General features: G+C 46.9%; 3 protein-coding genes and 8 non-coding genes across 13 annotated transcripts; 9 read left to right on the top strand and 2 right to left on the bottom strand.

Moving 5' to 3' along the window:
- Window positions 1–10,253: 10,253 nt before the first annotated feature.
- On the bottom strand, window positions 10,254–11,587 carry LOC123141739 (2'-deoxymugineic-acid 2'-dioxygenase-like). The gene has a single exon (XM_044560814.1). It carries the CDS (start codon window positions 11,366–11,368, stop codon window positions 10,337–10,339), a length of 1,032 nt encoding a protein of 343 aa, XP_044416749.1. The 5' UTR covers window positions 11,369–11,587; the 3' UTR covers window positions 10,254–10,336.
- Window positions 11,588–38,582: 26,995 nt separating this feature from the next.
- On the top strand, window positions 38,583–44,272 carry LOC123145375 (putative U-box domain-containing protein 42). Of its 3 annotated transcripts, none has more exons than XM_044564776.1 (5): window positions 38,583–38,887; window positions 40,063–40,191; window positions 40,724–41,700; window positions 41,841–42,150; window positions 42,414–44,272. In XM_044564776.1, the coding sequence occupies exons 1-5, from the start codon at window positions 38,776–38,778 to the stop codon at window positions 44,027–44,029; spliced, it is 3,144 nt and encodes a 1,047-aa protein (XP_044420711.1). In that variant the 5' UTR covers window positions 38,583–38,775; the 3' UTR covers window positions 44,030–44,272. The 3 variants fall into 3 exon arrangements, with proteins under 3 accessions (XP_044420711.1, XP_044420710.1, XP_044420709.1); XM_044564775.1 differs by having other exon boundaries at window positions 38,585–38,874; window positions 39,958–40,191; XM_044564774.1 differs by having other exon boundaries at window positions 38,585–38,874; window positions 39,895–40,191.
- Window positions 44,273–45,817: 1,545 nt separating this feature from the next.
- On the top strand, window positions 45,818–45,895 carry LOC123146570 (small nucleolar RNA R160). The gene has a single exon (XR_006472812.1). It is a non-coding gene; the product is annotated as a small nucleolar RNA R160 (small nucleolar RNA).
- Window positions 45,896–46,300: 405 nt separating this feature from the next.
- Window positions 46,301–46,469, top strand: LOC123146676 (small nucleolar RNA snoR143). Its single transcript, XR_006472882.1, has one exon. It is a non-coding gene; the product is annotated as a small nucleolar RNA snoR143 (small nucleolar RNA).
- A 74-nt stretch (window positions 46,470–46,543) lies between these two features.
- LOC123146673 (small nucleolar RNA snoR143) lies at window positions 46,544–46,713 on the top strand. The gene has a single exon (XR_006472879.1). It is a non-coding gene; the product is annotated as a small nucleolar RNA snoR143 (small nucleolar RNA).
- An 83-nt stretch (window positions 46,714–46,796) lies between these two features.
- On the top strand, window positions 46,797–46,960 carry LOC123146674 (small nucleolar RNA snoR143). The gene has a single exon (XR_006472880.1). It is a non-coding gene; the product is annotated as a small nucleolar RNA snoR143 (small nucleolar RNA).
- Window positions 46,961–47,037: 77 nt separating this feature from the next.
- LOC123146675 (small nucleolar RNA snoR143) lies at window positions 47,038–47,203 on the top strand. The gene has a single exon (XR_006472881.1). It is a non-coding gene; the product is annotated as a small nucleolar RNA snoR143 (small nucleolar RNA).
- Window positions 47,204–47,725: 522 nt separating this feature from the next.
- On the top strand, window positions 47,726–47,805 carry LOC123146568 (small nucleolar RNA R160). Its single transcript, XR_006472810.1, has one exon. It is a non-coding gene; the product is annotated as a small nucleolar RNA R160 (small nucleolar RNA).
- Window positions 47,806–48,003: 198 nt separating this feature from the next.
- LOC123146569 (small nucleolar RNA R160) lies at window positions 48,004–48,084 on the top strand. The gene has a single exon (XR_006472811.1). It is a non-coding gene; the product is annotated as a small nucleolar RNA R160 (small nucleolar RNA).
- A 107-nt stretch (window positions 48,085–48,191) lies between these two features.
- Window positions 48,192–48,271, top strand: LOC123146567 (small nucleolar RNA R160). The gene has a single exon (XR_006472809.1). It is a non-coding gene; the product is annotated as a small nucleolar RNA R160 (small nucleolar RNA).
- Window positions 48,272–50,451: 2,180 nt separating this feature from the next.
- LOC123145374 (protein FAM32A-like) lies at window positions 50,452–52,808 on the bottom strand. Its single transcript, XM_044564773.1, has 3 exons — window positions 52,520–52,808; window positions 52,213–52,364; window positions 50,452–50,964 (listed from the first exon to the last, which is right to left on the bottom strand). The coding sequence occupies exons 2-3, from the start codon at window positions 52,358–52,360 to the stop codon at window positions 50,705–50,707; spliced, it is 408 nt and encodes a 135-aa protein (XP_044420708.1). The 5' UTR covers window positions 52,361–52,364; window positions 52,520–52,808; the 3' UTR covers window positions 50,452–50,704.
- Window positions 52,809–71,010: the final 18,202 nt, after the last annotated feature.

Here is a 71,010-nt window from a genome sequence, read left to right as displayed (position 1 = left end):
CCCTCCCCTCCACCACCACGATCTTCCGCGACAAGGAGCCGCCGCGGCCGTCGCCGCCAAGGTATTCACGATAGAGGGGGCACCTCGTCCTTCAAGGTTGCCGTGCCACACGTGGCGCGAAGGTGGCGCGAGCTCATCAATGCGGGTGTGCCAGCCGTGCGGCGGCAACGTCGGCTCCTCCTTCACGCGGTGTTTGATTTGGACATCGCGATTGCATCGGCGAGAGAGAGGCTCTGCCTTGACGCAGTGGCGAGGCGGCTCCGCCTTGACGTGGTGGAGCGGTGGCGAGGATGGTGCCGGACCGCGGTCCTTGAGCGACCGCTCGAGGAGGAACTCCGGGTGCACCGGGTACTCCTCATTGGTCATTGTGGTCTCCACGAGGAGCCGTGGCTGCGGCTCTAGCTCCTCCTCGTTGCCGAAGGAGAGGACAATCTCCTGCTTCCCGGAGGAGCCAGGAGCCGTGGAGAACGATGGACTAGGAGAGGGACGGCGGGGGCTGCACGATTCAGAAGGAGATCCGAAGCCACCACCTACTAGCGCGGAGAACCAAGACTTTGACATCATCGACGATGGTGAGCGGAGACGGAGAGGAGCTGATCATTGGTGATACGGAGGAGAGGCTGTGAGCGGAGAGGAGATGTTGTTGGAAATATGCCCTAGAGGCAATAATAAAATGGTTATTATTATATTTCCTTGTTCATGATTGTCTATTGTTCATGCTATAATTGTGTTATCCGGAAATCGTAATACATGTGTGAATACATAGACCACAACATGTCCCTAGTGAGCCTCTAGTTGACTAGCTCGTTGATCAACGGATAGTCATGGTTTCCTGACTATGGACATTGGATGTCATTGATAACAAGATCACATCATTAGGAGAATGATGTGATGGACAAGACCCAATCCTAAGCATAGCACAAGATCGTGTAGTTCATTTGCTAGAGCTTTTCCAAATGTCAAGTATCATTTCCTTAGACCATGAGATTGTGCAACTCCCGGATACCATAGGAGTGCTTTGGGTGTGCCAAACGTCACAACGTAACTGGGTGGCTATAAAGGTGCACTACGGGTATCTCCGAAAGTGTCTGTTGGGTTGGCACGAATCGAGACTGGGATTTGTCACTCCGTATGACGGAGAGGTATCTCTGGGCCCACTCGGTAATGCATCATCATAACGAGCTCAATGTGACCAAGTGTTTGGTCACGGGATCATGCATTACGGTACGAGTAAAGTGACTTGCCGGTAACGAGATTGAACAAGGTATTGGGATACCGACGATCGAATCTCGGGCAAGTAACGTACCGATTGACAAAGGGAATTGTATACGGGATTGATTGAATCCTCGACATTGTGGTTCATCCGATGAGATCATCGTGGAAAATGTGGGAGCCAACATGGGTATCCAGATCCCACTGTTGGTTATTGACCGGAGAGTCGTCTCGGTCATGTCTGCATGTCTCCCGAACCCGTAGGGTCTACACACTTAAGGTTCGGTGACGCTAGGGTTGTAGAGATACTAGTATGCGGTAACCCAAAAGTTTTTTGGAGTCCCGGATGAGATCCCGGACGTCACGAGGAGTTCCGGAGGTGAAGAATTATATATAGGAAGTCCAGTTTCGGCCACCGGGAAAGTTTCGGGGGTCACCAGTATTGTACCGGGACCACCGGAAGGGTCCTGGGGGTCCACCGGGTGGGGCCACCTATCCCGGAGGGCCCCATGGGCTGAAGTGGGGAAGGGAACCAGCCCCTGGTGGGCTGGTGCGCCCCCCTTGGGCCTCCCCTGCGCCTAGGGTTGGAAACCCTGGGGGTGGGGGGGCGCCCCACTTGACTTGGGGGGCAAGTTCCCCCCCTTGGCCACCGCCCCCCCTTGAGATGGGATCTCTAGGGGCCGGCGCCCCCCCTGGACCCCTATATAAAGAGGGGGGAGGGAGGGCTGCGCACAAAAGCCCCTGGAGCCTCCCTCTCCCTCCCGTGACACCTCTCCCTCTCGCTGAGCTTGGCGAAGCCCTGCCGAGATCCCCGCTGCTTCCACCACCACGCCGTCGTGCTGCTGGATCTCCATCAACCTCTCCCTCCCCTTGCTGGATCAAGAAGGAGGAGACGTCTTCCCCAACCGTACGTGTGTTGAACGCGGAGGTGTCGTCCGTTCGGCGCTCGGTCATCGGTGATTTGGATCACGACGAGTACGACTCCATCAACCCCGTTCTCTTGAACGCTTCCGCTCGCGATCTACAAGGGTATGTAGATGCACTATCCTCTCTCTCGTTGCTAGATGACTCCATAGATTGATCTTGGTGATGCGTAGAAAATTTTAAATTTCTGCTACGATCCCCAACAGTGGCATCATGAGCTAGGTCTATGCGTAGTTTCTATGCACGAGTAGAACACAAACTTGTTGTGGGCGTAGATGTTGTCAATTTTCTTGCCACTACTAGTCTTATCTTGTTTCGGCGGCATCGTGGGATGAAGCGGCCTGGACCGACCTTACACGTACGCTTACGTGAGACAGGTGCTATGCACTAGTTGCATAAGGTGGCTAGCGGGTGTCTGTCTGTCCCACTTTAGTCGGATCGAATTCGATGAAAAGGGTCCTTATGAAGGGTAAATAGAAATTGGCATATCACGTTGTGGTTTTACGTAGGTAAGAAACGTTCTTGCTAGAAACCTATAGAAGCCACGTAAAAACATGCAACAACAATTAGAGGACGTCTAACTTGTTTTTGCAGCATATGCCTTGTGATGTGATATGGCCAAAAGGATGTGATGAATGAAATATATGTGATGTATGAGATTGATCATGTTCTTCTAATAGGAATCACGACTTGCATGTCGATGAGTATGACAACTGGCAGGAGCCATAGGAGTTGTCTTTATTTTTGTATGACCTGCGTGTCATTGAATAACGCCATTTAAATTACTTTACTTTATTGCTAAACACGTTAGCCATAGAAGTAGAAGTAATCGTTGGCGTGACAACTTCATGAAGACACGATGATGGAGATCATGGTGTCATGCCGGTGACGAAGATGATCATGGCGCCCCGGAGATGGAGATCAAAAGGAGCAAAATGATATTGGCCATATCATGTCACTATTTGATTGCATGTGATGTTTATCATGTTTTACATCTTATTTGCTTAGAACGACGGTAGCTTAAATAAGATGATCCCTCGCAATAATTTCAAGAAAGTGTTCCCCCTAACTGTGCACCGTTGCGAAGGTTCGTTGTTTCGAAGCACCACGTGATGATCGGGTGTGATAGATTCTAACGTACGAATACAACGGGTGTAAGCCAGATTTACACACGCAATACACTTAGGTTGACTTGACGAGCCTAGCATGTACAGACATGGCCTCGGAACACGGAAGACCGAAATGTCGAGCATGAGTCGTATAGAAGATACGATCAACATGAAGATGTTCACCGATGTTGACTAGTCCGTCTCACGTGATGATCGGACATGGCCTAGTTGACTCGGATCATGTTTCACTTAGATGACTAGAGGGATGTCTATCTGAGTGGGAGTTCATTGAATAATTTGATTAGATGAACTTAATTATCATGAACTTAGTCTAAAATCTTTACAATATGTCTTGTAGATCAAATGGCCCACGCTAATGTTGCCCTCAACTTCAACGCGTTCCTAGAGAAAACCAAGCTGAAAGATGATGGCAGTAACTATACGGACTGGGTCCGGAACCTGAGAATCATCCTCATAGCTGCCAAGAAAGATTATGTCCTAGAAGCACCGCTAGGTGACGCACCCATCCCAGAGAACCAAGACGTTATGAACGCTTGGCAGCAGCGTGCTGATGATTACTTCCTCGTTTAGTGCGGCATGCTTTACAGCTTAGAACCAGGGCTCCAAAAGCGTTTTGAGCAACACGGAGCATATGAGATGTTCGAAGAGCTGAAAATGGTTTTCCAAGCTCATGCCCGGGTCGAGAGATATGAAGTCTCTGACAAGTTCTTCAGTTGTAAGATGGAGGAAAATAGTTCTGTCAGTGAGCACATACTCAAAATGTCTGGGTTACACAACCGCTTGACTCAGCTGGGAGTTAATCTCCCGGATGACGCGGTCATTGACAGAATCCTTCAGTCGCTTCCACCGAGCTACAAGAGCTTTGTGATGAACTTCAATATGCAGGGGATGGAAAAGACCACTCCTGAGGTATATTCAATGCTGAAATCAGCGGAGATGGAGATCAAAAAGGAACATCAAGTGTTGATGGTGAATAAAACCACTAAGTTCAAGAAAGGCAAGGGTAAGAAGAACTTCAAGAAGGACGGCAAGGGAGTTGCCGCGCCCGGTAAGCCAGTTGCCGGGAAGAAGCCAAAGAATGGACCCAAGCCTGAGACTGAGTGCTTTTATTGCAAGGGAAGTGGTCACTGGAAGCGGAACTGCCCCAAGTACTTAGCGGACAAGAAGGCCGGCAACACCAAAGGTATATGTGATATACATGTTATTGATGTGTACCTTACCAGCACTCGTAGTAGCTCCTGGGTATTTGATACCGGTGCGGTTGCTCATATCTGTAACTCAAAGATGGAGCTGTAGAATAAACGGAGACTGGCAAAGGACGAGGTGACGATGCGCGTCGGGAATGGTTCCAAGGTCGATGTGATCGCCGTCGGCACGCTACCTCTACATTTACCTACGGGATTAGTTTTAAACCTCAATAATTGTTATTTAGTGCCAGCTTTGAGCATGAACATTGTATCAGGATCTCGTTTAATTCGAGATGGCTACTCATTTAAATCCGAGAATAATGGTTGTTCTATTTATATGAGAGATATGCTTTATGGTCATGCCCCGCTGGTTAATGGTTTATTCTTAATGAATCTCGAACGTAGTGTTACACATATTCATAGTGTGAATACCAAAAGATGTAAGGTTGATAATGATAGTCCCACATACTTGTGGCACTGCCGTCTTGGTCACATTGGTGTCAAACGCATGAAGAAGCTCCATGCAGATGGACTTTTGGAGTCTCTTGATTACGAATCATTTGACACGTGCGAACCATGCCTCATGGGTAAGATGACCAAGACTCCGTTCTTCGGAACAATGGAGCGAGCAACCAACTTATTGGAAATCATACATACTGATGTGTGCGGTCCAATGAGTGTTGAGGCTCGCGGTGGCTATCGTTATGTTCTCACTCTCACTGATGACTTGAGTAGATATGGGTATGTCTACCTAATGAAACACAAGTCTGAGACCTTTGAAAAGTTCAAGGAATTTCAGAGTGAGGTTGAGAATCAACGTGACAGAAAAATAAAGTTCTTACGATCAGATCGTGGAGGGGAATATTTGAGTCACGAATTTGGCACACACTTAAGGAAATGTGGAATAGTTTCACAACTCACGCCGCCTGGAACACCTCAGCGAAATGGTGTGTCCGAACGTCGTAATCGCACTCTATTGGATATGGTGCGATCTATGATGTCTCTTACCGATCTACCGCTCTCATTTTGGGGCTATGCTTTAGAGACTGCCGCATTCACTTTAAATAGGGCTCCGTCGAAATCCGTTGAGACGACACCGTATGAATTATGGTTTGGGAAGAAACCTAAGCTGTCGTTTCTAAAAGTTTGGGGATGCGATGCTTATGTCAAGAAATTTCAACCTAAAAAGCTCGAACCCAAATCGGAAAAATGCGTCTTCATAGGATACCCTAAGGAAACTATTGGGTATACCTTCTACCTCAGATCCGAAGGCAAGGTCTTTGTTGCCAAGAATGGATGCTTTCTGGAGAAGGAGTTTCTCTCGAAAGAAGTGAGTGGGAGGAAAGTGGAACTTGATGAGGTGATAGTCACCCCTTCCGAACCGGAAAGTAGCGCAGCGCAGGAAGATGTTCCTGTGGTGCCTGCACCGACTGGGGAGGAAGTTAATGATGATGATCATGAAGCCTTAGATCAAGCTCCTACTGAACTTCGTAGGTCCACAAGGACACGTTCCGCGCCAGAGTGGTACGGCAACCCTGTCATGGAAATCATGTTGTTAGACAACGGTGAACCTTCGAACTATGAAGAAGCAATGGCGGGCCCAGATTCCGACAAATGGCTAGAAGCCATGAAATCCGAGATAGGATCCATGTATGAAAACGAAGTATGGACTTTGACTGACTTGCCCGATGATCGGCGAGCCATAGAAAATAAATGGATCTTTAAGAAGAAGACAGACGCGGATGGTAATGTGACCATCTATAAGGCTCGACTTGTCGCTAAGGGTTATCGACAAGTTCAAGGGGTTGACCACGATGAGACTTTCTCACCCGTAGCGAAGCTGAAGTCCGTCCGAATCATGTTAGCAATTGCCGCATTCTATGATTATGAGATATGTCAAATGGACGTCAAAATGGCATTCCTTAACGGCTTTCTTAAGGAAGAATTGTATATGATGCAGCCGGAAGGTTTTGTCGATCCTAAGAATGCTAACAAGGTATGCAAGCTCCAGCGCTCCATCTATGGGCTGGTGCAAGCATCTCGGAGTTGGAACATTCGATTTGATGAGATGATCAAAGCGTTTGGGTTTACACAGACTTATGGAGAAGCCTGTGTTTACAAGAAAGTGAGTGGGAGCTCTGTAGCATTTCTCATATTATATGTGGATGACATACTGTTGATGGGAAATGATATAGAATTCTTGGGAAGCATAAAGGCCTACTTGAACAAGTGTTTTTCAATGAAGGACCTTGGAGAAGCTGCTTATATATTAGGCATCAAGATCTATAGAGATAGATCAAGACGCCTCATTGGTCTTTCACAAAGTACGTACCTTGACAAGATATTGAAGAAGTTCAATATGGATCAGTCCAAGAAGGGGTTCTTGCCTGTATTGCAAGGTGTGCAATTGAGCACGGCTCAATGCCCGACCACGGCAGAAGATATAGAAAAGATGAGTGTCGTCCCCTATGCCTCGGCCATAGGGTCTATTATGTATGCCATGCTGTGTACCAGACCTGATGTAAACCTTGCCGTAAGTTTGGTAGGAAGGTACCAAAGTAATCCCGGCATGGAACACTGGACAGCGGTCAAGAATATCCTGAAGTACCTGAAGAGGACTAAGGATATGTTTCTCGTTTATGGAGGTGACGAAGAGCTCGTCGTAAAGGGTTACGTCGATGCTAGTTTCGACACAGATCTGGATGACTCTAAGTCACAAACCGGATACGTGTATATTTTGAATGGTGGGGCAGTAAGCTGGTGCAGTTGCAAGCAAAGCGTTGTGGCGGGATCTACATGTGAAGCGGAATACATGGCGGCCTCAGAGGCAGCACAAGAAGCAATCTGGGTGAAGGAGTTCATTACCGACCTAGGAGTTATTCCCAATGCGTCGGGCCCGATGACTCTCTTCTGTGACAACACTGGAGCTATTGCCCTTGCCAAGGAGCCCAGGTTTCACAGGAAGACCAGGCATATCAAGCGTCGCTTCAACTCCATTCGTGAAAATGTTCAAAATGGAGACATAGATATTTGTAAAGTACATACGGACCTGAATGTAGCAGATCCGTTGACTAAACCTCTCCCTAGAGCAAAACATGATCAACACCAGAACTCTATGGGTGTTCGATTCATCACAATGTAACTAGATTATTGACTCTAGTGCAAGTGGGAGACTGTTGGAAATATGCCCTAGAGGCAATAATAAAATGGTTATTATTATATTTCCTTGTTCATGATAATTGTCTATTGTTCATGCTATAATTGTGTTATCCGGAAATCGTAATACATGTGTGAATACATAGACCACAACATGTCCCTAGTGAGCCTCTAGTTGACTAGCTCGTTGATCAACAGATAGTCATGGTTTCCTGACTATGGACATTGGATGTCATTGATAACGGGATCACATCATTAGGAGAATGATGTGATGGACAAGACCCAATCCTAAGCATAGCACAAGATCGTGTAGTTCGTTTGCTAGAGCTTTTCCAAATGTCAAGTATCATTTCCTTAGACCATGAGATTGTGCAACTCCCGGATACCATAGGAGTGCTTTGGGTGTGCCAAACGTCACAACGTAACTGGGTGGCTATAAAGGTGCACTACGGGTATCTCCGAAAGTGTCTGTTGGGTTGGCACGAATCGAGACTGGGATTTGTCACTCCGTATGACGGAGAGGTATCTCTGGGCCCACTCGGTAATGCATCATCATAATGAGCTCAATGTGACCAAGTGTTTGGTCACGGGATCATGCATTACGGTACGAGTAAAGTGACTTGCCGGTAACGAGATTGAACAAGGTATTGGGATACCGACGATCGAATCTCGGGCAAGTAACGTACCGATTGACAAAGGGAATTGTATACGGGATTGATTGAATCCTCGACATCGTGGTTCATCCGATGAGATCATCGTGGAAAATGTGGGAGCCAACATGGGTATCCAGATCCCGCTGTTGGTTATTGACCGGAGAGTCGTCACGGTCATGTCTGCATGTCTCCCGAACCCGTAGGGTCTACACACTTAAGGTTCGGTGACGCTAGGGTTGTAGAGATACTAGTATGCGGTAACCCGAAAGTTGTTCGGAGTCCCGGATGAGATCCCGGACGTCACGAGGAGTTCCGGAATGGTCCGGAGGTGAAGAATTATATATAGAAAGTCCAGTTTCGGCCACCGGGAAAGTTTCGGGGGTCACCGGCATTGTACCAGGACCACCAGAAGGGTCCCGGGGGTCCATCGGGTGGGGCCACCTATCCCGGAGGTCCCCATGGGATGAAGTGGGGAAGGGAACCAGCCCCTGGTGGGCTGGTGCGCCCCCTTGGGCCTCCCCTGCGCCTAGGGTTGGAAACCCTGGGGGTGGGGGGCGCCCCACTTGACTTGGGGGGCAAGTTCCCCCCCTTGGCCGCCGCCCCCCCTCCCCCCTTGAGATGGGATCTCTAGGGGCCGGCGCCCCCCTGGACCCCTATATAAAGAGCGGGGAGGGAGGGCTGCGCACAAAAGCCCCTGGCGCCTCCCTCTCCCTCCCGTGACACCTCTCCCTCTCGCTGAGCTTGGCGAAGCCCTGCCGAGATCCCCGTTGCTTCCACCACCACGCCGTCGTGCTGCTGGATCTCCATCAACCTCTTCCTCCCCTTGCTGGATCAAGAAGGAGGAGACGTCTTCCCCAACCGTACGTGTGTTGAACGCGGAGGTGTCGTCCGTTCGGCGCTCGGTCATCGGTGATTTGGATCACGACGAGTACGACTCCATCAACCCCGTTCTCTTGAACGCTTCCGCTCGCGATCTACAAGGGTATGTAGATGCACTCTCCTCTCTCGTTGCTAGATGACTCCATAGATTGATCTTGGTGATGCGTAGAAAATTTTAAATTTCTGCTACGATCCCCAAGAGATGTGTGGTGTGGATAGCGCCAGAGTTGTACTTAAATAGCCGCAGCCAGGCAAACGAACGGGCAGCCGACTTCAATGCGGCACACCGGCCGGAGTAGGCTTCTCGGTCGCCGCGTTGGCACTGAAGCGGCGCCGCCCGCTCTTCCAGTCTCGTCGCTTTGACCGGCAACAATGTCGTGGAGTCACGTCGGCTCTAGAGCTGCTTGACCAGCATGAATGTGCGGCAACCACTTCGTGCAGATTGGGTTTTGGTTGGGATGTAGCGTTCAGGCGCGTACGTGGCGGACGTCCGAACTCCCGCAAACCTCCCCTGGTTCGCGTCCGGTTTGCGGGATTTCGGACAGGCGGGGGCGTCTGCGGACCGACGGGGTACTATGTTGGATGGCTTGCAAAGTCCATACACCTCAGTTCAGACATTTGTAGGCGTTTTGAGGGTTCACACTAAAGATGCCCTAAGTCTCACCTTGCACGAACAACATTCACTTTGCTACACCATAAGGAATCTAACCATCTAAGTCATGACCCATTCATAACAACTTAGAAAGACTTTGGTGACACCATGAAAAGAAACTTTCTTGAAGTAAATTTGCTCTAATAATTCTTGTATTACTTAGGAAGTTTAAGTGTTAGAATCTCATCTTACGATGTCTGTGACGCTCACTGGTCCAGAACCAAGCCACACTGCAGCCTGACATTGGGTTCTATCAAAGTTTGCCGTATACTATATTGACTAGCATAATTAGCAGTACGACCAATCTGAGTAATACAAAAACTACATTGAGACCTTGTAAGATGTTGAGACCTAGTCGTTAATCTATGGCGAACTGCGGTAGAACCCAATGCCAGACCGCGGTGTGGCTTGTTTTTGTTTCTAGTCTAGCGGGCGTCATACACATTGGAAGACGAGATTGTAAACCTTAAAATTCTGTCCGTAATACAAGAAGAATTATTATCCAAAAAACATGCATGTACAGAAAATTAAGCCGACAAGTGATCAGTGCTTGAAATGCGCCATGACGGCGTCCCTGTCCCCAGCCTCGGCGACGTACACACCGAGAAATTCGCCGTAGGAGTAGGGCCTGTACAGAGGGCCCTCGCCTGCGTCCAGCACCAGCTCCTGCGCCGGCGCGACGGTGCACCAAAGCTCGGGCCACACGAACGAGGCCAGCGAGGTCCGCGCGACGTGTGCGCCGGTGACGACGCGGTGCTCGCCGCTGCGCAGGCGCCCGTTGCTGACCACCTCCATCTGATGCCCAAAATTGAGGACCAGCGCCCCCGGCGCGGCGTCCACGTCCACCCACATCGTTCCTCCGCCGCCTGCGTCGCCGTCGTCGTGGACCAGCATCTGCAGGCCGCCGCCGACGTTCTCCATGAGCACGGTGACGAGGCCGGGGTCGCAGTGCGGCGCGATGCCGAGGGTGACGCTCGGGTCCGGGCACGGCGGGTAGTGGTTCACGTTCATCATCGCGCCGCCGCTGAGCGACCCCTCGAAGTGCTCCTCGCCGAGCCCCAGCCCGACGGCGGCGAGGCGCAGAACGCGCCGCGCCGCCGCCATCACGGCGGCCGTGTACGGCTCCAGCGCCGCCCCGAGCCCGCGCGGGTTGTCCGGCCACTCCGGCGGGTGGCAGCCGAGCTTGAGGCAGTCCCGCCAGTACAGGAACTCCTCGCCGGCGCCGTTCCGGACGCTCGTGTGGAACCGCGGGAGCTGCTTGCCGTCGGTCGAGTAGTATGCCATCTTCTCATTCGCCGGCAGTCCAAAGAACTCCTCGGCCGCGCGCATCATGGCGCCCATTACCTCCTCCGGCACGCCGTGGTTGACCACCTGGAAGAAACCGAACTCCCGCCCCGCGCGGATGATCTCCTCGGCGATCCTGCCGTCGTCGTCTCCGCCGAGATCAACTACAGGCAGCATCGGCGGCGCCACCTTGCCATTGGCGGAATAAGACGGCCTCTTGTGCACGGGGAGTATGTAGCGTCCAGGCACTGACTGGTGGGCGGCGCCATTGGAGAGAGGCTCCGCTGCCATCTCGAGCTATAGCTTTGCTTGACTTGCATATGCCGATCAGTTCATCATCTGCAGCACTTTATGCTGAAATTAGTGGTGAAGAAAAGCATCTTCTATTTCAGAGAACATTTGACTTTTGATCGGAACCAATGCATAACTTTTTTATATATTTTTTGGCCGGCTTTTAAATAATTGGCCGGCTAGCTAGCTTGATGCAATTGTTGGCAGACTATGTGTGAGCGTGAGTATTGTTCTTGGTGGTAGGTTCTACGTATTTTCTTTGGATGGTCGCTAGTTGTGATTTTTTATAGCTGAATGGTCCAAATGTGGCTACTTGTGATTGTTTAAGTACATTTTGGCATCCTCAATTTTTTTAACAGAGAGGAAAGGTCCGGAAGGTCTCAACAGATGCTATATTAGACCCACCACTAGTCCACTATGTAGGCCAAAACCGGTGCTAAATTGACTTTTACTTCATTTGACACGGGTGCCCTCCATTACCCAATCGGTGGCATAAAAATATTTCGGGAACCGAAGCAAGTAGTTGCTCGGATGCCAAATTCACCGAGGCAATTAAAAAAATCCATAATCCATATCTCTCGTTCTTCTCGCGCGAACCAACTACAGTGACTACCTCCGCTTCATCCACCACCTCCAATGAGCTCACCGTTGCCTGCCTCCAACACTTGACTCCAACAACTCAAGATGGGAATGGGTCGGGTCGGCCCGCTGGGTTACTGACCCGACCCAAGTCGAGGGCAATGGGCCAAATGGGTTGGCTTTAAACGATATACGGGTCAACAGAGCCGGCCCCGTGCGATCCGATGGGTCAGACGGGCCGACCCAGTCTGATACAGGAAGTATATACTCTACAGAGTCGATAAATCACGAGTGGACATGCAGCCATGCAAGGTCGGTATCATGACCGACCGTTCCCACGTGATTCGTGCAGCTCTAATACATCGAGTCTATATAATGAATTCTATCCACGGTATACAATTAGTATAGATCATGTATTACCTCTGACCTTGTCAGGAGATGGCCCACAAAGGCAGCCTCACTCATTGAAGCGTACGCGCTTTGATTAACATGTCAGTCCCCACGGCTAGCTGCACCACACTACTGTCGACCTTCTTAAACATTCGGTAGTACTGCATGTATCTGGTAGTACGTCATGCTTGCTCACCTAGAACGCAGACAACCGGCTGGTCTTTGTGTGAATGCAGCAGGATTATGGAAGTCGTAACAGAGCGATTGATAATTATGAGAACTCTAATCACATATACCATGCACACACATGATAATACACCAACCGGCAGAGACGACGTAAAGAACAGGCGTAGCAGACCATGTAAGTGGCGTGAGGGTGAGGTGATTGGCGACGCGGCCATGCAGGCGTATATTGAGCTCTTCTCTAGGCCGCTACAGCAGGCGCATATCGGGGCCATTGTTGGCCTTTTTGGTTGGCAAGCCGATGTTTTGCCTCTCGGGAGGGATGTGGGGGAGGTAGCACTTTAGGTGCTGCCCCCTTGGTTGCTCGTAGGCCTTCTCTATGGCTGATCCGAGCCAGGTTGTGGTGGTGTGGAATGTACGCGGGATGAACAACCCGGCGAAACGCAATGCTATAAATAACGTCATTTCGGGCTCGGGAGCGAGTGTTGTCTGCCTTCAGGAAACAAAAATCCAGGACATGACCCCTGCACTTGTGCGGCAATGCCTTGGTCCGGCATTCGATCGGTTCTTCTACGCGCCTGCGGTGGGGACGCGCGGTGGCGTTCTGTTTGCAGCCAAGTCGAGTGGTGTGCAGCTTTCAAACCCCCATGTCACGGACAATTCGGTCACGGCATGGGTGCAATGTCTAGAGTCGGTTGGTTGGTGGTTCACCGGGGTGTACGGGCCCCAGGAGGACGTGGAGAAGATCGTTTTCATGCAGGAGCTTAGGGAGATCCGGGGTTTACATGCAGGTCCCTGGATGCTCTCCGGTGATTTCAACCTGATTGCGGACCCGTCCGACAAGAGCAACGACAGAATAAATAGGCAGATGATGGGGCGGTTTAGGAGATGCATCTCGGACTTGGACATGCATGAGGTCTACCTTAACGGCAGGAGGTACACCTGGTCGAACGAGCGCACAGCGCCCACGTTGGAGAAGTTGGACAGAGTGCTTGTGTCTGTGGAGTGGGAGGCCCTATACCCAGCATCGTTCCTCTCTGCGCTCAGCACGGGTGTTTCCGACCACTGTCCGTTGCACCTGGTGCTTGAGGCCAACTTGCGGAGAGGTCGGCGATTTCACTTCGAGTCCTTTTGGACGAAGATAGATGGTTTCCAGGACGTGGTTCAGTCGGCGTGGAGCAGTCAGCCGTGGGTGCGGAATCCTTTCAAGAGACTTGCGGCCAAGCTAAAGGCTACGGCCAAGTGCTTGGCCAGTTGGAGCAACAAGTACGTCGGAAGTATCAAGCAGCAAATCCGCATCGCCAATGAGGTCATCTTGCGACTCGATGTCGCCATGGAGAGTCGTGTCCTTACAGTGGAGGAAATGGAGCTCAGGAGGCTGCTCAAGCATAAGCTGTTGGGTTTGGCTTCGCTTGAGCGCACGATCGCTAGGCAGCGGTCTAGGGTTCTGAGGCTGCGGGAGGGGGATGCGTGCACGCAATATTTTCATGCCCACGCTAGTCACCGTCGTCGAAAAAACTACATCCCCAAGCTTCGGGTGGACGGAGTTCTGACTGCTGACCACGAGGTTATGGCCGAGGCCGTGGACTCCTTCTTCTCCCATTTGCTTGGGGAGTCTGCTGAGAGGGATTTCACGCTCAACTTGGAGGAAATTGGTATGCCACGTAAGGTTCTAGATCATTTGGACCGTGATTTCACTGAGGAGGAAGTTTTGGCCGCGGTGCGCGCGCAAGGCTTGGATAAGGCGCCGGGGCCCGACGGGTTCCCGGCCAGGTTTTATGTGGCTTGTTGGTCGGTCATTAAGGACGACGTGATGGAGGCGTTCGGTTCCCTACAGAGACTGGATTTCCGTGGTCTCACGTCCATTAATCAGGCCTTCATCACTTTGCTACCCAAGACGGCAGCCGCGATGGAGATCCGGGAGTTCCGACCCATTAGCTTGATACATAGTTTCCCGAAGCTTGTGGCGAAGGTGTTGGCTATTCGGTTGGCCGAGGAGATGTCGGACTTGGTCGGGGCGCACCAGAGCGCGTTCATCAAGGGGAGATGGCTCCATGACAATTATATGATGGTGCAAGGGCTGGCTAGGAAGCTACATGCCACTAAGAAGGATGCGGTGATGCTCAAGCTAGATATTACGAAGGCCTTCGACACGGTGAACTGGGCCTTCTTGATGGATGTGTTACGGCACATGGGATTTGGAGCCAAGTGGACGTCGTGGATTGCCGGTTTACTTGCATCTTCTTCCACTAGGGTGCTGCTCAATGGCATTCCCGGCGAGATCATCTACAACAGACAGGGCCTGCGGCAGGGGGACCCAGCCTCGCCACTTCTGTTCGTCCTGGTGATGGAAGCTCTTCACCACCTCCTGCGCTCGGCCTCGGTGGCTGGGGTGCTGCGGCCTCTCGCGCCCAATGGCCTTCGGAGTACCACGTCCATATATGCTGACGACGTGGTTACTTTCATCAAGCCAGATCTGCAGAGTCTCAGGGCATGCACGGTGTTGCTTCACGACTTTGGCGCGGCGTCGGGCCTACACACGAATCTAATCAAGAGTTCCGCCCACCCAATCAGATGTACGGAGGAGCAGGTGCTTCAGATCGCCACCGAGATGGAGTGTCAGGTGCTGGGTTGGCCCTGTCAGTACCTTGGGCTGCCCTTGGGTTTACGGAAGATTTCGGCCGCGCAGTTACGGTACCTGATCGACAAGATGGCTGACCGATTGCCTGCCTGGCAGGCCAGGCTTCTCTTCCGCGCGGGCAGGCTGGAGCTCATTCGTACTACGCTTGCCTCCATGCCTATTCATGCCATGATGGCGATCGATCTGCCTGTCAAGACTATTACAGCAGCCAACAAGATCTGCCGTGGATTTCTGTGGAAGGGGCGTCGAGACGTGCAGGGAGGCCACTGCCTGGTGGCTTGGGATCAGGTTTGCACGCCCAAGGAGCTCGGCGGCCTGGGGATTCCCAATTTGAGACTGTTGAACGCGGCGCTGCGGGCAAGATGGCCATGGCTCGAGAGAACTGACCCCCACAGACCTTGGAACGAGTTCAATCTGCAAGTTTCGTGCGAGTCCTTGGGGATCTACAGAGCGGCAACACGTTGCGTGCTTGGCGACGGCGAATCAGCGCGCTTCTGGACTGATTGGTGGCTCTGGGATGGCCGGATTGAGGAGCTAATGCCTAACCTGTATGCTTTTGTGAGAAAGCCAGCGCGGCTGAAGACGGTCAGGCAGGCCATGGTGGAAGGATGGTGGCAAGATATTTCCCCGGACATGACTACGCGTGCTCTGCTCGAGTTCATTGCTCTGGTGGACAGAATGCAGGATGTGGATCTCACGCCAGGGACGGAGGATAGGATCCATTGGGCTTGGGACAGCACTGGGCAGTTCTCGGCTAAATCCGCTTACATGGCATGTTTTGCGGGTAGGATTGAGGCGAACGGCGCTACTCAGATTTGGAGATCCAGGGCGCCGGCCACTTGCAAGGTCTTTGCATGGCTTGCGGCACGGAACAGATGTTGGACAGCAGATAGACTCCAAAGACGTCACTTGCCTCACCCCTCTGCATGTCCTTTTTGTGACCAAGCCCAGGAGACCATTGACCACTTGCTGTTGGGGTGTGTGTTTGCTAGGCAAGTTTGGTCCTGTATTACCAATGCGTGGGGTAAGCCTTCTTGGATGCCTACGGCAGATGCTACCTTGGTGCAATGGTGGACCGCCCTCACTCCGCAGAGGCAGCTAAGGAAAGAGATTTGGACGGTGGTCACCCTTGTGGCATGGACGATCTGGAGACACCGGAATGACATAGTGTTCAATGATGCTTCCCGCTCGGCAGAGGTAGTGCTTAGGAGGATTGACGAGGGGGGCAGGACTGGAGGGCCGCGGGTTTGCTCCGTGAGCACGGCTCCTTGCCACGTAGAGTAGTGAGGTTGGATAGCGGCGAGTGATCCGCATGTGGATCATCCTTTTGGCTTTGTAAGTCGTGGAGTTGTAAAGACTTGTTTGCCATTCTTGGCACTTTCTATCTATGCTTCTGATGCGTCAAGCTTTTGACGCATCCTTGAAAAAAGTGACAAATTGCAACAGACCTGACCATCTCATTTACTAGGATTAATGCACCGCACTGCCCTCTTGTCTTAATGCCTCCTGCCCCACTACATATTTACTGTACTCCATGGAAAAAATAAATCTATTTACTGTACTCCATGGAAAAAATAAATCTAATGCTGGTTTTTGTTATTGCGTTAGACCAACATGTGTTAATGTTTAAGTCGCACTCGCGTGAGCATACAACTGGGTGCCCATAATCTTGATGTATATAATTACTTTATTTTGCTGATATGAAACCTAGTCTAGCTAAACATGCACTAACAATGGTGGAGCTAAGCAAACAAAAATCAAATGTGATCATAATCACATGAGTCCACATGCGCATTGAGTGAACCATTAAGATGTTACATGCCAACCCAGCTGCTCATTTAAACAGACTGCATACTTTATCTGCGACGTTTATTAGATAACTCCCTCTTGCATTTATGTATCAATAGTTCTGACATGCATTTCAGCAAGAGGACAAACTGGTATTATGTATAGATTGTGTATTGCTTGCCTATTCCTACACATTGCCGAAGTATTCAATTAATCACTATATTAAGTATGAATCACATAGCAACAATCGTTGGTCAGGATAACATCCTTGCGTGGCACCATGTCCCAAAAATCCACGTACTAAATTATGTCTATAGTATTTGATAGGATCTCCTGTATATTTGGTAGACAATCTCCTAGAGCTAATCTCCAGCCGTTTTGGCATACGACATTTGTTTAGGTTAGATTTTTTTTCCTTGCCGTGCACATGGTCGGCCAGTGAGACGATGGGGGATAAGCTTCATCGTCGAGAGGGAAACTGCCCGGATCACCAGCTAAGGCCCCTAAATGACCGCTCAGTGATAAAGGAGGTGGGGGTGCAAAGACAGCCAGGAGGTTTGCCTAGAAGCTGCCACCCTTTAAAGAGTGCGTAATAGCTCACTGATCATATGTACGTGATACCTGTATACTATCTCAAACGAGCAGATCGGCCCAAGGTGTGGCATTTTCGCTTAGACTTTTTCCTTTACATTAACAGAGTCGATGGATCAAAAAACAAAATCGATGGAGCAGAAATAATTAGCGAGCACACGAAATTAGATACGTGGAAAGATTAGATCTTGTCATTTCACTGACTGTGCAAACAGAGCTGTAAGAGCGAATTCCCTAGATTTTGGGTCGGCCTCATGTATCCAACGGGTCAGTGAGGCCACAATTTTTTGATGGTCCGACCCATGGCCTCACATATTGACCTTGGGACCATGGGGCTAGGTCCAAGGCCAGGTCCGGGTCGGCCCATTCCCATCTTGACCAACATCCCTCGACCACCATCTTGGCCATGACCTTCACCCTTGCACACGAGCTCTGTTGGGGAACGTAGTAATTTCAAAAAAATTCCTACGCACACGCAAGATCATGGTGATGCATAGCAAGGAGAGGGGAGAGTGTTGTCCACGTACCCTCGTAGACCGATAGCGGAAGCGTTAACACAACGCGGTTGATGTAGTCGTACGTCTTCACGATCCGACCGATCAAGTACCGAACGCACGGCACCTCCGAGTTCAGCACATGTTCAGTTCGATGACGTCCCTCGAACTCCGATCCAACCGAGTGTTGAGGGGAGTTTCGTCAGCACGACAGCGTGGTGACGGTGATGATGTTCTACCGAAGCAGGGCTTCGCCTAAGCTCCGCTACGATATTATCGAGGTGTAATATGGTGGAGGGGGGCACCGCACACGGCTAAAAGATCGTTGATAAATTGTGTGTCTAGAGGTGCCCCCCTGCCCCCGTATATAAAGGAGCAATGGGGAGGCCACCGGCCTAGGAGGTGTGGCGCGCCAGGAGGAGTCCTACTCCTACCGGGAGTAGGACTCCCCCCTTTCCTTGTTGGACTAGGAGTGGAAGAGGGGAAGAGGTGGAGGGGAGGAAGGAAGGGGGCGCCGCCCCCCTCTCCTTGTCCTATTCGGACTGGGGGGAAGGGGGGCGCGGCCCTGCCCTAGCCTCCTCTCCTCTCTTCCACCTAGGCCCACTAAGGCCCATTAAGTTACCGGGGGGTTCCGGTAACCTCCCGGTACTCCGGAAAAATCCCGATTTCACCCGGAACACTTTCGATGTCCAAACATAGGCTTCCAATATATCAATCTTTATGTCTCGACCATTTTGAGACTCCTCGTCATGTCCGTGATCACATCCGGGACTCCGAACAACCTTCGGTACATCAAAACATATAAACTCATAATATAACTGTCATCGTAACGTTAAGCGTGCGGACCCTACGGGTTCGAGAACTATGTAGACATGACCGAGACACGTCTCCGGTCAATAACCAATAGCGGGACCTGGATGCCCATATTGGCTCCCACATATTCTACGAAGATCTTTATCGGTAAGACCGCATAACAACATACGTTGTTCCCTTTGTCATCGGTATGTTACTTGCCCGAGATTCGATCGTTGGTATCTTAATACCTAGTTCAATCTCGTTACCGGCAAGTCTCTTTACTCGTTCCGTAATACATCATCTCGCAACAAACTCATTAGTTGCAATGCTTGCAAGGCTTAAGTGATGTGCATTACCGAGAGGGCCCAGAGATACCTCTCCGACAATCGGAGTGACAAATCCTAATCTCGAAATACGCCAACCCAACAAGTACCTTCGGAAACACCTGTAGAGTACCTTTATAATCACCCAGTTATGTTGTGACGTTTGGTAGCACACAAATTGTTCCTCCGGTAAACGGGAGTTGCATAATCTCATAGTCATAGGAACATGTATAAGTCATGAAGAAAGCAATAGCAACATACTAAACGATCGAGTGCTAAGCTAACGGAATGGGTCAAGTCAATCACATCATTCTCCTAATGATGTGATCCCATTAATCAAATGACAACTCATGTCTATGGCTAGGAAACATAACCATCTTTGACTAACGAGCTAGTCAAGTAGAGGCATACTAGTGACACTCTGTTTGTCTATGTATTCACACATGTATCATGTTTCCGGTTGATACAATTCTAGCATGAATAATAAACATTTATCATGATATAAGGAAATAAATAATAACTTTATTATTGCCTCTAGGGCATATTTCCTTCAGTCTCCCACTTGCACTAGAGTCAATAATCTAGATTACACAGTAATGATTCTTACGCCCATGGAGCCTTGGTGCTGATCATGTTTTGCTCGTGGAAGAGGCTTAGTCAATGGGTCTGCAACATTCAGATCCGTATGTCTCTTGCAAATTTCTATGTGTCCCACCTGGACTAAATCCCGTATGGAATTGAAGCGTCTTTTGATGTGCTTGGTTCTCTTGTGAAATCTGGATTCCTTTGCCAAGGCAATTGCACCAGTATTGTCACAAAAGATTTTCATTGGACCCGATGCACTAGGTATGACACCTAGATCGGATATGAACTCCTTCATCCAGACTCCTTCATTTGCTGCTTCATAAGCAGCTATGTACTCCGCTTCACATGTAGATCCCGCCACGACGCTTTGTTTAGAACTGCACCAACTGACAGCTCCACTGTTCAATGTAAACACGTATCCGGTTTGCGATTTAGAATCGTCCGGATCAGTGTCAAAGCTTGCATCAACGTAACCATTTACGATGAGCTCTTTGTCACCTCCATATACGAGAAACATATCCTTAGTCCTTTTCAGGTATTTCAGGATGTTCTTGACCGCTGTCCAGTGATCCACTCCTGGATTACTTTGGTACCTTCCTGCTAGACTTATAGCAAGGCATACATCAGGTCTGGTACACAGCATCGCATACATGATAGAGCCTATGGCTGAAGCATAGGGAACATCTTTCATCTTCTCTCTATCTTCTGCAGTGGTCGGGCATTGAGTCTTACTCAATTTCACACCTTGTAACACAGGCAAGAACCCTTTCTTTGCTTGATCCATTTTGAACTTTTTCAAAACTTTGTCAAGGTATGTGCTTTGTGAAAGTCCAATTAAGCGTCTTGATCTATCTCTATAAATCTTGATGCCCAATATATATGCAGCTTCACCGAGGTCTTTCATTGAAAAACTCTTATTCAAGTATCCCTTTATGCTATCCAGAAATTCTATATCATTTCCAATCAGCAATATGTCATCCACATATAATATCAGAAATGCTACAGAGCTCCCACTCACTTTCTTGTAAAAACAGGCTTCTCCAAAAGTCTGTATAAAACCAAATGCTTTGGTCACACTATCAAAGCGTTTATTCCAACTCCGAGAGGCTTGCACCAGTCCATAAATGGATCGCTGGAGCTTGCACACTTTGTTAGCTCCCTTTGGATCGACAAAACCTTCTGGTTGCATCATATACAACTCTTCTTCCAGAAATCCATTCAGGAATGCAGTTTTGACATCCATTTGCCAAATTTCATAATCATAAAATGTGGCAATTGCTAACATGATTCGGACAGACTTAAGCATCGCTACGGGTGAGAAGGTCTCATCGTAGTCAATCCCTTGAACTTGTCGAAAACCTTTCGCAACAAGTCGAGCTTTATAGACAGTAACATTACCGTTAGCGTCAGTCTTCCTCTTGAAGATCCATTTATTTTCAATGGCTTGCCGATCATCGGGCAAGTCAACCAAAGTCCATACTTTGTTCTCATACATGGATCCCATCTCGGATTTCATGGCCTCAAGCCATTTTGCGGAATCTAGGCTCACCATCGCTTCTTCATAGTTCGTAGGTTCGTCATGGTCTAGTAACATAACCTCCAGAACAGGATTACCGTACCACTCTGGTGCGGATCTTACTCTGGTTGATCTACGAGGTTCAGTAATAACTTGATCTGAAGTTTCATGATCATCATCATTAACTTCCTCACTAATTGGCGTAGGTGTCGCAGAAACTGGTTTCTGTGATGAACTACTTTCCAATAAGGGAGCAGGTACAGTTACCTCATCAAGTTCTACTTTCCTCCCACTCACTTCTTTTGAGAGAAACTCCTTCTCTAGAAAATTTCTGAATTTAGCAACAAAAGTTTTGCCTTCGGATCTGTTATAGAAGGTGTACCCAATAGTCTCCTTTGGGTATCCTATGAAGACACATTTCTCCGATTTGGGTTCGAGCTTATCAGGTTGAAGGTTTTTCACATAAGCATCGCAACCCCAAACTTTAAGAAACGACAACTTTGGTTTCTTGCCAAACCACAATTCATAAGGCGTCGTCTCAACGGATTTTGATGGTGCCCTATTTAACGTGAATGCAGCCGTCTCTAAAGCATAACCCCAAAACGATAGCGGTAAATCAGTAAGAGATATCATAGATCGCACCATATCTAGTAAAGTACGATTACGACGTTCGGACACACCATTACGCTGTGGTGTTCCGGGTGGCGTGAGTTGCGAAACTATTCCGCATTGTTTCAAATGAAGACCAAACTCATAACTCAAATATTCTCCTCCACGTCAGATCGTAGAAATTTTATTTTCTTGTTACGATGATTTTCAACTTCACTCTGAAATTCTTTGAACTTTTCAAATGTTTCAGACTTATGTTTCATTAAGTAGATATACCCATATCTGCTCAAATCATCTGTGAAGGTGAGAAAATAACGATATCCACCACGAGCCTCAATATTCATCGGACCACATACATCTGTATGTATGATTTCCAACAAATCTGTTGCTCTCTCCATAGTTCCGGAGAACGGTGTTTTAGTCATCTTTCCCATGAGGCACGGTTCGCAAGTACCAGGTGATTCATAATCAAGTGATTCCAAAAGCCATCAGTATGGAGTTTCTTCATGCGCTTTACACCGATATGACCTAAACGGCAGTGCCACAAATAAGTTGCACTGTCATTATCAACTCTGCATCTTTTGGTTTTAATATTATGAATATGTGTATCACTACTATCGAGATTCAACAAAAATAGACCACTCTTCAAGGGTGCATGACCATAAAAGATATTACTCATATAAATAGAACAACCATTATTCTCTGATTTAAATGAATAACCGTCTCGCATCAAACAAGATCTAGATATAATGTTCATGCTTAACGCTGGCACCAAATAACAATTATTTAGGTCTAAAACTAATCCCAAAGGTAGATGTAGAGGTAGCGTGCCGACCGCGATTACATCGACTTTGGAACCATTTCCCACGCGCGTCGTCACCTCGTCCTTAGCCAATCTTCGCTTAATCCGTAGCCCCTGTTTCGAGTTGCAAATATTAGCAACAGAACCAGTATCAAATACCCAGGTGCTACTGCGAGCATTAGTAAGGTACACATCAATAACATGTATATCACATATACCTTTGTTCACCTTGCCATCCTTCTTATCCGCCAAATACTTGGGGCAGTTCCGCTTCCAGTGACCAGTCTGCTTGCAGTAGAAGCACTTAGTTTCAGGCTTAGGTCCAGACTTGGGTTTCTTCTCCTGAGCAGCAACTTGTTTGTTGTTCTTCTTGAAGTTCCCCTTCTTCTTCCCTTTACCCTTTTTCTTGAAACTAGTGGTCTTATTGACCATCAACACTTGATGCTCCTTTTTTATTTCTACGTCCGCAGCCTTTAGCATTGCGAAGAGCTCGGGAATTGACTTACTCATCCCTTGCATATTATAGTTCATCACGAAGCTCTTGTAGCTTGGTGGCAGTGATTGAAGAATTCTGTCAATGACGCTATCATCCGGAAGATTAACTCCCAGTTGAATCAAGTGATTGTTATACCCAGACATTTTGAGTATATGCTCACTGACAGAACTATTCTCTTCCATCTTGCAGCTGTAGAACTTATTGGAGACTTCATATCTCTCAATCCGGGCATTTGCTTGAAATATTAACTTCAACTCCTGGAACATCTCATATGCTCCATGACGTTCAAAACGTCGTTGAAGACCCGGTTCTAAGCCGTAAAGCATGGCACACTGAACTATCGAGTAGTCATCAGCTTTGCTCTGCCAGACGTTCATAACATCTGGTGTTGCTCCTGCAGCAGGCCTGGCACCCAACGGTGCTTCCAGGACATAATTCTTCTGTGTAGCAATGAGGATAATCCTCAAGTTACGGACCCAGTTCGTGTAATTGCTACCATCATCTTTCAACTTTGCTTTCTCAAGAAACGCATTAAAATTCAACGGAACAACAGCATGGGCCATCTATCTATAATTAACATAGACAAGCAAAATACTATCAGGTACTAAGTTCATGATAAATTCAAGTTCAATTAATCATATTACTTAAGAACTCCCACTCAGATAGACATCCCTCTAATCCTCTAAGTGATCACGTGATCCATATCAACTAAACCATGTCCGATCATCACGTGAGATGGAGTAGTTTCAATGGTGAACATCACTATGTTGATCATATCTACTATATGATTCACGCTCGACCTTTCGGTCTCCGTGTTCCGAGACCATATCTGTTATATGCTAGGCTCGTCAAGTTTAACCTGAGTATTCTGCGTGTGCAACTGTTTTGCACCCGTTGTATTTGAACGTAGAGCCTATCACACCCGATCATCACGTGGTGTCTCAGCACGAAGAACTTTCGCAACAGTGCATACTCAGGGAGAACACTTATACTTTGATAATTTAGTGAAGGATCATCTTATAATGCTACCATCAATCAAAGCAAGATAAGATGCATAAAAGATAAACATCACATGCAATCAATATAAGTGATATGATATGGCCATCATCATCTTGTGCTTGTGATCTCCATCTCTGAAGCACCGTCATGATCACCATCGTCATCGGCGTGACACCTTGATCTCCATCGAAGCATCATTGTCGTCTCGCCAACTATTGTTTCTACGACTATCGCTACCGCTTAGTGATAAAGTAAAACAATTACATGGCGATTGCATTGCATACAATAAAGCGACAACCATATGGCTCCTGCCAGTTGCCGATAACTCAGTTACAAAACATGATCATCTCATACAATAAAATTCAGTATCATGTCTTGACCATATCACATCACAACATGCCCTGCAAAAACAAGTTAGACGTCCTCTACTTTGTTGTTGCAAGTTTTACGTGGCTGCTACGGGCTTTAGCAAGAACCGTTCTTACCTACGCATCAAAACCACAACGATAGTTTGTCAAGTTGGTGTTGTTTTAACCTTCGCAAGGACCGGGCGTAGCCACACTCGGTTCAACTAAAGTGAGAGAGACAGACACCCGCCGGTCACCTTTAAGCAACGAGTGCTCGCAACGGTGAAACCAGTCTCGCGTAAGCGTACGCGTAATGTCGGTCCGGGCCGCTTCATCTCACAATACCGCCGAACCAAAGCATGACATGCTGGTAAGCAGTATGACTTATATCGCCCACAACTCACTTGTGTTCTACTCGTGCATAACATCAACGCATAAAACCAGGCTCTGATACCACTGTTGGGGAACGTAGTAATTTCAAAAAAATTCTTACGCACACGCAAGATCATGGTGATGCATAGCAACGAGAGGGGAGAGTGTTGTCCACGTACCCTCGTAGACCGATAGCGGAAGCGTTAACACAACGCGGTTGATGTAGTCGTACGTCTTCACGATCCGACTGATCAAGTACCGAACGCACGACACCTCCGAGTTCAGCACACGTTCAGCTCGATGACGTCCCTCGAACTCCGATCCAGCCGAGTGTTGAGGGAGAGTTTCGTCAGCACGACGGCGTGGTGACGGTGATGATGTTCTACCGACGCAGGGCTTCGCCTAAGCTCCGCTACGATATTATCGAGGTGTAATATGGTGGAGGGGGGCACCGCACACGGCTAAAAGATCGTTGATCAATTGTGTGTCTAGAGGTGCCCCCCTGCCCCCGTATATAAAGGAGCAAGGGGGAGGCCGCCGACCTAGGAGGTGTGGCGCGCCAGGAGGAGTCCTACTCCTACCGGGAGTAGGACTCCCCCCTTTCCTTGTTGGACTAGGAGTGGAAGAGGGGAAGAGGTGGAGGGGAGGAAGGAAGGGGGGCGCCGCCCCCCCTCTCCTTGTCCTATTCGGACTGGGGGGGAAGGGGGCGCAGCCCTGCCCTAGCCTCCTCTCCTCTCTTCCACCTAGGCCCACTAAGGCCCATTAAGTTACCGGGGGGTTCCGGTAACCTCCCGGTACTCCGGAAAAATCCCGATTTCACCCGGAACACTTCTGATGTCCAAACATAGGCTTCCAATATATCAATCTTTATGTCTCGACCATTTCGAGACTGCTCGTCATGTCCGTGATCACATCCGGGACTCCGAACAACCTTCGGTACATCAAAACATATAAACTCATAATATAACTGTCATCGTAACGTTAAGCGTGCGGACCCTACGGGTTCGAGAACTATGTAGACATGACCGAGACACGTCTCCGGTCAATAACCAATAGCGGGACCTGGATGCCCATATTGGCTCCCACATATTCTACGAAGATCTTTATCGGTCAGACCGCATAACAACATACGTTGTTCCCTTTGTCATCGGTATGTTACTTGCCCGAGATTCGACCGTCGGTATCTTAATACCTAGTTCAATCTCGTTACCGGCAAGTCTCTTTACTCGTTCCGTAATACATCATCTCGCAACAAACTCATTAGTTGCAATGCTTGCAAGGCTTAAGTGATGTGCATTACCGAGAGGGCCCAGAGATACCTCTCCGACAATCGGAGTGACAAATCCTAATCTCGAAATACGCCAACCCAACAAGTACCTTCGGAGACACCTGTAGAGTACCTTTATAATCACCCAGTTACGTTGTGACGTTTGGTAGCACATAAAGTGTTCCTCCGGTAAACGGGAGTTGCATAATCTCATAGTCATAGGAACATGTATAAGTCATGAAGAAAGCAATAGCAACATACTAAACGATCGAGTGCTAAGCTAACGGAATGGGTCAAGTCAATCACATCATTCTCCTAATGATGTGATCCCATTAATCAAATGACAACTCATGTCTATGGCTAGGAAACATAACCATCTTTGACTAACGAGCTAGTCAAGTAGAGGCATACTAGTGACACTCTGTTTGTCTATGTATTCACACATGTATCATGATTCCGGTTGATACAATTCTAGCATGAATAATAAACATTTATCATGATATAATGAAATAAATAATAACTTTATTATTGCCTCTAGGGCATATTTCCTTCAAGCTCGACCATCTTGCACACCAACTCTGCGTGGCCTGACACCAACAACTCCGGCCGCGAGCTCGCCCTGTCCGTGACCGCAACCCTCTGGCCGTGACCTGGGCCCTTGGACACGAGCATGGCCAGCCCACACATCACCAACGCATAGCCCGACACCGGGAACCTTCGCCCGAGGTCAACCCGCTCCGAACCGTCTGATCTCCTCCTCAAGGTCATCCTACTCGTGAACTCCACTCGCTCCGCTCGTTTCTGGCCACCCAAGCTTGGTGTTGAGGAGGGGGTGATGGACATGGATAAGCAGTATCGTGTGGATTTGGAAAGAGATAAGAAGCAAGTTTCTGATTTGGTTTGGATAGACAAAGGGGATTTTTTTGGGGGAAGAGGAAGAACTCAGCCAAGGCACCTGACAGTAGGTCAATGATGTTTTTTTGCATGGGGTCGCCTTCTTTGATCGAGCGGTGCCCTTCGTTGTGAAGCATGTGCCATAAAAATTTCATTTGGGATCGGTGGTGGCGCATTTTTCAATAATTTGGCACTGGTAACATAGTGGAGGGTCTTATAGTATCAAGATTGTCACAAATATTAAAAAAGATATCTGAAAAAATGGCAGTTACGTGCATGTCCTTCCTTTTTGCAAATAGTGTAGGGGAACGTAGCATAAATTCAAAATTTTCTACGCATCACCAAGATCAATCTATGGAGTAATCTAGCAATGAAGGGAAGGGGAGTGCATCTACATACCATTGTAGATCGCGATGTTCTGCGACGTTTGAAAAACGTCTTTGGTGCCACAATTCTAAACCGTTAGCATTACGCACTGAACTATCACGTAGTCATCAAAACGTGTATGTCAGATGTTTCGCAACATCTACAGACGACGCTGAGGTTCAGCACATCGAGCGGTGCATTAAGGACATAAGCCTTCTGTGCAACAATGAGGACAATCCTCAGTTTATGGACCCAGTCCGCATAATTGCTACTATCAACTTTCAACTAAATTTTCTCTAGGAACATATCTTAGTAGAACTAAAGCGTAAACTACGACATTATTTGCAAAGACCTTTTGACTATGTTCATGATAATGAAGTTCATCTAATTATTTAATGAACTCCCACTCAGATAGATATCCCTCTAGTCATCTAAGTGATACATGATCCGAGTCAAACTAGGTCGTGTCCGATCATCACGTGAGACGGACTAGTCATCATCGGTGAACATCTCCATGTTGATCGTATCTACTATACGACTCATGTTCGACCTTTCGGTCTCTTGTGTTCCGAGGCCATGTCTGTACATGCTAGGCTCGTCAAGTCAACCTAAGTGTTTCGCATGTGTTCCGAGGCCATGTCTGTACATGCTAGGCTCGTCAACACCCGTTGTATTCGAACGTTAGAATCTATCACACCCGATCATCACGTGGTGCTTCGAAACAACGAACCTTCGCAACGGTCGACAGTTAGGGGGAACACGTCTCTTGAAATTTTAGTGAGGGATCATCTTATTTATGCTACCGTCGTTCTAAGCAAATAAGATGTAAACATGACAAACATCACATGCAAATCATAAAGTGACATGATATGGCCAATATCATCTTGCGCCTTTTGATATCCATCTTCGAGGCGCGGCATGATCACCTTTGTCACCGGCATGACACCATGATCTCCATCATCATGATCTCCATCATCGTGTCTTCATGAAGTTGTCTCGCCAACTATTACTTCTACTACTATGGCTAACGGTTAGCAATAAAGTAAAGTAATTACATGGCGTTTTCATTGACACGCAGGTCATACGATAAATTAAGACAACTCCTATGGCTCCTGCCGGTTGTCATACTCATCGACATGCAAGTCGTGATTCCTATTACAAGAACATGATCAATCTCATACATCACATATATCATTCGTCACATCCTTTTGGCCATATCACATCACATAGCATACCCTGCAAAAACAAGTTAGACGTCCTCTAATTGTTGTTGCATGTTTTACGTGTCTGCTATGGTATTCTAGCAAGAACGTTTCTTACCTACGCAAAAGCCACAACGTGATATGCCAATTTCTATTTACCCTTCATAAGGACCCTTTTCATCGAATCCGATCCGACTAAAGTGGGAGAGACAGACACCCGTTAGCCAACTTATGCAACTAGTGCATGTCAATCGGTGGAACCTGTCTCACGTAAGTGTACGTGTAAGGTCGGTCCGGGCCGCTTCATCCCACGATGCCGCCGAATCAAGATAAGACTAGTAACGGCAAGTAAATTGACAAAATCGACGCCCACAACTACTTTGTGTTCTACTCGTGCATAGAAACTACGCATAGACCTAGCTCATGATGCCACTGTTGGGGAACGTAGCATAAATTCAAAATTTTCTACGCATCACCAAGATCAATCTATGGAGTAATCTAGCAACGAAGGGAAGGGGAGTGCATCTACATACCATTGTAGATCGCGATGCGGAAGCGTTGCAAGAACGCGGATGAAGGAGTCGTACTCGTAGCGATTCAGATCGCGGTTGATTCCGATCTAAGCACCGAAGAACGGTGCCTCCGCGTTCAACACACGTGCAGCCCGGTGACGTCTCCCACGCCTTGATCCAGCAAGGAGAGAGGGAGAGGTTGGGGAAGACTCCGTCCAGCAGCAGCACAACGGCGTGGTGATGTGGAGGAGCGCGGTACTCCAGCAGGGCTTCGCCAAGCACTACGAGAGACGAGGAGGGAGAGGGGTAGGGCTGCGACTGGGAGAGAATAACTCGTGTATGTGCAGCCCCTAGACCTCAACTATATATAGGGGGAGGGGAGGGGGCTGCGCCCCCTCTAGGGTTCCCACCCCAAAGGGTGCGGCAGCCTAGAACCCATCTAGGGTGGCGGCCAGAAGGGGGAGAGGGGGAGGCGCACCTGGGGTGGGCCTTAGGGCCCATCTGCCCTAGGGTTTGCCCCCCTCTTCTCTTGAGGCGCCTTGGGCCTTGGTGGGAGACGCCCCAGCCCACCTAGGGGCTGGTCCCTTCCCACTATTGGCCCACGCAAGCCTCTGGGGCTGGTGGCCCCTCCCGGTGGACCCCCGGACCCTTCCGGTGGTCCCGGTACATTACCGGTGATGCCCGGAACACTTCCGGTGGCCAAATCCTCACTTCCTATATATCAATCTTTACCTCCGGACCATTCCATAACTCCTCGTGACGTCCGGGACTCCGAACAACATTCGGTAACCGCGTACATACTTTCCCTATAACCCTAGCGTCATCGAACCTTAAGTGTGTAGACCCTACGGGTTCGGGAACAATGCAGACATGACCGAGACGTTCTCCGGTCAATAACCAACAGCGGGATCTGGATACCCATGTTGGCTCCCACATGTTCCACGATGATCTCATCGGATGAACCACGATGTCGGGGATTCAATCAATCCCGTATACAATTCCCTTTGTCTATCGGTATGCTACTTGCCCGAGATTCGATCGTTGGTATCCCGATACCTTGTTCAATCTCGTTACCGGCAAGTCTCTTTACTCGTTCCGTAACTCACATCATCCCGTGATCAACTCCTTGGTCACATTGTGCACATTATGATGATGTCCTACCAAGTGGGCCCAGAGATACCTCTCCGTTTACACGGAGTGACAAATCCCAGTCTCGATTCGTGCCAACCCAACAGACACTTTCGGAGATACCTGTAGTGTACCTTTATAGCCACCCAGTTACGTTGTGACGTTTGGTACACCCAAAGCATTCCTACGGTATCCGGGAGTTGCACAATCTCATGGTCTAAGGAAATGATACTTGACATTAGAAAAGCTATGAGCAAACGAACTACACGATCTTGTGCTAGGCTTAGGATTGGGTCTTGTCCATCACATCATTCTCCTAATGATGTGATCCCGTTATCAACGACATCCAATGTCCATGGTCAGGAAACCGTAACCATCTATTGATCAACGAGCTAGTCAACTAGAGGCTTACTAGGGACATGGTGTTGTCTATGTATCCACACATGTATCTGAGTTTCCTATCAATACAATTCTAGCATGGATAATAAATGATTATCATGAACAAGGAAATATAATAATAACCAATTTATTATTGCCTCTAGGGCATATTTCCAACAGTCTCCCACTTGCACTAGAGTCAATAATCTAGTTCACATCACCATGTGATTAACACTCACAGGTCACATCACCATGTGACCAACATCCAAAGAGTTTACTAGAGTCAACAATCTAGTTCACATCACTATGTGATTAACACTCAATGAGTTCTGGTTTGATCATGTTATGCTTGTGAGAGAGGTTATTAGTCAACGGGTCTGAACCTTTCAGATCCGTGTGTGCTTTACGAATATCTATGTCATCTTGTGGATGCTACCACGCGCTACTTGGAGCCATTTCAAATAACTGCTCTACTATACGAATCCGGTTTACTACTCAGAGTCATCCAGATTAGTGTCAAAGTTCGCATCGACCTAACCCTTTACGACAAACTCCTTTTCACCTCCATAATCGAGAAAATTCCTTAGTCCACTAGATACTAAGGATAAGTTCGACCGTTGTCATGTGATCCATTCTCGGATCACTATTGTACCCCTTGACCAACTCATGGCAAGGCACACTTCATGTGCGGTACACCGCATAGCATACTGTAGAGCCTACGTCTAAAGCATAGGGGACGACCTTCATCCTTTCTCTCTCTTCTGCTGTGGTCAGGTCTTGAGTCTTACTCAATACTCACACCTTGTAACACAGCCAAGAACTCCTTCTTTGCTGATCTATTTTGAACTCTTTCAAAATCATGTCAAGGTGTGCGTTCTTTGAAAGTATCATCAGGCGTCTTGATCTATCTCTATAGATCTTGATGCCCAATATGTAAGCAGCTTTATCCAGGTCTTCCTTTGGAAAACTCCTTTCAAACAACCCTTTATGCTTTCCAGAAATTCATCATTTCGGATCAACAATATGTCATTCACATATACTTATCAGAAATGTTGTAGCGCTCCCACTCACTTTATTGTAAACACAAGTTTCTAATAAACTTTGTATAAACCCAAAAACTTTGATCACTCCATCAAAGCGTATATTCTGACTCCGAGATGCTTGCTCTAGTCCATGGAAGGATCGCTGGAGCTAGCATACCTTTTACCATCCTTAGGATCGACAAAACCTTTCTGATTGTATCACATACAACCTTTCCTTACGAAAACTGGTAAGGAAACTTGTTTTGACATCCATCTGCCAGATTTCATAAATGCAGCTAATGCTAACATGATTCCGACGGACTTAAGCATCGCTACGGATGAGAAAATCTCATCGTAGTCAACTCCTTGAACTTGTGAAAATACTCTTTGCCACAAGTCGAGCTTCATAGACGGTAACATTACCGTCCACGTCCGTCTTCTTCTTAAAGATCCATTTATCTTAATGGCTTGCCGATCATCGGGCAAGTTCACCAAAGTCCATGCTTTGTTCTGATACATGGATCCTATCTCGGATTTCATGGCTTCTAACCATTTGTCGGAATATGGGCCCACCATCGCTTCTCCATAGCTCGTAGGTTCAGTATTGTCTAACAACATGATATCTAAGACAGGATTACCGTACCACTTAGGAGTAGTACATATCCTTGTCGACCTACGAGGTTTGGTAGTGATTTGACCCGAAGTTTCATGATCATTATCATAAGCTTCCACTTCAATTGGTGTAGGTGCCACAGGAACAACTTCCTGTGCCCTGCTACACACTAGTTGAAGTGACGGTTCAATAACCTTATCAAGTCTCCACCATCCTGCCACTCAATTCTTTCGAGAGAAACTTTTCCTCGCGAAAGGACTCGTTTCTAGAAGCAATTACTTTTGCTTCCAGATCTGAAATAGGAGGTATACCCAACTGTTTTGGGTATTCTTATGAAGATGCATTTATCCGCTTTGGGTTCCAGCTTATCAGCCTGAAACTTTTTCACATAAGCATCGCAGCCCCAAACTTTTAAGAAATGACAGCTTAGGTTTCTCTAAACCATAGTTCATACGGTGTCGTTTCAACGGAATTGCGTGGTGCCCCTTTTAAAGTGAATGCGGTTATCTCTAATGCCTAACCCATAAACAATAGTGGTAATTCGATAAGAGACATCATGGCATGCACCATATCCAATAGGGTGCAGTTATGATGTTCGGACACACCATCACACTGTGGTGTTCCAAGCGGTATTAATTGTGAAACACTTTCCACAATGCCTTAATTGTGTGCCAAACTCGTAACTCAGATACTCATCTCTATGATCATATCATAGACATTTTATCCTCTTGTCACGACGATCTTCAACTTCACTCTGAAATTACTTGAACCTTTCAATAATTCAGACTTGTGTTTCATCAAGTAAATACACTCAGCATCTACTCAAATCATCTGTGAAGTAAGAAAATAACGATATCCACTGCATGCCTCAGCACTCATTGGACTGCATACATCAAAATGTATTACTTCCAATAAGTTGCTCTCTTGTTCCATCTTACTGAAAACGAGGCCTTTCAGTCATCTTGCCCATGTGGTATGATTTGCATGTCTCAAGTGATTCAAAATCAAGTGAGTCCAAACGATCCATCTGCATGGAGTTTCTTCATGCATATATACCAATAGACATGGTTCGCACGTCTCAATCTTTTCAAAAATGAGTGAGTCCAAAGATCCATCTACATGGGGCTTCCTCATGCGTTCTATACCAATATGACTCAAGTAGCAGTTCCACAAGTATGTGGTACTATCATTACTATTTTATATCTTTTGGCACGAACATGTGTATCACTATGATCGAGATTCATTTTAGGTGCAAGACCATTGAAGGTATTATTCAAATAAACAGAGTAACCATTATTCTCCTTAAATGAATAACCGTATTGCGATAAACATAATCCAATCATGTTTATGCTCAACGCAAACACCAAATAACAATTATTTAGGTTTAACACCAATCTCGATGGTAGAGGGAGCATGCGATGCTTGATCACATCAACCTTTGGAAACACTTCCAACACATATCGTCATCTCACCTTTAGCTAGTCTCCGTTTATTCCGCATATTTTATTTCGAGTTATTAACACTTAGCAACCAAACCGGTATCTAATACCCTGGTGCTGCTAGGAGTACTAGTACAGTACACATTCATATAATGTATATCCAATATACTTCTGTCGACCTTGCCTGCCTTCTCATCTACCAAGTATCTAGGGTAGCTCTGCTTCAGTGACCATTCCCCTCATTACAGAAGCACTTAGTCTCGGGTTTGGGTTCAACCTTGGGATTCTTCACTAGAGCAGCAAATGATTTGCTGTTTCATGAAGTATCCTTTTTGCCCTTGCCCTTCTAGAAACTAGTGGTTTTACTAACCATCAACAATTGATGCTCCTTCTTGATTTCTACTTTTGCGGTGTCAAACATCGCAAGTTTCTCAAGGATCATCATATCTATCCCTGATATGTTATAGTTCATCACGAAGCTCTAATAGCTTGGTGGCAGTGACTATGGAGAACCATCACTATCTCATCTGGAAGATTAACTCCCACTCGATTCAAGTGATTGTAGTACTCAGACAATCTGAGCACATGCTCAACGATTGAGCTTTTCTCCCTTAGTTTGCAGGCTTAAGAAACTTGTCAGAGGTCTCATACCTCTTGACGTGGGCACTAGTCTGAAATCCCAATTTCAGTCTTCGAAACATCTCATATGTTCTGCGACGTTTCAAAAACGTCTTTGGTGCCACAATTCTAAACCGTTAGCATTACGCACTGAACTATCACGTAGTCATCAAAACGTGTATGTCAGATGTTTCGCAACATCTACAGACGACGCTGAGGTTCAGCACACCGAGCGGTGCATTAAGCACATAAGCCTTCTGTGCAGCAATGAGGACAATCCTCAGTTTACGGACCCAGTCCGCATAATTGCTACTATCAACTTTCAACTAAATTTTCTCTAGGAACATATCTTAGTAGAACTAAAGCGTAAACTACGACATTATTTGCAAAGACCTTTTGACTATGTTCATGATAATGAAGTTCATCTGATTATTTAATGAACTCCCACTCAGATAGATATCCCTCTAGTCATCTAAGTGATACATGATCCGAGTCAAACTAGGCCGTGTCCGATCATCACGTGAGACGGACTAGTCATCATCGGTGAACATCTCCATGTTGATCGTATCTACTATACGACTCATGTTCGACCTTTCGGTCTCTTGTGTTCCGAGGCCATGTCTGTACATGATAGGCTCGTCAAGTCAACCTAAGTGTTTCGCATGTGTTCCGAGGCCATGTCTGTACATGCTAGGCTCGTCAACACCCGTTGTATTCGAACGTTAGAATCTATCACACCCGATCATCACGTGGTGCTTCGAAACAACGAACCTTCGCAACGGTGGACAGTTAGGGGGAACACGTCTCTTGAAATTTTAGTGAGGGATCATCTTATTTATGCTACCGTCGTTCTAAGCAAATAAGATGTAAACATGACAAACATCACATGCAAATCATAAAGTGACATGATATGGCCAATATCATCTTGCGCCTTTTGATATCCATCTTCGAGGCGCGGCATGATCACCTTTGTCACCGGCATGACACCATGATCTCCATCATCATGATCTCCATCATCGTGTCTTCATGAAGTTGTCTCGCCAACTATTACTTCTACTACTATGGCTAACGGTTAGCAATAAAGTAAAGTAATTACATGGCGTTTTCATTGACACGCAGGTCATACAATAAATTAAGACAACTCCTATGGCTCCTGCCGGTTGTCATACTCATCGACATGCAAGTCGTGATTCCTATTACAAGAACATGATCAATCTCATACATCACATATATCATTCATCACATCCTTTTGGCCATATCACATCACATAGCATACCCCGCAACAACAAGTTAGACGTCCTCTAATTGTTGTTGCATGTTTTACGTGGCTGCTATGGTATTCTAGCAAGAACGTTTCTTACCTACGCAAAAGCCACAACGTGATATGCCAATTTCTATTTACCCTTCATAAGGACCCTTTTCATCGAATCCGATCCGACTAAAGTGGGAGAGACAGACACCCGTTAGCCACCTTATGCAACTAGTGCATGTCAATCGGTGGAACCTGTCTCACGTAAGTGTACGTGTAAGGTCGGTCCGGGCCGCTTCATCCCACGATGCCGCCGAATCAAGATAAGACTAGTAACGGCAAGTAAATTGACAAAATCGACGCCCACAACTACTTTGTGTTCTACTCGTGCATAGAAACTACGCATAGACCTAGCTCATGATGCCACTGTTGGGGAACGTAGCATAAATTCAAAATTTTCTACGCATCACCAAGATCAATCTATGGAGTAATATAGCAACGAAGGGAAGGGGAGTGCATCTACATACCATTGTAGATCGCGATGCGGAAGCGTTGCAAGAACGCGGATGAAGGAGTCGTACTCGTAGCGATTCAGATCGCGGTTGATTCCGATCTAAGCACCGAAGAACGGTGCCTCCGCGTTCAACACACGTGCAGCCCGGTGACGTCTCCCACGCCTTGATCCAGCAAGGAGAGAGGGAGAGGTTGGGGAAGACTCCGTCCAGCAACAGCACGACGGCGTGGTGATGTGGAGGAGCGCGGTACTCCAGCAGGGCTTCGCCAAGCACTACGAGAGACGAGGAGGGAGAGGGGTAGGGCTGCGACTGGGAGAGAATAACTCGTGTATGTGCAGCCCCTAGACCTCAACTATATATAGGGGGAGGGGAGGGGGCTGCGCCCCCTCTAGGGTTCCCACCCCAAAGGGTGCGGCAGCCTAGAACCCATCTAGGGTGGCGGCCAGAAGGGGGAGAGGGGGAGGCGCACCTGGGGTGGGCCTTAGGGCCCATCTGCCCTAGGGTTTGCCCCCCTCTTCTCTTGAGGCGCCTTGGGCCTTGGTGGGAGACGCCCCAGCCCACCTAGGGGCTGGTCCCTTCCCACTATTGGCCCACGCAAGCCTCTGGGGCTGGTGGCCCCTCCCGGTGGACCCCCGGACCCTTCCGGTGGTCCCGGTACATTACCGGTGATGCCCGGAACACTTCCGGTGGCCAAATCCTCACTTCCTATATATCAATCTTTACCTCCGGACCATTCCATAACTCCTCGTGACGTCCGGGACTCCGAACAACATTCGGTAACCGCGTACATACTTTCCCTATAACCCTAGCGTCATCGAACCTTAAGTGTGTAGACCCTACAGGTTCGGGAACCATGCAGACATGACCGAGACGTTCTCCGGTCAATAACCAACAGCGGGATCTGGATACCCAGGTTGGCTCCCACATGTTCCACGATGATCTCATCGGATGAACCATGATGTCGGGGATTCAATCAATCCCGTATACAATTCCCTTTGTCTATCGGTATGCTACTTGCCCGAGATTCGATCGTTGGTATCTCGATACCTTGTTCAATCTCGTTACCGGCAAGTCTCTTTACTCGTTGTAACTCACATCATCCCGTGATCAACTCCTTGGTCACATTGTGCACATTATGATGATGTCCTACCGAGTGGGCCTAGAGATACCTCTCCGTTTACACGGAGTGACAAATCCCAGTCTCGATTCGTGCCAACCCAACAGACACTTTCGGAGATACCTGTAGTGTACCTTTATAGCCACCCAGTTACGTTGTGACGTTTGGTACACCCAAAGCATTCCTACGGTATCCGGGAGTTGCACAATCTCATGGTCTAAGGAAATGATACTTGACATTAGAAAAGCTATGAGCAAACGAACTACACGATCTTGTGCTAGGCTTAGGATTGGGTCTTGTCCATCACATCATTCTCCTAATGATGTGATCCCGTTATCAACGACATCCAATGTCCATGGTCAGGAAACCGTAACCATCTATTGATCAACGAGCTAGTCAACTAGAGGCTTACTAGGGACGTGGTGTTGTCTATGTATCCACACATGCATATGAGTTTCCTATCAATACAATTCTAGCATGGATAATAAACGATTATCATGAACAAGGAAATATAATAATAACCAATTTATTATTGCCTCTAGGGCATATTTCCAACAAATAGAACCATAAAGATAAAAACCTAGATTGCAACATGGTCCTACTGCATCTTACAACCTCACTAGAGGTGCTCTAGCCACCATTTCTGGCCAAAAACTTGCCAGCATCGAGCAAGGGGAAGAGAGCCTCACCATGGAGATAAAAAAAGCTCAATTGAACCAATTACTTCTTTGATATGTTGTTCCAACGGTGGAGGTCAATGTATAGTGGTAGAAGATCTGGTGATGAGCTTGCATGTTGGCTTCCAAACCCGTGAAAGGACAGGTCCTATAGGGCTGTACACTGATCCAGCCTTCCCATTTTTTTCACCTACATGGCGGCGAAAAAACACAAGGAGGGGGGGGGGGGACGCCCACTTCGCCCTATTCCTGCACCGTCGTCACCGTAACATAACCGATACCCACCAATGACAATATGTGTGCGCCACCAATACCCTTCAATTGTAGTTATGTTTTGGTCAGGTCGGATCCTGTTCTAGTGGGTTTGGCCTGGCAAATGTGACTTTCCGTGAGTGCCCACGCTGTCAAAACTCAAATTTTCTTTTTGAAGTACGTCCGAAAGAAGTTTCTTTTTAAGTGTCGGAAGGCAAGTTTGAGCTTAAAGTTTTTTTTACAGCACTAAAGACGGTATTCTATTGTGTGTGCTGCAGTGTTTTTTCATTCAGATTAGGTTTTTTTTTTTCGAGTCTTTTCATTCAGATTAAGTGTGCGCTGCAGTGGATATTCTATTTTTTGAGAGAAAGTGTGTTGCAGTGGATGGTTATTTGTGTTGGGCTCTACATCTTAAGAAGACATGGGCCGTGTGGATCGCTGGGCTTGGTCAGGCCTGGTTTCGGACTGGGCAAAATCTCCCGATCCGCCCGGGACTCCGCCTCGCCGCGCCGAGGGGTCACACAGCGGCGGCGGCGAAGGAGGGGTCGGTCTCCGCCGTCCGTCCGCGAAAAGCAGGCGTACGCCACGGCGGCCCCGTGGCGCGCGCTTCCGCGCGTGTGTGGAGCCAGTTTCAACTCTTAGCTCGAAATGACGAGAAACCTAGAGCCCAAGCCGGAGCCGGATGAGCTCCGCCGCGCCGCCCTGCCGGGCTTTGGGCCCCGGGAGCACCTCCGTCCGCAGCCTCCGGTACCTCCCTCCGGTATCCGCCGCACAGTCGTAGAATATCATGGCCGCGCGATGCATTTGGATTTGGTACACGGTAGTTGACTAGTTTTGTCTTAGACTGGTGCACGCTATTGACTTCAGCAATTTGGTTGATGCGTGCAAAGCTGTGACTTCAGCATTTTGATAGATGCTTACAAAAAGAATCTGCCCTTTTGTCATGCCGCCACCCTTATTCTATGGTTGTTCAACGATCAACATTCATTGTGTCTGTGATGCTGTTTTCATAGCTATAACCTGACTTTGTTGCATCCGCTCCAAGTCTACATCTGAGCATATTATCATAAATAGCAGTAGCCAGTAAAGGTTTGGTACGAGTCCGTCCCTCAGTTTCATTTGTGGGACTATGGAATAATCTCTATATATCCCTTTGTTTCACAAGCTTAAATTTGTGAGAAGTAGCTTATGCAGTTGAACTTGTGCTGACTTCAGTGGATTTAGTCCTAGAGAATTCTGAAGACATTAGTTCAAACCTGCCTAGATGTTTTATATTATGATGACGGGTTAGTTGTGGTGCCATTTTTCAAGTGCTTACGTTTTAGCCCAGTCTAAATTGTTCAAAGAAGATTGCTGTCGCTATCACCTGTGACTATAATCTGCATCTTTTTATTTATTTGTTTATTTTAAACATCCATTACTTCATACTGAGTTGTGGCAATCAGGCGTTATGACTTTTTGGCTGCTGATGGTATCGACTGCTATCCTCTATTAATCTAGGGGAAAATGGAACCATGCAACAGCAAAGCTATCACTTTTGAATTGCTGTACCTGAGTATGACATTCCACTGCAACATCCAATGGCATACTTCATAACAGCAGACTTTGGAGGGGCATGCTTACCAATCCCAATTTCCCATTAATCTATGCTATATAGTTTTCAGCGATAAGGATGGCATTGTCATTAGGTTCTTTCGGGTTAGCTTGCCAAACCTACCTATCACCTAACTTTGTTCCTATTAAGAACTTCATACTTCTTGCTTGCAGAAATATTTCATTCCATCACCAAGACTGTCACTCATTGATTGTGTTCTTCTTTTATGTGGATAGCATCATCAACAGTCCTTTCCTGTGATAAATAAGTCCAGTATTAAAAGGGGTCACATAGTTCACCCATTTTGCTGGGTCTTCTATATGTGCATTCTTCTGTCGTAGAATGTGCTTCAGAGGAGATACAGCGGGTGCTGTTCTGGCGAAAAAGGAGGCAAAGCCGCTCATTCTATAACTCCTCTACAGTCCACACAGAGTCGCAGTGCTCAAATCTCTTGGGTGTTATGGATACAGGTAAGGTTCTTTATTATAGCTGTAGTCTTCATTCGTTTGTTTGGAGAGATTATTCGTTTGGAGGCTTTGTGGAGGGACATGGCAATAAGTGCTCCTGGGGAGAACATATTATCCTTTTGTCAAGAAGATTTCTGTTCTCGGAGTAATCAAATTATGCTTTGCCTCCCTAAGGATTACAATTTCATGGTTTTTAGGCGTCTTTTGTGATCGATATACTTCAGGCAGAAAAGGCTGTTGCCTTTACATCTCTAGTTTAGGCAGTTAGAAAAATAGTCACGCTATAAGAGGACTAGAGGAGCACCAGATGGTAATGCCAAAAACAAATACAGGTCTACTCTGAGTAATCGTTGAGTCGCTTAAGCCTTCTACTTATGCCCTTACAATGATTTTGGTTGTTCTGTAAAATCTTCGATCTTCAGGTTCTATGCATCTGCTCCAATATGTCACACTGTTTTTTTTATAGCATATAATTATCTCTCATATCTGAACGACAATTTGCATTGTTGTTGTCTGCTTCTGTTTGGATATGCAGTCATGTTGATAGTACCCACTGCTGATGTTAGCCAAGAGGACTCCATGGCGTCTAGCAAGGCCATAATGGAGCGTCAAACAGCTCGCAGGGCCCCAACCAATATGACACAGATACTGGAATCTCTATTTGCCAGTGTCAACCTTGCTAAAGACCTCACTGTAAGGTGCAGAGGAAGAGCGCTGCAACTCACAGATGATGAGATGCAAAGCATAGCTCATGACCTGGAGAGTGTCATTCAGAACATATGTGATCATCTTGGCAGGATACCAGCATCAGCACTTGGCAACAATGCTTACACTGACGTGGCAATGAAGTCAAATTCAAGGAGGGGCTACACTGATGTTGCTATGTCCATGAATGCAGTGACCGACATACCCAATAGGAGGTCTGTCTACGAGAGTGACATGCCGAGGCTGGTGGACTTTCTGCAGGGAATGTACCATGAATCACATGAATTTGGCGGGCAGACGTTTAACTCTCTCCCAGAGGTCACGGAATATGTTGAGCCTGTATATGATGGATTCTTCTGTCCACTGACAAAAGAGGTGATGACTGATCCTGTGATGACAGAAGGCGGTGTGACATATGACAGGAGAGCCATAGAGGAGCATTTTGAGAGGTCTGCAGACAGTTTGGAACCTGTCTGCTGCCCTGTCACAAAAGCTCCATTGCAGAGTAAGGCAGTGATGAGTAATGCTTCCCTGAAGAGTGTGATTGCAGAATGGGAAATGAGGAATGAGGCAATGCGGATTAGAGTTGCGCGAACTGCGCTCTCTTTGTCGACTAGTGAGGCTATGGTGCTCGAGGCCATACATGAGCTGAAATCGCTGGCCAAGCTGAGGGGGAAGAACAAGGAGCTGATGCATAAAATTGGTGTCACCAAGGTCCTATCACGTTTGTTGGACAACCACAATGAACAGATTCGGCTTGACACATTGGAGCTTTTGTCCTTGTTAGTTAAGGATGAAGAAGGAAGGGTAAGAAGGAACTTTGTGTCCCTACGTAAACTCATCTGCAATTTAGAATAGCATACGCAAGTACTTAACTGATCGGCTGCTTGGCACCAAGTTTGTGCTGCATATTATAATGGAATTTTAACAATTGCTGCATATTACAGGAAATCGTTGGAAAAACCAAGGCCATTGCCAGGACAGTTAAGCTACTGTCAAGTAGTACTATTGATGAAAGGCACGCGGCTGTCTCTTTCTTGCTAGAGCTTTCAGAGTCTCAGTTATTGCTGGAGAATATTGGGTCAACTGCTGGAAGTATTCTGATTCTCACCGCAATGAAGATTAATGATTCTGATGATCCAGTTGCTGCTGAGAAATCTGGAGCAGTCCTCAAGAACCTGGAAAAGTGTCCAAAGAACATCAAGTACATGGCCGAAAGTGGCTACCTAGGACCCCTTTGGAGTCATCTTGTTGAAGGTATGCCTCTGAAGAAATTTCATAACTTGTTTTGGTTCATTGAAGTGTGTTTTGCTATTGTTTTCTTGCAAGTCTGATTGTATTTGAACCACCTAGATTTTCAAAAAGTATAAACCCTCTTGTCATTTAATAGTTGTTCCACTACAGCTGCACATGTTAGGATTGCCTCAACTTATAACATCCCAAATAAGGGTTTTGAGACTCAGGGCCTCTTGCTCCTATAATTAATTGAACTTTAAGCTGACATGAAGATTCCAAAACAGGTCCAGAAGAGGTGCAGATGGAGATGATCAGCTACCTAAGCGAGTTGGTCCTATACCAGGAAGTCACCATTGAAATCACCGAGAGCACGTCGGGCGTCCTCATCAAGATGGTGCGCAGTTGCAACACGGTGGTCCATAAGGCAGCACTCGATGTGCTGGTCCAGCTTTCCTCGCACCACCCCAACAGCAAGGTGCTCGTTGAGGCAGGTGCTGTCCTGGTCATGGTCGAGGAGCTTTTCATAAGGAAGATAGATGACGAACCCGAGAGCTACAAGGCCAAGGCTGCCACCGCCCTAGCCAACATTGTTGAGTCCGGCATTGATCCAGACACCACCGTGGTGAACAAGGAAGGCCACGTCCTCACGTCCAAGTATTGCATCTATAACTTTGTGTGCATGCTCAAGTGCTTCGTACCCGACGACTTCAACCTCAGCATCATCCGCCTACTACTCGCGCTCACCGCATTCGCCAAGCCCCTGGATGTCATGGTCTCAGTCGTCAGGGAGAACCACCGCGGCCATGCCATTGTGGAGCTCATGAGCTCCCCAATGGAGGCGCTTAGCATTGCTGCGACGAGGCTGCTCATTACTCTGTCTGCGCACATTGGCCACACCATCGCCGAGAGGCTCTGCAAGACGCAGGGGCAGCCGGGCAGGCTAGTCAGAAGCATCAGCCACGCCAGGCAAATCACCGAGCGGCATGCTGCTTCGGTGACACTCCTCTCAAGGCTACCACACCGAAACATCTCGCTCAACCTTGCACTGGTGCAGGAGGGCGCCGTGGCGGTTCTACTGAGCGGGATAGAAGAGATGCAGAGCAGCGCAAAGAGAAGGAGCAGGTACGCGGTACAGTACATGGAGGGTCTGGTGGGCTCGCTGGTGCGGCTCACCGCGACGCTGTACAACCCGACCGTTCTGAAGGAAGTGATGGACCACAGCTTGGCCTCAGTGCTGACTGAACTCCTCGCCGGAGCTGCCGGAAGCGCTGAGGTGCAGCGGCTCGCCGCCGTGGGGCTAGAAAACCTCAGCTACCAGTCCATCAAGCTGTCGCAGATGCTGCCGGAGGAGGGCCCACGGCCAAAGAAGAAAACAATGCTGAAGCGCCTAATGACCACAAGGGCGCAAGGCAACAAGACCCTCCAACACCAACAACCCGTCTGCCCGGTGCACCGGGGAGTCTGCTCCACGGTGACGTCCTTCTGCCTCCTCGAGGCCGGCACCGTCGAGGGCCTCCTTGGCAGTCTCGAGAGCGACAGCCCCCGGGTCGTGGAGGCCGCGCTGGGAGCGCTGTGCACGCTCGTCGACGACCGGGTGGACGTGGAGAGGAGCGTGGCCGTCCTCGCGGAGCTGGACGCCCCTCGGCGCGTGCTCGGGGCGCTGAGGCAGCACAGGGAGAACGTGCTGTGGCAGAAGTGCTTCTGCATGGTGGACAAGTTCCTGGCGCACGGCGACGACCGGTGCGTGAGGGAGGTGACCGGGGACAGGGTGCTGCCGGCGGCGCTGGTGAGCGCCTTCCACAAGGGCGACGCCGGCGTCAAGCAGGCCGCCGAGGGCATCCTCACGCGGCTGCACAGGATGCCCGATTACTCGGCGACCTATATGTCCGTGGAGATTTAGAGACTCCTTGTCACACGTACTGCTGGTGATCCATTAAAACAGAAGCATGTTGTATACTTACGGTGTTTAATTGCTCGTTTCATTTCCATCACTGTGAATTTGTGAACCTCTGGTTCTTGTATATATGCACATGTGAATCAGACGAGCGAGTTTTTTGTGAAGTGGGGCTGAGCTGCTCACTACCATGCCATCCTGTGTGATGATGCATAACAAAATCACTAAAGCAGAATCCATTCTAATTTCTATGCAAAATGAGCTCTTTTCTCCTTTTTTTCCGAAAGAATATCACTGGTTTTTCTTTTTTGGAAAGAATATCTCACATTTTTTTTAGGGGGGGAGTTATCTCACAGGTTTTTTTAGATTACCATATAGCTTTATTTAAACAATGTTTATAGGGATACAAGCTATGGGTGGGGGTGAGGGGAGCCAAATATGACGCCCACTCTCCAAAGAAGTAGCAGCTTTCACAAGACTGTGTGCTTCTACATTGCAAGCTCTATATTCATGGCTAACTGAAACCTCTGAAAACATCACCTTCTTCATTAAAATTTCCTTGATGATCACTCCATAGCTGCAAAGATTGACCTCTTTGACATTGCGGACCGCTTGGAGACAATCAGTGGCTATTTGCACCCTCGTAAGGTTTAGATCAAAAGCAAGGGACATTGCTTCGCTGCATGCTATTGCCTCCAGTGTTGTTGGATGTGTGAGGCCTTCAAACACCACCGAAGATGCTCCCAAATATACTCCGTTCGCGTCGCGGCAAACCGCACTGACCGCCCCTTTCTACTCCCCTCTGTCGACTCCACCATCTACATAAATCTTGGCACATCCGATAGCTGGGACGAGGATCCCTGACGTTGACTAACCTGCCATTGAGACACTGACACATGGGTCCCGCCAAAGCATGGGGCCCACTTGCCAGCTACCCAAAGGCAGGGTAAGGCAGAGTTAGCCACGTCAAAGGATCCGTGTCCCCGATAGCTGGAGCCTGCCACCCACTACGAGCTGGCCGGCGAGGGTTACCAGGTTGAATGGCCTTCTCAGCTGGTAGCAATTGAAGATCAGCAAGGAAGAGAATGTAGAGAGCGGGCTTTGGAATTGTTGCTCTTTTTTTTTGAGTGGCTGGAATTGTTGCTCTTTTTTTTTTGAGTGGCTGGAATTGTTGCTCATGTATCGCCTTCCTACGAGCCCAACCATATGGACCAGAGCGGATGGCGAGCTGGCCCAGTTAAGTCGAGCGGATGGAGAGCTGGCCCAGTTAAGTCTAAAGTCGTAAGCCCAGCCCATCTATATCTTGGACGACTCGTTCCCTCCCCATCCTGCCGATATGTACCGCAGAGACAAACCCTCGTCTCCTCGAACCCTTGCAACCCTAGCCGCCGCCAGCGACAGCTTAGCGGAACGTCTCTCAGATCTCCAGCTTTTGCTTATTTTTCGTTTGTTCATCGCGTTTGGTTGCATCTTGGCCACTTTTGAGTGCTAATTGCTAGAGCACATGCTCTTCTTTCTATCGTTTCTTGGATTTGATGGTTTTGTTATGGTTAACTCGCACCATTAGCCCCCTGCGCTGTTGAGCTTCGGAGCAGGGAAAACTGCGGGAAAAGGGTATCTATGGGTGCAACATCAATCCAGTTGGACCGGAGCTATGTTACTTCTGTGGAAGCCAGCGATTTTCCTCGGAATCAATTTTTCTGTCCACATTCACCTTGGTGTTCTATAGTTTGGATTCGTTTAGTCTGTTTAGGTCATTTTATCGAGCACATGATGATGTTACAGTTGTTTAGAAGCGAAATGAGGAGGCGAAATCATCTGAATTTATACTGTGGATATTACCTACATGGTCTTCAAAGTTCTCTGATCGCTTCATGCTCAAATCTCTCATGTGTAGTTAGCTGTGTTATTTGACCAGATTTCTGTTAGAGGTAATGGCAAGGCAGTCAACACATCTGAAAAATGTACTACTGTGGATACCCTTTATCCAATTGGCGCCGATCTAGATTTACCTTGGTATTTTTCTTGCAATATGTGTACACTCTTTCTTGGATTTGGATGTTGCCCGAGAAAAAAAAAATCATGTTTCAAGTTTTTTGATTACTTGTGCTTACAGCCAGCCCACTTATCCAGATGGTAATAAGTAGATTTACATTTTTCTTTTCTTCTTTGCAATATGTTTACACTCTTTCTTGAATCTTGATGTTGGCGGAGGAAAATGCATGTTTTAAGCTACTGTGAAGCAAAATGAGGAGATATGATCAGAAGTGAGAATTGTTGCACCTCTGTTTCTTTTACCCTCCTCTCTGACCGTGTTTGTGGGGTATTTACATTGGTGCAAAATGAAAAGCTGTTCCTTGAAGCAGCAGCGGCCAGACAACCGTAGAGATAGATCCACAGATGAATGGCTAATCTGCTGCTTGTCTACTAATTCTATCTCACATTTCTGATGAGTATTTTCCTGTATTTTAGTGTCATAGGCCAGTTTATCATTGAACAAATATCCAGTATGTATCTATGTTGCACCTGTGTATTGTATTATCCTACTTTCTAGCTGTGCTAGTAGGATATAACACTGGTGCACAAAGGAAAAGCTGTTCCTCGGAGCAGCAGCGGCCAGACAACCGTAGAGATAGATCCACAGATGAATGGCTAATCTGCTGCTTGTCTACTAATTCTATCTCACATTTCTAATGGTTATTTTCCTGTATTTTAGAGACATAGGGTAATTTAGCATTGTACAAATATCCAGTATGTAGTGTCTATGTTGCACTTGTGGGTTGTATTGTCCTACTTACTTGCCGTGCTAGTAGGATATAACACTGGTGCAGAAAGGAAAAGCTGCTCCTTGGAGCTTCAGCGGCCAGACAACCGTAGAGATAGATCCACAGATGAATGGCTAATCTGCTGCTTGTCTACTAATTCTATCTCACATTTCTGGTTGTTATTTTCCTATATTTTAGTGTCATAGGATAATTAAGCGTTGCACAAATATCCAGTATGCAGTGTCTATGTTGCACCTGTGTGTTGTATTGTCCTACTTGTCATGCTAGTAGGATATAACACTGGTGCAGAAAGGAAAAGCTGCTCCTTGGAGCAGCAGCGGCCAGACAACCGTAGAGATAGATCCACAGATGAATGGCCAACATGCTGTTTGTCTACTAAATCTATCCCACATTTCTTGCCTGCAATGATAGACATGTTTGCTCTAATATGCTTGTCAAGATAGCTGTGCATTTTGTGTCAAAATGCTTGTTGTTTCAAAAAAGTTAATAATATATATATATATATATATATATATATATGCTTTATTTGTTGGTGTTCCCTTGTGCATTACTGCACCTTTAATTTGTACATTTCTGCTTTCTTGTTAGTTGGCAGGATTTTCATATGACAGTACTGATCACACCATTCATGAATAAATCAAAGTGCAGCAGAACCATTAGATTGACTATCGTACATAAATCGTAACAAAAAAAATCGTATGTAGAGTAGTTCTGTTATTATGATCATGTGATGTTAAACATGGTGCACAAATGAAATGCTCCATACATCCATACATGATCTTCAAAGTTCTCTGATTGCTTGACTTATTTTGTGTTTACATCTTACTGATGTCTATGTCCTTTGTTGGTGTCTATAGCTTTCCATTGTTCGATGGTAATGCTTGAGTCCAAGTTACAGTGTTTTATGTGGTTGAAAAGCAAAGTGAGGAGATTATATGATCTGAAGTATCTAATGTGGATACAACCATACATGGTCTTCATAGTTCTCTGATTGTTTCTCATAACTCTTTTCTTCATTCTTGATGTAACCTGAGGAAGGAAATGCATGTTAAAGTTGTTATGAAGCAAAATGATATCCATACATGGTCTTCAAAGTTCTCTTGTTATTATTTTCTTCCTTTGTTGGTTGCTATATCTTCTCAGTGTGTGATGGTGATGTTTGAGTTGAAGTTTCAGTGTTTTATGTAGTTGAAAAGCAAAATGAGGAGATTATATGATCTGAAAGTATCTGCTGTTGATACAACCATACATGGTCTTCAAAGTTCTCTGATTGTTTATTGTAGCTTGTACCTACACATGTTGGTATTTGTTTCTTTTTTGTGGCAATTTTTTTGTGTTGTATGATGATTCCTGGATGAAAGAATTGTTTTATGCCATTCAGAAACAAAATGAGGAGGTCATATAATCTGAAGTATCTAATGTTGATACAACCATACATGGTCTTCAAAGTTCTCTGATTGTTTCTCATGAATTGTGCTCTTTGTAATAAGTTTTTGCTGCACTAGCCTTTTCAAGCAAAATGCTGAGCTTTGATTTGAATTTGTAGCAAAACAAATAGTATCATATCTCATGGTTTTTCTTCTTTTATCTTTGCAAAAGGGAAAGTATGCACTCTTTTCCTTTGCTTTTTGTTGCTTTGCATAACTAATTGATTCGGAGATTATCAGTTATCACAGGTTAAAAAATGGCAATTATTTCTCTGATGCAACTAACCCGTAATTTTGAAGAAGTTTGCCTAGGTTCTGTGGAAGGTTGACAGAAGGGTTTATTTTGTGTGTTCATCATGCTGACAAGCTTGCTATAATGCTGCCATTGTACTTGGTTTCGAATGTCTAATTCCCAGGTGTTAGGAAGATCTTGTGATGGTCAAGACACTGAGCAGGATGCTTAGCAATGACATACATAAAATTATTGTTGTATTACTGTGACCTGGTGTATGAATTCTTTTAGTACAGTTGTATTACTTTGGTGCAATGTAAATGAACCATTTCGTATTGAAAGATATTGATCTTTATGTGTGCTGTGACTAAGCAGAACAGCTGGATTTCAAAAAGTTAACCTTTTATGTTTGATCTGAGACGAACTGCATGTAAATCAATTTCTGGTATACGCTGGTAAATGATTCCCCAGTGCATTATTCATAGCTGATTAGGTTTTGGGGCATAGAAAAGTTTTTGCTTTTCCCCTACAACTGTGCCTTAAATTTTGGCCTCCTTCATCTACCAAAACAAATAAACACAAATAGTACATGATTATTACATAGTTAATCAATCTACAACATCATATTAAACACAAATTGTTTATTACATAGTTAATCATAACACAATGTTCATCACACATGATCTTGTGATTCATGGGCTAGCTAGTAGGGTGAGGGTTACCTATCATTAAGGGCGTGACGACGATATACAAGAGGAATTAAAAAAACTCGTGATTGGATAATCCTTCAGGTACGTAGATGAAAATAAAGTTAGCGTTTCCTAAAAAAAGGGTGTTCATGACACATGACATGAAATAGAGGTAGAACTAGTTGTCTTGTTGCTCATTCCATGTTCACCACTCCTCGGCGAGATCTCGTTGAAGATTTTCATGAGCATCTCCATCTAGCTTTCTTCTACGAATCACCCAGGGTCAACAAAGGGTGTTCATCTTGCTTCGGCCGTTTGTTCTTCTCTATGTGAAGAACCGTGAGCACCACAATGTCCTCATCTCTCTTCAGAGGAGGAACCATTCCACGAAGAGGATTCAAGCGAGCTCATCTACACAACACAGTTCATCACAAACAACTCCTATGTCGCACCAAAAAAAGAAAAGAGAAGAAACTTGTAGGAATTTCGTCACCCCTAATGGGCGGTGAGCTCAATTCCGGTCGGTATAGTTCGTAATCGCGCCGGGATCTTCTATGGCCGGAGGGGAGCCGGGGAAAGCAGTCAACAGAAATCAATTGTGGTGGTGCTGCAGCGACCGTATCAGGCGACGATGGGAAACAACTGGAATCGAGTGGCGGCGGTCTCGGGAGTTGCGGCAGACATATCGACCAGCGGGAACAGGCGGCGAGGGTGGCTGACGGAGTCACAGTGACGAGAATTGGCCGGGGGGTGGCGACGGTGAAATTTCAGCCAGTGCGATTGGGTTCGCACGCCAGCCTTTCCATTTTTCGGCTAGGAAATTTCAGCCAGGGCGATTGAGGGAACGTTTGGTTTTGGAGCAAGCGCTCGCCTCGCCCAGCCCAGCAAAGAAGCCAACCGTTTGGTTCCTCGGTGAACTCACCTCGTTGCCTGTGGTTTCAAGATTTTTCTGAGCGAGCCGATTTGGCTAGCCTGAGTTTTTCTGGCAGACCTGCCGCAGCAGCCCTTTCTGTTTTGCGACATCCGCTAGAGGTATTGCAACACTTGTAGCAAATTTTAGGGCTTGACGTAATTTCTTTAGGGGGCATCACATAGATATAAGACATCTGCTCGAGACGGTTTTTCCTCTCCAAAGTGCCCCAAATGGCCGTTTTTGGGCACAGCAGCTATTTTACATCTTCTGTTGGGGATGATCTAACAAGGGTACTTAAAATAATACCACTGGGTTTTTTAAATACGAATTCAATGGTATAACATGTGGCACATGTCCCATATATTTCGTTGGCCAAACTTGTACTCGAGAAGCATGACTTATAAACTGGAGCGGAGGAAGTACCCAAGTATCAATTTACAAGTAAGTACTCAGAACACTTGCAAGTATTAAACATGGTCCTCGAACAGAGATAAAGTGCAATCAGTTTACAAGTGCAGAGGTACTCAATTTTTCTCTAAAGACAACACAATCCATTGTTTCAGAGCGCACCCACGCGAAATTGACGAGCTGCATGCATAGGTCCAGCACACTGGAACACTCGTGCTAACCTTAATTAACCAGGGCCGACCTTTGGGATATCATAGTGCTCACTAAGATTTGCCAGGTACTGGTTGAAGTCCTGGATGCGGTCCCTGTGCGACTTGTCAGCCACCTTGGCCAGCTTGTGTACGTCGATCTTCTGCTTCTGTTCAATGTAACGCCTCTCGGCTGGGGTGAGGTGGTCATAATCAGCTTGCGCACTCCCTTCCTCTCCCAGCTTGTCAGCTTCACTGAACTCATTGTCAGGGTCACCTGGCAATTCAGAGCTTCCACCTGAAGAATAACCATCGAGTTAGATGTGATGTATATCCGGCAGAAAGCAGTTGTAGATTGTAAAGACTTATGTAGCACACAAAGACAGACACATAAAAGATGTAAAAATACAGACAGTCAAGTTGTTGGGCAAATGGACAAGGCATGCCAAGCTTGAATACACATAATAATCAAGTATATAGAGCAACTTCTCTCGAGGTTCAACCACTCAGCAAATCAGCATCAGCACCGTGCCATTGCAAAGTGACAAGTTCCTATTTGACAGGCTCGGCTTTACCCAATTTAGCCTGACTGCCCAAACTTGGGAGACTATTTTCATAAAGGCTAGTCCAGAAGCCAATAGTTCGATAAAGATGTTAGCATCTTCTATCCGGTAAATCTGTCATAGCATTGACATGGAAATCTGACTACCTTTAGTCCAAGGGTCCAAAGACATTTCACTGTAGAATACTGAATCTAACAAGTACCATCATCAACGAAAGACACAAGACATGTTTCTTCTTAGTTAGGAAGTAGCTTCCGTTCACATAGATACAACCTCTAATCCCACTTACCAGCTATAACATTAGTAGTCCCTCAAGTAACAGCACTACAACGTTTTGTTTATTCCTACTTTATTACCAAATCAAAGAAGAAATCATGGCAGCAAAACAGTGCAACCAGCTACAAAGCACAAACTACTAAGTATCCAAAAAAAATACCCCAACTGACGCCAAATATACATAGGGAAGCAAAGATGCATATTAAACAAGTACTCCCTCTGTAAAGAAATATGAGAGTGTTTAGATCACTACTTTAGTGATCTAAACACTCTTATATTTCTTTACGGAGGGAGTAGTAAATATTTGTGTTATGATCATTCATAATATATTCAATGGCATGGACATACAGAACAAACAAAGAGCATTTAGACAATGGCCATCTATCAATTAACCAACCATCAGACGGGTCAAAATCATATCGTTGTTCAGAGATGCAACAAAAATCTCACAGTACCAGCCCAACCACACACTAATGCTCATCGACACACACTTGTTTTAGCAATATATCCCATGTCGCAGGCATACATAAACAAGCAAAACATCGTTTAGACAAGGTAATCAATCAACGACCTAAGCAGCAGATGTGTATCAACCGTTTAGACTTACACTAAAGGACACTATAATGTTCACTCAAAAATAAAATCACGTCGGCAATCTGAACGGATGTGTTTAGAAGGGGCAGCTTCGGTGTAGAAACGAGCAGTACCTTCGCGGAGCTCGCCGTGCTCGCCTTGAGACGACTCCTCGCGGCGGTGCTTCTTTTTATTCTTCTTCTTGACTCCGCCCTCCTTGACATCCAGCGGTTTCCCCTTCAGCTTGAGCTTCCCCCCAACGACGTTCTTGTACTCCGACATCTCGCTGCAAACATCAAAGACCAAACAAATTCGAAGCGAAATTACATCCGACGTCCCGATGGTTTGCAGGGCAAAGGTTTGTAAGCGATTACTCGCAGCAGACGACACCAGATTAATCTAGATTGAAAGCGATGGCGACGCAGGGAAGCTAGGGCTTACACTGCCTGACAGGAGGAATCGCTTCGCGGGAGTCTCCGATCCGCGCCGATCCGGAGGAGGATGAGGAGTTCGAGGAGCTTCGGTGGTTGGCTCGGTGGCTCCGGCGAAGGTCGAGGGCTCGGCGGCGGCCGATTTGGGTCGGGGAAGGGGATCCTAATGGTGCGAGACCAACAGGGTCGGTGGGGCTGCTTTGGTCGGCATCCATTTACCGTTGGGTCCTATGGGGTACTCGGAATCGGAGTTTTTTTTGGGGCCAGGTGTATTCACGGCCCGCATCGTCTTAGAATCATCATTTGGATCGAAGCCCAATTAATTGCGTGACGAGGTGAGCCCACGAAAAGGATTCACTTTTTGTTTTGAGGATTCAGTTTGTTTTTGAGATAATAAATGTAGCGTAAGTCACGGTTTTCTCCCATGCATGGAAGGTGTTCAAGGAAATGCCAAAAAGAAAGAAAGGATGAGGAAGAAGAAGGTTGATGCGGGGCCCACCTGTCATAACAGCCAGCTTAACGGTCGAAATAAACGGAGTTGACTTTCCCGCCACGTCAGCCCTGACAGACGGGCCCCGCATGTCATAAACACATTTAAATCTTCTAAATTGGTCATTTTTCGAAAGTGGTAGTTTTTAGTCACGAGATTCCAATTTTTTGATAGTTATCAGTCACTTTTTAAAAAGTGGTAGTTCTGTGGGACGCGAGCCTCAATTGTGGTAGTTTTTTTGTCAAACACTCTCCCTGAACCCCATTCCTCCATTCTTTGGAATACACATCTTCCATCAAGCCCACCAATGCATTCTTTTTTGTTCTTCCTTGTCTCCCCACCAAAAAGCAGACATTTCATCTGTAATTTGCTTACATATCTTTTTTGGAATATTAAAGACTGCCATAGCAAAAACTGGAAGAACCACACTTATCCCATAAACAATAACAAATTTCAAAACATTTTCCTTTTTGCGGGCGGAAGAAAAATTTATAAGGCCTAAAAAAACATACTTCTATTCACTTTTGTTGGTCCCTATCCCGGCATAACCCAACAAAGCCCACTAATTAAGTCAAGTCTTGTCTTCGTGATAAATAAGAGAAACTAGGGAAACTAGATAACCCACAACAATTAAACTTGTATTACTATGATCCTTCACTTTTGTAAATCCTATCGCATTGGGGGTTTGATTCATGTGGCTCCCCAACTCAGCTAGATCCACACACTAATGATAAAGCTATGATTTTCTTTCTTATTTTTTTCACAAAAAGGCCTCAGATCTATTTATTATACTGACACCCTTGAGAAATAAAGAAAATACATCACGATTTTGGGAGGCCAATCGTCCTCTTCCTTCCGAACAGGCCAATGACACGCTGCCACCACTGCCTCTCCATCACATGACCCACCAATCATTGTTGATCGTGAATGAGAAGTCATCAAGGCTATGGTCCTACCAGACCAGCGCTCTGGACAAGAAACTGTGAAAGCTTCGCCGCCAAAAGATCCACCGGTACAATGTCCCGACGACCAAAAGACCTCACATGCCACACGGCGGCACCAGATTTCGTACCAACGTGGCGGATAGTAGGCCGGAGGACCAAACTGCAAAGAGAAGTCGTCGCTGCCACCGTACTAACTACCCTGCATACTCTAACTTCACTAGCCCAAAATACTGGCAGAAATCTACCACAACGAGCCATCGATGCTGCCGTAGCGCTGACAACATTGCGGTGGAGAGCTTCGAGAAAAATTATTCGTCAGAGTGGCGTCACCAAAGAAAACCTAGAGAGTACACACAGTCAGAAGGTGAAGACGCTACAACAACTCTTGTTGACGCCAATCTGACAAATAATTAATCCGACGAAGGTGGAGAGGCCATAAGAGTTGATGTAGCCTCTCCACCTTCTACAGCCAAAACAATAAGAGTAACTAAAGTCCTAAAGCGGGTAAAAACTAGAGCTTCATCCAGCAAATCAAGACCTCCCGGCACTCCCAGACAGGCAGAGCTGGCAGAGGAGGGATGGCGGCGCGGTGTGTCCTGAAAATCTCCTCTCTTTTTGAGAGGAGACCTTTTACTTGATGTACTCCTTTTGTTTTGGCTGTGTGCAGGCAGGGATCGGGGTTAGTTTTATGCAGTTTGTAGTATCAATTTGATGGGATAAATTTTACTGAATTATTTTAACATCGAACGATGAGATTGACCCGAAAGATAAACCTGTCGCTACTTCACTGCCTCGAGTGGACGGCAAGCTTGGCCAATAGGATGACGAATGACCATACATGCATACACTGTAGCTGAATCGAGACTGGATGTTGACGTATACCTATTGCATCAAGCTGAATTGACCTCATCTGTCCGTTTCCTTATGTATCAGGCTATCGGCAGAAATCACATATTTGTCCTGAGGACGAAATCAAATCACGATCTGACCTGATCTCGAAAAAAATTCACAAAATAGACCGTTTCGTGTGACCAGATTCCCCTGATCCCGCGTCGTCCCCAGGGCGGCTCGGGGGAACCCTAGGTACGCTGCCGCCGCCCCCCTCTACAGCACGTCCCCCCTCCAGCCGCCGCCGGATGAGTCCGCCGGGCGAAGCCCGCGCCGGAGGACGGTGGCGGCAGGGATCTCCGCGCGCTCGGCGACCTCGGTTGCCGGCGTGAGCCCATGGTGGTGGGAGACTCGTCCTCGGCGTCTTCGGCCCGCGTGGCGGCTGCCCGGCGCGGCGTCCTCGTCCTCTCGCAGGTGATGGGCTGCCGGCTGCTCGTGGCTGCCTCGACGCGACGGCGTCCCGAGGTTTCAGATCTGGCCATGGCGGGCTCGGCCGATCTGGCCCGTTAGCTTCGGCCGGCGGTGAGGTTGGTGGTCGTGCGTGGTGATGGCGCCGCCCCCGCGCAGGAGGTGCTTGGGCTAGTGGGTTCGCATGCTGGCGGCACTGGGATTCCCCCATCCTCGTCCGACAGCGTGAGGGTGCGGAGGTAGGGTTGCTCCAGGCGAAAGCCGACGGCGCGGTGTCTGCGGATGTCGCTCTCCTCCTGGGGGCCGTTGTGGAGCTCTCCGACCTCTCCGCTTTCAGGTCACTTTCTTCGGGTGAAAGCCCAGGACCTGCGGTGCAGGACCAGACGATGGCGTGATACGTCGCTTCCCCTCCTGAGGGCGTCGTCTTGAAGATTGTGATTCCCTGCGTGCTTTCCCGGAGCTGGACTTGCACGACATCGCGGCAGGTGGCCGGCGATGCGCCCAGAGGTGGAGCGGTGTTTCCTCCTCCGCATCGAAGACGGCATATCTCGGTGGCGTGGAGCGGCGGAGACTCGGCGCCCGATGCGTGTAGATGGACTCACGCAGGAGGAGGTGGCTGTCTGGCGTCATGGTGACATCGATGGCTGAGTGGCCTCACAAGGTAGAAGCCTCAATATCTGCTGTGAAGACGGACCTGTGAAAGATGGTGGCGACGACATATGTGAGTGGGTCAGACCGGTTTGTGCCCCAGACCCGGTATGTGGCTCGGCTGGGGCTTCCGGATTTTGATGATAGGTTTAGGTGAGTGGTCTGGATATTTGGCCCAGTTAGCATCCCTTCATCATATGGATAGGAGTAGTGGCATATGTTGCTAAGATGGCGGATTCAGGCATATTGTTGTAATACTTTGTAAGGTCCTCGAGAATAATCAATAAAGTGGCCGCATGCATCTCCCAGATGTAGAGGCCGGGGGTCATCCTCCTTTTCTAAAAATAAAACAGACCGTTTCGTGTGGCCCCGACACCCGGGCGCTGCATAGTGCAATGCAGCGCCGTTGCCTTAGGCGTCGCATTCCCGGCCAGCGTGGCAGCCCGGGGCCAGGGGCGGCCCCACAGCCAGCCGTGCAGCGCCCAACGCATAAGCGCCACACTTGTTATGTGCAGCGCCTAGCGCTTAGGCGTCACAGTTGTAATGTGCAGCACCCATTTCTTAGGCGCTGCACAGTCTGTGTATCACTTAGGCTGGCCCCACCCTCTCTCCCCTCCTACCCCCACCCCACACACCCCCACCCCACCCAAACCCTTAGCCTTGCGGCCCTCCTCTCTTCCCCTCTCCCCCTCTCAAATCCTTCTCAAATCTTGCAAATCCGGAGTATTTGACCGTGGATTTCGAAGCCAACCCCTCCCTTAAGGTAATCTCCTCCGATCCCCTCGTTTTCATCCATAGGAATTGTCACATTTGCTCAAATCTTGCTAGTTTGGGGAAACCCTAGTTTTGGCTTGGATTTGGAAATTTGTGTTGAATCATGTTATGTTTCTTTGCTAATTTGGTATGGTTAGGCTTCATACTATGCTAGGGTTAGGGTTATGTGTGTTTTATGTTGGTGTTAGGGTTATGGTATGGTTAGGGTTGTGGTTATTGTTAAGTGGGGGTTAGGGTTATTGTTTCATATATATGTTAGGGCTTATGTATTTTGTGCAAATATTTTGTTAAGTACTTACTTGATATATGTGTGTTTTTTATTATTGTAGGGATGGGAAGAACATGTGTTTATGTTCATCATGTGGATAAAGAGGCCTTTTTGAAAGGCAATGTTGAGCCGGACCCGGATGAGCTTGACATGGTGTTTGAGAGTAGTCCTAGCTATGCGGAGCTCTTGGAACAAGTGAGGAAGGATTTGAATTGGATGGACCCAAGTGACATTGTTGAGTTCGAGGGAAGGTATAATGTTGGTTTTGGAATGCACATCCGTTGGAAGACAATGCGTGTGAACTCCGAGCAACGTTGGGTTGCATACAAGGAGACGGTTGCCGAATCTCTAGACAAGGCTCTTGACTTATTTGCCTCCAAGAAGGTTGAGTCTACTTTGCATTTGGACTTGAACCGGAACCCCTCCCCGTTGGTTGCTAGCACTCCCCCACCCATGAACCAAGATCAAATGAGTGAACCTCATTTCACGCAACAAGATTGGCCAACATTGAGCCCGACTCCAAACAACCAAAATGAAGCTTTTGAAGAGGAGAATGATGAGTACGAGGAGGATGACAACGAAGTTGATCTCCATGATAACAATGTGGGTGATCTCGACCAATATCATGTGCAAGAGACAATGGACCAATCCATCCCTTTTTCCCGTGCATATGCATCGGACTCGGATGACGATGGTCCCGATGAAGAAGTTGAGGGTTCACGCCGAAGGAGGCCCAAGCATTCAAGAAGGTATTCAGGCGGGATCACAAGACACCATTGTTCAAGGATCTTAGTCTCGCTGATGAAGCCGTTGTGGATGGTGGCAAATGCATATCTCTTGGAGCTAGGCCAAGTTCTCACCATGATTTGGAGGACGGCAAGAACGGGATATATCCTGGTTGTGAGTTTCAATCCTTCTTGGAATTGAAGATGTGGCTCGACAACTACTCGGTTACGCATTATCGTCCACATAAAGTGGCCAACTCGGACGTCAATGTGCGTTACACGGTTAAGTGTGAAGTGCCAAGATGTCCATGGATTGTGCGTGCAAGGCCATGGAAAGGAGGTCCCACTTGGCGCATAGTGAGTTGTACATCAAGTCACATGTGCCGACACAAGAATGCGGATGGCGAGCTTGTGTACCAACAACACATACAACTCACGTCCGAGTTCATTGCTTACAGGTTATCCAACCAAATATCCACACTTCCAATAAGGAGCATCAAGAGTGTCATTGACCTTGTGAAAGCCATATTTCATTACAAGGTGAAGTACGACAAGGCATGGAAGGCGAAGCAAGCCGCATTCAAGATGTTGTATGGCAATTGGGAGGAAGCATACAACTGAATCCCTAGGTTGTTGTTAGCTACGGCCGCCACAAACCCAGGCATGGTTCACGTGGTTGAGCCTCATGGGCACCAAACATTGATTCACAACGGGAGGACCGTCCGAGTATTTGGCCGTGCATTTTGGGCCTTTGAGCAATGTGTGAGGGCTTTTGAGCATTGTCGGCCCGTCATCGCCATTGATGCCACGTTCTTGACCGGACAATACAAGGGCACTTTATTGGTTGCAATAGCAAGTGATGCCAATAACCGGGTGTTGCCTTTGGCTTTCGCTTTGGTTGAGGTGGAGAACAATGATAACTGGGAGAGGTTCTTGCGTCAATTGAGAAGAAGGATATTACCGGTTGAAAGGGAAATTTGTGTCATATCGGATCGCCATCCAGGAATTCTAAATGCGGTGGTGGTTGACATTCCCGGACATACAAAGTTGCACCATCGATGGTGCATGAGGCACTTTTGTGCAAACTTCTACAGGGCATGTGGTATCAAGGAGTTGGCCGATGATCTTCAAGATTGTTGTCTCGCTTTCTCCAACAAGCGGTTTGCCACATTGTTCAATGCATTGCTCAGACACAAGAAACTTGACCCCGGTGGTCTTGAATTTCTCAATAGGAACATTGTCGAAAGGAATATGTGGGCACGTGCTTTTCGATGAAGATGGCTGTGACGCCCGAATAATTAAGCTACAGTAATCCCCTGCTAATGCTGCCATGTCACCATCATTACTGTTGCTAATCTCACTCGAGTCAAAGCCGGTTCAAATTCAAATTTAAATCAAAGTAAACATTTAAAGTTTTCAAAGTCAAAACTAAAAAGTACAAGCTGTGGCAAATAAGTCCTAAGTAATAATGGTGGAGAAACCAACATTTTTAAAAGTATTTGAATGCCCTAAAATAAATAAAACTGCGACTGAAACAATAACGTAAATGCTTTTTAATTAATAAAGAATACAAGGCACTTTATTTTTGTCCCAAACTTTTTGTGACAACAGTTGAATTTACAACTCTAATTTAGGAATGGGTTTTACTTTTTGTAAAACTATAAACTGTTAAATAAGTAAAATAAATAAAAAAAAGATAAGAATAATAATTAAAAAAAAGACAAATGCCACCCCCCCTCATTGGGCCTATCAGCCCAGCTGGCCTCCCACCAGGCCGGCCCATCTCCCCTCCTACAAACCCCCACCGTGACCTAACCCCATCCCACTATCCCCACTTCCCCCCACGTCTCCCTCGTCTCCCTCCCAGCGCCGCCACACACCCAACACCCCCAGCGCCAGGGCAGGCAGGCCAGCGCCCGATCCCCATGGCCTCGCCTCCCCACTGCTCTGCTGCGAGCCGAGGCCGCCCTAGCCTCCTCCTTCTCTCCTACCTCGCGCCGCTCCCTCTCCCCGCAACCGCCCGACCGCGCTCGACGCCGCGTCACCGTGAACCCCATGGCCACCGGCCTCCCTAAGCAGGTCGATGCTTCGAGGGGCTGCCCTCGACCTCCTCGACCTTCACGCCAACGCCAGCGAGCAGGAACTTCACCAAGTCGTCGCCGTCGTCTCTTCTTCAACCTTGGCCGTCTCTCCGATCCCCGTCGAGCCGCTCGCCATCGACGCCCTTCAACTACTTCGACCCCCGCAGCAAGCTCGCGGTGAGCTACTACGACAAACCCCTCATGTTCGCCCTCAGATTTGAGCCTTACCGCATCGCTGTCGTTGCCTTACTCCGGCTGCCGCTGCCGTTGCTTTTCCGGCCATCTTCGGCCACCCCCGCTGCTGCCACGACCATCGTTCGACGCATGCTGTCGCGGGCGTCCGAATACACCTAGCTGCGTGTCAAGCCGACGCCTGTGGCGGATTTCCGACGAGGTCCCGAGCCCCTCCGCCTCTGTTTTGGTCGCCGATGGATTTCTCCGGTGGTGCTGTCATGGCGCCTTTAACCCAGCTCCTAATTATGCTCCGAGTCACCGACAAATGGGACCCACACCTAATTAATCGCAGGCATAATTAACAAACCAGATAAACTAATCCAAGTAGCCACTAACACATGGGGCACATCCCCTAAATAACCCCCTAGTTAGATTAAACACTATTAATTAGTCTAGCCACTTACAGTAGGCCCCACCCCCACTATTTAACTAAATGGTTTAATTAAACATTGGTTATTTATTTGTGTCAATGACTGCTGGGTCCCACTGGACCCAGTTGACTGGTCAACCTGCTGACTGGGATGACCCAGCCAATGGCAGGTGGGTCCCTTGACCCTTGTTTGACCAGTCAACAATCAACAAGTGACCTATTGACTAAGCCACCTCCTGGCCCACCTGTCATCACTACAAAAAAACACACTTTCGTGATGATACGTGTTTGTCACAGTCGGTCGCGTTTTTTGTCATGCATGTACATCCATGACGATTTTATGATAGAATCAAGATAGTCATACCCGTGCTGTCGTAGAAGTGTTCCATGACATTACCAAAATCATCATCACGGAAGTGTCCACTTCCATGATGATAAATCGCGCGTCACAAAAGTGCTTTCTTCAAGGGTGACCGACACGTGGCATCCACCGTAACGGAACGCCGTTAAGCTATCGGGTCGGGTTTTGGATCCGATAACCCGTTAACAGCCCCGACCAATGGGAAATTTCCACGTGTAAAATTCTTATTGGCCGGACGAAACACGTGTCAGCTCGTCAGTGGGTCAGATAGGCGCCTATGATATGTCGACACGTGCCACGGCCCACCACTAGTCCATTTAGCTTACAAAGCCGGCCCGTTTGACTTGGTCAAAAGTTAACGGGCTGGCCCATGAAAAGCCTATTAACGGTATCTTCGCAAATAGCCCATTTTACGGCCCGTTAACTCACGGCCCGTTAGGCCCTAAAGGAAATCGGCCCAACAACGTCATGTGGGCCGTCGAATATAACACCAGCCCATTTCACTTTCGGCCCATGTATGGCCCACGACGTCTTTCGGCCCATATGAGGCCTTCGTATCTTTCGGCCCTTTACAGGCCCACGGTGACTCTAGCCCATAATGAACAGTAATTTTCTTTATACCCGTTAACGGCCCGTGATTTACATGGGCCGTTTCCAGCCCATGTTAGCTTTCGGCCTATTGACGGCCCATACGTTCTTGGGCTCCTTTACGACCCTCGATTACTTCCGGCCCGTTACTGGCCTGTTCCCCTAATGGGCCAAATTCGGCCCATGGCAAGAGTCGGCCCGTTACTGGCCTGTTCCCCTAATGGGCCAAATTCGGCCCATGGCAAGAGTCGGCCCGTTACTGGCCTGTTACCCTAATGGGCCAAATTCGGCCCATGGCAAGAGTCAGCCCGTTTCTGGCCTATTAACCCGTTCGCCGTTTCCAGCCCGTCCTATATTCTGGCCCATTAATGACCCGTTATGCCTGTGACAGAATTAAGCCTTTGCTGTCCTACGGCCTGCTAACGACCTGTTACCGTGCTGGGCCGATACCAATTACGCCCGATTACGGCCCATGTAGACCCATTTATCCGACGGCCCGAGGCCCACCGATTACAGGCCCATTTATCGACGGCCCATAGGAGACCCATGGATCCTACGACCCGTATATGGCCCATGGTAGTTGCGGCCACTAGCAAACCAGGGAAAAAGAAGACTAGGAAATAAATAAGGCCAAAACTAACGCTAGGCTATTAAGGCGATTGCACAGATTACATCCACTCGGCATCAAAGATCGCCACCAGTGCAAATATAGGGAACACCCTACACTATACAAAATGGCTTGTTGTTTTCTTCAGCCGGTGGCTGCACGTTAAGAATAAATTTTGTATCGCACCAAAACAAATTACAACTATATAACAAAAGGAAGGTTGGCATAAAACTTAACAGTCTAGCAGATAAATGCACCACCAGAAGTTCAGAAGCTCAGTTCATTTGACCTGACTGTTACGTTTTCATGCTGTATTGTCCGATGGAGCACCATAACCCTCGCCTTCATTTCCCCTAGGCTCCTGAACAACATAGCAAATGTCTGATAGTCTGGTTTCAAAACCATGCATATCTTGACGACATTGAGCAATGTTTCTCCTTGTTTCACAAAGGGTCTCTGTTAGGGAATGGACTTGTGTCTGGAGCGTAGATACAACATTGCTTTGAGCTTGCATATCTTGATCATGAGGCAGTTTGGACGATATTGCCTTAATAACCAACCCAGTATTACGCAGGAACGCGCTTTTGGCACTGTTAGTGGACAGGTACTGACCCATTGCAACAAGAGCTGACATTGCGGTTATAGTTGCCTCGCCACCTTCAGAAGGTGGCGGTTCCACCATTTTTTCCATAGCTTGCTGAAAAGTTGAGGTTTTACATTAGTAGTACCAGAACAGAAGATATTAAGGAGGCAGCAAAACCAAACAAAATAGCTTTGGTCTATATACAGAACTTATTCTGGTGAACCCATGTAAAATATTAGTTGTATTTTATTACAAAGTACATAATAAAACCAGGTTCCAAACATATGACCATGTACCATCGCTAATGTATTGTCTATTGTCTATTTCTTCACATTGTATTGAGGGCTAAGGATAAAGAGACGAAGTTTATAATACGGTAAGCATAGTATGACATCATTCATATCACAAAACAACTGAGAACAGACAAACAGGCAATTGTAACGTTGTGTGGGCAAGTCCATCACGGAACTAGATTACGGGTCAAGATCAAAGGAACATCACTCCTCTCTTTTAAACCTTGTAAGGTGCAATGATACGCTAAGACAATTTTGTATAAAATTGAAAAGAGTAATAGACATTGGCTGCAAACCATGCAGTTCAAGGCACAAGTCAGAGTAAGTAGTAGTTAAAAGGCATGAGGATTAAGGACTTACAACAGCGGCTTTGACTGGTGTAGTCATGCCCTTCTTCTTGCTGGTGTGACAGTCCTTGAAGATTTCCACAACATTTGGTTCAGGTACTTTTTGGTCCTTGCGGGCTTTCCTCTGCATTTTGAACAAGTCAATATAGATCTGATAATATGGTACAGCGAAAAGAGTGAAACAACAGCTAATTACAAGAGCCTCGCAGTGTGCAATATAGCTACGAGATCCTGTCGTCTGTTGGAATTTCACTTTCGTACGGTTGGCCTTGTTCTTTGAACAGTTCACCTACAAGAAGATAGATTTGTGTGGCACATGGGTAAATAGGACTTCAACATGTGATTTGATCACACATATATATAATGTACCTGATACTTCGGATCAGACCAGTGTTTAACAAGGCCCCTCCAGTCTTCATCCGATATATTTTCCACTGGAGATGTTTGGGAAAGTTCACTGTTAGCCTTGCCTTCAAAGTGAGTTTTCCTCAAGTTATACCGATACTGTCGCAGAGCAGACTTGAAAACATGGGTGCAAGCTTGTCTGGTTGCATCATCTTGGCTATCCAACTTGAACCTCATCTGTTGAAAATTATGGGAGTCTCATTATCAGCAACCTAGAAAGTATGGGACAGAGCAAGACGATATTACTAGTTTCCATACATAACCATACTTACAGATAAATGGTCGAGGAAGGTGTTGAACTGGGTTTCATCTTTGTCATTCCTGTACTGAATCCATGTTTGGAGGATACGTACATGACACCTAACAGCAACCGCTGCCTCTGATACTAACTTGGCTGACTCTGTAGCATTAGGTGGCCTTTTTAAACCTGCCTCAAAACGGATCTCCATTCTTCCTCTAGATTTAGTTAACCTATCGAGCATTATCCCTGATGTTTGTTTCCTCTTGCGCCTAGGTGCTAGTCCAACAACGAACATAGGAAGTGTTAGTGTACATCAAACTGTGAGACTACATATAAAGAAGCATGCAACTGTAACTTGACTCCAGCAACTACCTTCTTGCTGTTGAAGCTCACAAGGTTCATCTGATATTGCCAACTCGTCTTGTGTCAAGAGTTCTTGGGAAGTAGTGTCAGGTGGCAAGGGAGCTTGGGAACGTGCTGCTAGCTCAGTTGACGCACGAGTAAGTCGTGCAGCTAGTAGTACTGTGGTAGGTGTTGCAAGAACTAGGGCTGTCTCTGCTTGTTTGGTGGCAGCTATTTGTTTCTGTTTGGCTTTTTTTGCAACTCGTGTAGCATGGGATGCCGTGTTTGTAGAATTTTCCACTGGACTTTGACCTTCTATTGCACCATCAGTACCAACAGAATCTGCAGGATTCATCCGCTTCTCATTCCCTGCCATTCTGTGTTTCTTCCTCTTTCTCCGTGCCATGTTAAGTCAAGCCGACAAGAAAAACGAATAACAATTTAGTTCTTCAGAACAAATTGATGCGTGATGCAGACGAACTGAACTTTGATGTTAGACAACCACATGATAGGAGGATGTAATATGTATGAAAAACAGGACGGAAGAGATAACCAAAACTATGATGTGTAAACTAAGAAGAAGACATTTCACCAAATTAGAAGCAATGCAATGGAAGGTAGACACCATATGAAAGATGCTACAAATATCGCTCTGCCAAGTTAACAGTGTCTCATCATAAATGGCGTTTAAACAAATGTGAAGCAGTACAAGAAATAAATCATATGCAAGATGCAAACAACATCACACTACCATGTTAGAGGTCTCTCGTCATTAGTGCCATTGCATATTCACAGCATTGCATATTCACAGCTTATGATGTGTAAACTAAGGAGAAGGCATTTCAACAAATTAGAAGCAATGAAAGCTAGACACCATATGAAAGATGCAACGAATATCACTCTACCAAGTTAAAACTGTCTCGTCATAAGTTCCATTTCAACAAATTAGTAGTACAAGCTAGAAAAGAATGTGAGATGTAACCTATATCACACTACGAAGTCAAACGTGTCTTATGATAAGTGATTGTTGCAGGTTACACAACAGTAGTAATTTAATGTAAGAACATGGTGTGATAGACATATATTGTATGTTCTAGAAACAGGAACACGTGTCTTATTCAAGTATAATGTGTAAAGTAAGCAGATGGAATTCAACAAAATTAGAAGCAATACAAGCTAGACATCACACATAACATGCAACCACATATAACAGTGCCAAGTTAGAGGGAGCACCGGTGATGCTGCACTAGGGGAGACGTGCTCATCATAAACACAACTTTGTTGAGTGTCTATGCATGTGTTGTCTTGGAAATCATCTTGGGGGTGTGGAGGAGTAGAAACTGTAGAGGCCCTCCGTTCGGAAGGAGCACCTTTAGCCGCTGCCTTGCTAACTTCCTTCCGCTTTATTGATTTTGAATTGTCAAGTAAAACCGACAAGAAAAAGCAATAAAATTCTCTCTTCAGAACTCATTCATGCATGATACTGACAATCACTACTTTGATGTAAGGCAAACACATGATACCAGGATGGAATATGTACGAAAAATAGGACGACATGGCATGTTCACAACTGTTTGTGTAAACTAAGCAGAAACCATTCCAGCAAATAAGAAGCAATGCAAGCTAGACACCACATGAAAGATGCAACCAATATGACTCCGCCAAGTTAAAAGCGTCCCATCATAAATGGAATTTCAACAAATTAGAAGCAGTGGATGCTATAAATCATATGAAAGATGCAACTAATATCACACTGCATATACTAAAGGTGTCTCGTCATGTTGATTGATGTGGGATACAAAAAAACAATAGTTTATGTAAGGACATGCTTAATAGACAGATGTACTATGTACTAAATACAGGAAGGCATGTCACATTAACAGGTATAATGTATAAGCTAAGCAGACTAGCACATGCAGTTTAACCAGATTGGAAGAATTACAATCGAGACACCATATGCAACATGCAACCACATATCACGCTGCCAAGTTAGAGCAAGCACCTGCGATGCTAGTGTAGGGGAAATGCTGTAATCAACTACAGAGCTACGTTCACTATCTTCATCTAGCATTTCTGTTTCTTGAGAATCATGTCGGGAGGCTGACGCTGCATTCTTTAAATGAGGAGTAGTCCCCTTGCCTGCCTGCCTCGTCATAAGTGATTGATGAGGGATACACAAGGACATTAGTTTGATGTAAGAACATGGTTAATACACAGATGTACTAGTATGTACCAAAAATAGAAAGGCATGTCATATTCAAAGGTATAATGTGTAAGCTAAGCAGATGCAATTTAACCAAATTGGAAGCAATACAAGCTAGACATCCGGCTGGAGTGGTGAGCATGATCATCTAGGACCTGAGAGCCTGGTGGGAGGCGGGCTGCTTCGCCACCATCGCAGCTTTTTAGTTGGCTTCCAGGTGATGCCTATCTTTGCTGGGCTTGTCACTGGCTCGGCCAGTGCCCTGACTAGCTATTTGTCTTCTGGTGCTCACGGGATGGTGGTTCATGTAAAAAGTATATCTTTCCTTACCTTACCGACTTCGGCCTTTCGAATACAAGCTAGACACCATATGGAACATGCAACCACATATGACATCACAAAGTTAAAGCAAGCACATGGGATGGTGGTTCATTGCGAGCGAGGTCATCAACTCCAGAGCTACGTTTACCGTCTCCATCTGCTGACACTGCACCCTTTATAGCGCTGTAACGTGTCTTGCCTAACCGCACACAAAGCTGGAGCGACTTCTCTCTTTTCTTTTTGGCTTCTCTCATGGCAGCAGAGTCTGAAATACCCTTGCATAAAAACACAATAGTGAGAGTAAGGGTGAAGTGTGTGCAGAACTAGTGCACTGTAAAAGTAGCAGATAGCAGGTGGCTGAAAAATAAATGACAGGAGACATATGATAGCTCTACAACATTGCATGGCAAACAAAATTAGATTCTACTCCGTATGATTTTGTAATATATGAGCACAGGAAATGAGGTACTCCTCCAGCACACCACCACATGTGGTCATATCTAAGATAACAGTCGACTGAAAATAAATAGGTCAGTCGATTTTTTTAATGAACCGTCCGATCTATAAGGAACGGGCAGATGGCCTTCGTCTACCTCCCGCTAGTCACTGTTGACGATCTTTCTCGAACCGCCAGTGACCACTGGCCCAGACCCCTGCCTCCGCCGCCCCGCCCTCCCATCGACCTCACACCACCCCCGTGCTTGGCAGCGCCCCCAGGCCATCCCTTTAATCCCGGCCGACCTCCAGATCGGGCGCCAGTAGCTCTAGGCCGCACACGCCCCTAAGATAAACACCAAGGCGCTGCTTCCCCGGCGTAATAGGCGTACTAGCGCCTGTTACGCTGGGGAATGCTTCCGTTAATTGGGAATCAACTGGCCAGAAATTGAAATTCAGGGGGGCGACGGACCTCTAGCTAAGGTGAAATAGTATATGAGGAGAAACCTTGTGCATCGCGAGTTACTAGGAACATCTAGTATCAAGAAGAAGCGGTCAACTAGTGTCTTTTGTGGGATGAATACCGTGCAAGCAGAGACGTAAGATTTGCACGAATAAGGGAAGAGGAGTACCTTTTTCGCTTGCCGGTGTGGTCACCTCCACATGTCGTGCTGATCTTCTTATTTTTACCGGGGAAACCGATGTTCTGGAGGGTGCAGGCTTGGACGAACCCATGGCCAAATTGTTGACTGTGTTGCCGTGGCAGTATGTCGGCGGAGGGGAAGCAGATCCGAGGCGGCGAAGGACGGCGTAGCAGGAACAACTCCGGTGCGGTGGAGGGTGGCGAAGTTGGAGCGGCAGCGGTGAGGCGCAGGACGGCGTGGTTGAACTGGCTTGGGTAAGGACGGCTCGGCCTCGGCTTCAACTACTAGCCGTGGAGGGCGTTGCGGTTGAGGTTGCGGTGGACGACGACGTCGGGGTATCGGCTCCGGCGTGATGGAGGAGGGCGGCGGTTGATGGGTGGGATGGGGTGGCGGACGGAGGACGCCGGGGTTTCGCGGCTAGTGGAGAGGTAGTTTTGGCACCCACGGAGTACGAATGGGGAATCGGACGGGTGGGGGGGGGACCATGTTTCGGTCTGGGACGCGCTTGTTTTTGGCTTTTTTGAACAGAAGATGGGACGTGCTTGTTTAAAATTTGGGGAAAGTACAAACTTAGCCCCCCTCTTAAATTTCGGACCTACTGCGGGTCAGGGGTAGGATGGTAATCCCAGGTGTCCCAAATAGTGTGCGGGAGCGATTTCGGCCGCGCGCATGTGTGCTTAGGCGGCCATTGTGTATGAATGTTTTTCGGATGCGGTTGCGTGGCGTCTAGATGAAGCTACAAACCTACCCAGGTTTAGACCTTTGGACGTCGGGCCGGTAGGTTTCACGGGTCGGAGTTATTAGAAAAGTAATTTCCTTGTACTACCAAACATTGGTCTCACGCGGTTTCGGGCGAGTAGAGGCTCTTTTGGCGCTTCGTTCAAAATTTTGAAACACAAGCATTCACGTTTAGAGTACTCTTGAACTATGAGGATTGACCTAAATAGACAACGTTATATTTGACCTTGTATGTTTGCAAACCTCATTAAATTATCCGCTTCTTTTTGAAATTTTGACACTTAAAAATCCTATAACTATGATTATTTTGGAATGGAGGAGCTAAATTTGAATCTATTTTGTACACGACTACATATGCTATTATGTACAAAATCAGAGCAAAGATTGGTGCCCCCATAATTTAGGTATGGTTTACAAATGCCGATATCAAATTCAAATAATTGAATGGACTTCATGTTGAATTCGATTTTTTTAAACCACCTTAAGTTGAATTCAAATGTATGCTAGTTCATAGGTAGCTATTTATAATGTCCATTGTGTAACTTTCGTATGTATAATGTGCTTTACACACACAACATGAACTATACTCACGTTTATATTCGATTGCTAAAGCGATGCATTGTCTGGAGGTCAAAATACTAACTATGTGGATCAATTGTGTCGAATAATAACATAGACATGCTCAAATTCGATAGAATCTAGATGTCTGATGGATCAATGACCGCTCCTTACGCGAATTGCAAATATCATGATCCCATCCTAATATTTGGATACAATTTATATCTTTAATCAATGTGTAGAGCAGTCTTTTACGTGTAGTTTCACTCTCCATCGGTGGTCTCTCACACATGCTCACACACTCTCTCCCGAGGTGTCTTTCTCGCACACATGCTCTAGATATAACCCTCCCTCCCTCTCGTAACCATTTACAACTGTTTTCACTAACCTTTATCACAAGCACTCTTCCTCTCGCAAACATACACACGCACAATCCTCATCGACCCTTTCTATATACATGGACCTGCCTACGTGTCTCATGTACGCACATTATCTTTACGCCTATCTCTCACGCATTGTCTCACACCTCTCTTCCTAATCGACGAGTATGATTCTAGCAGAGCATTCTATAGGATGCCCCTTAAAGTTAGGTTGGATGAATAGTAATATCAGAGATAAAGGGGTTACCTTAGTCCGAGAACCTAGGGTTACAAATCCTAGCCGGCTTTGTCAGTGGACATAGAGTCCTTCACAATTCTGCTATCTTTGTCTTGTACGACTAGTCATCCATGGGTCTTCCTAAATGCGTCACGGGCCGACCAATGTGGCGCAGGTTGGAACCGAACGAAGGGCCTCACCTCGACCCACCGGACCTCACGCGGTGACACACCCTCTGCCCCCACGTCTCATTATCTTCTCACACCCACACATACCAACACAAACACCACACACACAGAAAATTTCTCCTGGTGCCTCTATTCCCTCCCCCCTTGCATATACACACTCAAGGGAATGGAATCTCTTGTCGTGACGTCATATTCGTCTCTCTCTCTCTCTCTCTCTAGACCACTCTCATTTCTCGTGCTATCTCTCCCACGCCCCCCCGTCGGCCCCTCTATCCATGCCTCTCTCGAATACGTAATACACACACATACCTCTCTAGGCCCCGCCAAATGCATCAACTACACATTCACACATGTTACATCACGCACCCCATTGATCTAAAAAGCCCTCTCTTCACGTTTATTTCGCATACAACATTCCTTTTGAATAAAGTGTGGCCAAAAAATTATTTTAGAGTTTCTACATATATACAACGTTACAAAGTTATATGGAGGAGTACGAACGCTATTTTGCATTGCATGGTGCCCACAATGATATTTATTCCGCACTGTGAATTTGTATATTTTTATACTATATACAAAGTTAGTCATAATAAAGAGAAACGAAGAGCATCTCTCTCTCCATCGCATACCCCCCTGTACGCCCCTTTCACGTATGCACACAAAACTATCTCCAGGTCCTCTAAAAGTAAGCCCCCAGAAAATTCACGCATGTTTCATCTTTCTCTCGCGATATATGCAACGATGATCATTGTATTTGAAGCGAAAGCACGATACATACATTGGACTTCAGAATCCACTCATTACGGTCACCATTTACGTTTAGTGGTTATTATACAGTCACGGGCTCACCGTACAACTCTGTATTTGCGCATGACATGACTAGTTGACCAGTTAAACGCTCCACGTGGTACCTCTAGTGTTGCATCACATTATCTCACTACCATCGTGCCCACCTGTCGACTTGTATCTACTCTACATCTACACTCTTATAAAATACATAAAATACACTCTTATAAAAAACAGAGTTGGTGATGATGGTGTGCCTGCCATCCTGCAATATAGGCCGTCCGATTTATATCTGACGGATAGGAAAGAAACTATGGCAATTTTGCAAAAAGGTACCCACACACCTCTCCACATTTGCAAATAAGGCCTTCCCTCGTTCATCCTTTTCTCTCACAAGATAAACAAGTCATACAAATGCATCTTGATGTTACGTG

The sequence above is a fragment of the Triticum aestivum genome, chromosome 6D (assembly GCF_018294505.1).
Source record: "Triticum aestivum cultivar Chinese Spring chromosome 6D, IWGSC CS RefSeq v2.1, whole genome shotgun sequence".
Classification (NCBI taxonomy): Eukaryota; Viridiplantae; Streptophyta; class Magnoliopsida; order Poales; family Poaceae; genus Triticum; species Triticum aestivum.
The sequence above is the reverse complement of the archived record's forward strand: the minus strand, read 5'-3'. Positions and strand labels throughout refer to the sequence as shown.

What these genes read in the sequence shown, in the direction of transcription:
- LOC123141739 (XM_044560814.1), bottom strand. Translation starts at nt 11,368, where the DNA reads ATGGCAGCGGAGCCTCTCTCCAATGGCGCCGCCCACCAGTCAGTGCCT.
- LOC123145375 (XM_044564776.1), top strand. Translation starts at nt 38,776, where the DNA reads ATGACGAGAAACCTAGAGCCCAAGCCGGAGCCGGATGAGCTCCGCCGC. An exon ending in TTAAGGATGAAGAAGGAAGG is followed by an intron (nt 41,701 to 41,840) that starts GTAAGAAGGAAC and finishes TGCATATTACAG; the next exon opens with GAAATCGTTGGAAAAACCAA. An exon ending in TTGGAGTCATCTTGTTGAAG is followed by an intron (nt 42,151 to 42,413) that starts GTATGCCTCTGA and finishes ATTCCAAAACAG; the next exon opens with GTCCAGAAGAGGTGCAGATG.
- LOC123145374 (XM_044564773.1), bottom strand. Translation starts at nt 52,360, where the DNA reads ATGTCGGAGTACAAGAACGTCGTTGGGGGGAAGCTCAAGCTGAAGGGG. An exon ending in GCACGGCGAGCTCCGCGAAG is followed by an intron (nt 50,965 to 52,212) that starts GTACTGCTCGTT and finishes GTTATTCTTCAG; the next exon opens with GTGGAAGCTCTGAATTGCCA.